Consider the following 55,372-nt stretch of genomic DNA (forward strand, 5'->3'; position numbering starts at 1 on the left):
TCTGTGCATATGCCGCCACAATTGTATTCCACGAAACAATATCACATATCCCTGGTTGAAACATTTCATCAAACAACTGACGCGCGTAACTCAGAGTGTCGCACCGGGCATACATAGCCATAAGTGCATTGCAAACAAAGACATTGGAGTCAAATCCGCTTGAACAAATTACGGCGTGAACAGAGGAGCCGCAACGGGAAGAGGGGAGCTCACCGCAGGCTTTAAGAACGAAAGGGAAGGTGTATTCATCGGGGTGCCACCCGCGCCTCATCATTTGGAGGAAGAGACGGAATGCATTATCAGGTAGCCTAAGGCGGACGGCACGGCGGATTAGCGCGTTCCACCAGAAGACAGAGAAAGGCGAAGGTGAAATGCGTTGCAGCAGTGATAAGGCGGGCGAAGGAGCGTTGTGAGAAACGTAAGCGGCGATGAGGTGGGAAGGCGGGACGTGCGTCAGGTTTTGCACTATTATCTGTTGGTGAATGAGATAGACTTGGGTTAAGGATTTGCATTGTCTTAGGAGAAGTGATGTGATTTTTATACACGGAGTTGTGGTGACAGAGAATAATTTAATGTTGGTGAAGAGATGGTTCAGCGTCAATGGCGTCTTCGACTTTAGGAGGGGAAAAACACCGTTGACCTGGATCATGCCAATTTTTCCTCTTTATTTTAAATTATTATTACGGCGCAGTAGGTGCTCGTGAAGTTGCACTCATGGGCTATAGTTACGGCTGTTTTAACTTTGAAAGACGGGAGCCTAGCCGCCGGTCTGATGAACCCTATTGATCGATCGTCTTATACGCGTCAGGGGAATGCTACGTGGGTCATCAGCTGTCCTGTTACTGGTAGTGGAAGCTTGCGAATGAGCCCAACAAGCAACCGAATCTATAAAATATTCTTGTTTACTTCTTTCTATTCTCTGTGACAACTGGTCAGCAAGATGGAGAGCAAATGATGGAGAGCAAATCCTTTGTGAGGTGTAAGCTGCTGATGTGTTGGGTTTAAATACAAGCTTCGAAGAGTTCTTGGGGCTGTGTGCAGACTAACTTCAGTTGAAGGGGTCTTATTGCAAATTTTAAGCTGATGTGGCAGAGTTCGTTGAGAGTTCGTTATGCTGTTTCCCAGAAACATCAGAATAAAAGGCGCTGGTGATTAGCTCCTGATATGTGATCGATTTCTTCCTTGTTTCTTGTTCATTTTGCTTACTTCTTGGTTCTTTGTGATCCTTGTAATTTCTTCTACATAATCAACTTGTATCTCGATTATCGTGATCAATAAAGAAGCAGTTTTTTTCCTTCATTAAATTGTGTACTTGAAACAGTGCTCTGTGTTTGATTCTTGGAATTGATTTCTTGGTTTGTTTGATCCGGTTTAATTCTTTCAAGTTGGATTCATCAAGTTCTTCAAGAATTAACTTGTACTGTTATAAAAAATTCAACATCCTTTAGTTGCTTTAGCTGTTAATACCATCGCCCTCTCAACTAATCATAATTTTTATCTAGTTACACAATTTACAATCGACAGGAGTAGAGCTTAGCCTGAAACTGTTTCAGTCCGTATGAGTGTAATTGACGATGAGGAAGATGCTAAGAGCCTAACGGCAATCCGTTAATGAAAGTAAGAGACGAGGAGACAGAGACTTCATGAGAGAGTAGTGTCAGATTCTAATGTACTCGCAATCACACGAGTCTATTCAACCTGACCATATTAATGGTTAGTGATCTATTTTCATAATGAAAGTTACCACAGTAGCAGTAAAGCTGATCAAGTGTTGCCGCTCCACTGCCATGGAGGGTGTGGCAGAGGTATAATGTCCGGCGAAAATTAGTCTGAAAAGTGAATGGAAAAAAATGGACCTATCAGCAAAAGATAAGAAACTTCTTGATTCCCCACTCCAAAATTATTATAGTGAGTAATTATTGAATAATCTTTTGCAATATATAGACCAAAGTACTAGCTTGTCATCTATAATTAATTCTAAATCGGTACAAATAGTTGAGGCCATATAGACCAATTGATTATTACCATGAACATTTTCCTAATTGTCCGTTATTACACTAGTGATTCTGTTCGACAGGCAGTTGGAAAGCTTGCTTTTCACAGAGACATCGAGTTGAATGAATAGTAGTTACAGTTTTAATAAAATTGTTCCAAAATTGAAATTTTTAGATAATTTATTCATCTCCATATTTATAATGCAGAAACAATTAGGAAGATGTTGTTTGTAATAATCAATTGAAAGATTTTTTTTTCCTTAAAAAAAACAAAGGAAAGTAAAAGTTTTGATTTCAAACAAAAAAATCAACATAAAATTCTCACTTTCTCCTCTTGTATTTATATCTATCATACTTATGATGAAGTCTAGTGTTATTATCATTAAATGAAAGTTAATTACAATATTTACTTCTAATGTAAACTTTAAAAAATGAAAATAATATTGTCACAAAAAATAAGAAAAAAATAATTTATTCTTTTTTCTTGTGATATGGAATAAACACTTTTTTCAACTAGAATTCTTTCGATTTGAGATTTATTAGTTCTATGGTAGGATAGTATTTTCGGATCATATGCTTCCCCTAATCCGATTCTCAAGTCAATTCGGACTGCGTGACTTAAGCTTCTGATACTATCCATACGTCGAATTTCTAAATTAGCACGAGTTCAGAGTTCCTAGTTGAACTATGTGAGAAAATCTTCCATTAGCTCGTTGATCACTTGTTATAAAGTGAGCAAAGCACAAGTAGTGTTCTTTTGCATTTTGTTTTTATAATATTATCACGATGAGAATAATACATGATCTATTCAATTATATCTCATTAGAACTATATACCAAATTAACTATGATTAGAACTATATACCAAATTAACTATGATTAATATTTGTATTGATGTTGAAATCTGGTCGAACTGTGTGACGACCAGATGACCATAGCAACACTTGAATTTGTTTAGGGGAAATGGACCCTGTTTGCACCCCTTTTACTTCAACACTTAAATTCTTTCAACGATGAGCACCTCCTAATAAGTTCACTTGCGTTCACAACAAACACAGTTAGACGAGACGCCGAATGTTTTTCTGGTGTGATTCCTCCAACCCTTAAGTCAATTTCTAGGCCTTTGTAAAAAACTTTTGCCACAACTCATGTGGCTTAATTTTGTTTGCTTTTTTAATAAGAAAGCTTTTTAGTTATTCTCTTTTAGAAAAATTAAACAATAGAAGTTAAATGGAGAGAGAGTAAGAGTTCAGCCTAAAAAAAGAGAAGAAAAACTTACTTACCTGACTGGGGCTCTTATAGGTAAGCAAAACCACCGCCACAATATTAATGCATGATCGTAAGTGCATTCACTACATGATTGTTCATGGACACACTAAATGATCGTTGGTGAACTGACGTCATGCCCGGATATCTTGGAAAAAAAATCACAATTGGTTTTTGACCAAGCTCCACAGTTGACTTGGTGCAGATCTCCCACTTGCATTAGCAAACCTTCCACGCATGCTTGACCTTCTGCACACGAGAAGTGGAGATTCCTCTACGAGCAAACCTACTCACGCCTTAACTAAGGAGAGCACAATTCGCAAGAGGCAACCTCTGGTAAGGAGAGCACGATTTGTACGAGGCAACCTCAGGTCGTGCTCACTTTTTACCGCTCAAACAATTTGAATTTTTAGATTAGTTTCCTCCAACATTCTAGAATTAAAATTAACAATAAGATCATTTACCGTAAGAGAATTTATTTTCTCATGCATGCTATGATTAAAGTACTCAAAGTGTGATATTTATAGGCGATGTAAGGCCTCGCACTTTTTGCACGAATAATATGTTAGTGTATTCACGCCTTGGTTGTGTGGGTAACTGAGTACTACTATATCTTTCTAGAATATAAGAATCCTCAGTCCGAATATGCCTCATACATTAGTTTTGACATTTTCTTAATTTAAACTCGAGCCCAAACGACGTAGGGCTTTGTTGTAAGTAACTTTGTTGATAGATCATTAGATTGGTAACTGTTGATGCTGGGATCTACTCGCTCTTGGATCGACCAGATTCTTTCACCAACGTTTATGTTATCAGCTGCTGCTTGAACCACTGGGGTTGGAATCGCCCTCCTTTCTCTTATTAGACCTGCATTCACCAAAAACGGATCAGAGACGCCGGTGGTTTTGCCGGCGTAAACCCTCCGATGCCTAAGTTAGCACAAGGTGTTTCACGGGAAAACGATTCAATTTGGATTTAAGAACGACTTCTAATCTATTCGGAGTTTTGTAAGAAAATAGCCTTGGTTGCAATTTGACAGTGTTCTCCCTCCCTCGGTTTTTTTTTGTCCCCTCCTTCATCGATTTCTTCCCCTTTTATAGCCGATGTCCTTCTCCCTTCCTTCCCCTTTTCTCGGGTAGTGGCAGCCTCTAGTGGGACTCTAACTGCTTTCTTCCCCTTGTTTTTCGGGTAGCGGCAGCCCCTAGTGGGACTCTAACTGCTTTCTTCCCCTTATTTTTCGGGTAGTAGCAGCCCCTAGTGGGACTCTAACTGCTTTACTTTGGGCAAACGTGGGATCTCGCATCCCCCTCAATAGTTCTGGATCATGTGCCCACTCTCTGGGGGATGAGTATCGGCTCGGTATATGTCTCTGGTCGGTATACTCTTATGGTTGGTACTTGTTTCTGGTCGTCCCATGTTTGTAGAAGACTTATTACCAGTGTTTTGCTCGTACCACTCGACTACTTTGGCGTGGGGTTGATGACATGGCCGAGCTGGTGTTTTTATTCACTTAACAGTAACTAACGATATTTGTTGTAAGAATCATCTATATGTAGTTGATGATGATACCCAGAAAGCATAATGTAATTTCAAAACATGAGGTGCCTAATTGTCATTTAAGGCAAATTGAAGGTTTGCAATTTTCTCCTTTTTATTTTTTTAAAATAATTTAACATTAGGTTACGGTTAGGCAGTAATCTTGTGTGTGCGTGTGCAAATTTGGGTGGCCAAATCTTTTGACTTGGAGTAACCTATAGTTGTTTGATCCTACTCTCAGCTACCCAGACACGCAATTCCCTCCTTCTAATTTGATTTTTGGTATTAATAATGTTCACGATCATTTATGATATAACTAATAATTCACAATATTTTTATTCATAGTATCCCTACAAAAGTAAAAAGTTTATATTTCTACTCTTGTATTACACAGGTACTTTGAGTCGTGATAACGTAACGTAAGTATCACAACATAGCCTACCCAATGGGTATGAATATTTGTGTAATTTCCCTCCCTAGTTATAGTAGCCAAATGGTTTGACTTGTGGTGAGTCTATTATTGTTACTTTGTTAGTCCCCCAAAACTAACAGATACAATGATAAATTGGTGCGTCATTGCTCTGTTAGTGTTATGTCTCATAAACTCACTCCCCCGTCACCCCCCCCCCCCCCCCTCCTCTCTTTCCCTATTAATTTTTTTTTGTGTCTTGATCTTCATTTTAATTTTAGAAAAACAATAGAGAAAATATCCACCGTCCACCCGTTTTTTCTAATTTTTTCAAAAATACATAATTTTTTTTTTGGTTAAAATCCACATAAAGTTATATTTTGTTTCACTTTTCCACTTCCGTTTGGAATCCGTTAAGAAAACTAATGGAAACTTAAAAAAATGATCATTTTACCCCCCAAAACGAAAATTATAAATTTCACTCTAAAAATTATAAAAAATAATAAGATTAAATCTAATTATTTTCCCCATTGGTCAATAAAAAAATTAATTCCACAACCATCAAATGCATGATTTTTTTTTAAATATATTTGTAATTAGAATGTTAAATGATAACAGTAGTATTAAAAATAACACAATCTCACAAACCATCAATTGAATTTAAGATAAATAGAATTTTATTATTCATTGAGTTATAATCTCTAATAGTTAAGATTTTTTTGTACTTCATTAACGTACCAATAATGATATTCATCATTAAATCTTATTATTTTTTGCATTTTTAGGGTGAAATTATAATTTTCGTTTTGGGGGTAAAATTGTCATTTTTTTTAAGTTTCCATTTGTTTTCTTAACGGATTCTAAACGGAAGTGGAAAAGTGGAACAAAATATAAATTTAGGTGGATTCCAACAAAAAAAAAAAAGGAATTGCGTATTTTTAAAAAAATTAGAAAAAACGGGCGGACGGTGGATACTTTCCCAAAACAATATTAATACAATAATTTCACAATAAGAAATTCAACAAGCCCTAACTTCACAATGTCTAGAACTATTGCCAGATCTGATATCATGTGCTTTACAGCCCTAATGACCACAAATGACTGCCTAGAACAGACCAGATATCATATGAGCATGTGCTTTGCAGCCCTAATGACTACAAATGACTGCCTAGAACAGGCCGGATATCAATTTCAATCAGATATTATTAACATGTGATATAACAGCTCATTTTGAGCTAAATTTTAGGATCTCATTTGCAATTTTTGACACCGACATCCTTTCATCAAATTATTCCGTCATTGTGAGCACGTGATCAAGTTCCTTGTCACGGCAAAATCATGCTGAGTCCACAATCTTCACTAATCAATAAGATTTGAAGAGTAAATCAACAATTCAACCAAATAGAAACTGAAAAAAATGAAATCGGAGGAATGCTCCACACTCTGCCATGAATATTCTATAATCTAAACAAGAAGGATAATTGTCCTATCATTGCCCAAGTTTAACAAAAGGTCATACCAAATGAACCTGTACACCCCATTTATATTTTGCAGAACAAAAAGACCTGGAAAGATGAAAAGATTCACCCAAAAGCTTTAGAAGACATGATCACATTTGGGTTCATGGGTGAATGACATTGGCAAGTGAGATGAGAATCATAATATAACCCTTGCTTAGACTAGGCAAAATGGTTCATGAGTTTGGGAGTATTTGCGGCAGATTAAACTCAAATTCCCAAGATAACGCAAACTACTTAATCATTTCAATGGACTTTAACCAAAGTACATATCATACATAATTTAAACAGAGACATAATTCAGATGTAACATCAATAGAACCAGTTTGCAAACAGCTTAAACCTTTTTCAACTTATTTTGACTTCTCCGAATCATGAGATTTGGAAGATAAGCATACAGCGGAAGGTCAGGCAGAAACACCAGCTTCCTCCTGCAACTGCTTTACCTTGGTAATGTAGTCACTCATTGCTTCCTCCTTAGATTTCCCTGCCGAACACCCATATTTAATTATGAACTTGCAAATAATGAAAGAAAAAAAGTTATCACAGTTTTAGTTGTTCACGTTGAGATCTGATGATTTTAAAATATGGAGTCAGATACTATACCTTCGACAGCCTTCCATGCATCCCACTTAGCTCTGTCCCTCATGTTAAACATTCCAGGTCTGTCTGCAAAAGCGATTGCCAGAATGGGTTAAAAAGCTAACAGAGACGCAATGACAACCATTTTTCGATGCACAGATAGTCATGGAGTTCTAACTTGTGTTTACTGGTCCAACAGTGGCTTGCTTGTAGAGACCATAAAGGATAAGCTTGTTTTCGTTTGTTGTCGACTCTGGCAGGGTCTTTGCTTTCTCAGCATGCTCCTCAAATTCCTCCTGCAATCGGACATACATTTATCAGTCTTATCAAAGTTTTGTACCATCACCAATTTTGTGCTCAGAGCTTCAAACATGGCAATTGTTTTGCTCAAATGCAAAAAGAAAACAGATCTTTATGAAGTATGAAATACGATTGTTCATAAAACAGTTTATTACAAGCTTTTATGTTATTATTATTACTTTCAGAGATAAGAAACAAGAAAAAGGTATACAATAAGCTAAAAATTCAAGGATCCATAAATTTCAAATTCAGAATCTAGCTATTGTTCCTTAGAAGAAAAGCACTGGCTATGGTGGAGTTGGTCCACCGGGGAACACTGATGATTACCGTCACATCACAGCAGTAAATACAGATTTAATATTTATCTCTATGGTCATATAATTATCATCAGTACTCCACCGTAAAGCAGTTCTAACATAACCCAGCCAGAGAGCAATACAATAAGAACAGCATAAACAAAAGAAAGTGAGGAGAAAATATAACATAACAAAGAGAATGCGCCGGGTGAATAAAATTTCAAAATACACGATACAGTACAAAATCACTCAATAAAACAATTTAAATCTTACCAGTCATGAGGCCATGAAACCGTGATCGCAAATCATATATAATGAAATTATTGGCTTTGAACTAGCATATCACAATGCAAGTTTAAACTTTAAAATTCCGGATCCTAAATATTACCCCAAAAAATATCATTAAGTACATAAAATAATTTTTTTTAAAAAAATTAAAAAATAATGAACTGACAAAGTCTAAATTTTAAAAAAAAAATCTAATTTCTTAAACTTTAAACGTTCCTAAGAGGCTAAGATGATTATTAATCATTAAAAAAAGACCCAAATTAAATCTGGCTTAAAACAAACAGAAAGGAACACGTTTAAAGGCTAATCGAGTTAATCTAAATAGATCTGACAAAACAAAACACAAAGCAATAAGGTGATTATTTAAGCACACCGATCATAATTCATAAGGCATGCAAAAACAAGTAATCTAACCACGGAGCGCACTGAATTAAAAACGTAATGAAATATCAGAGAAATTATCAGTAAGCGTAAAAGTTGGTAATCAGATTCAGACCTGCAAACCCATTTCCCCCTTTCTTTTGTTTTTCTCTGAGATTTGAGAATTGAGATGTGATGTGCTTCGAACTTAACGTTTTATTGATACGGGGTGTGTCTCGGCATCAGTAATATTTATAATGCAAAGACTTCGGTATTAATACGCGTATAAGTAAGTTAAAGGTAGCGTTTATTTTTTGGATTGGAGTGTTAATTTTGAGGAGTGAGAATCTTATGATTAGGAGTGTGGAGTGGAAGTGAGAATATGTTGTTTACTTGCACTGGAATTGAAGTATGGAATGCAGATCAGAATTCAATTTATGTGTTTTCTTTGTCTTGGATTGGGAGTAAATAGTTTCAAATTATAATTTTATCCTTATGTAAAGAATTATAATTTTTAATTATAAAGTTAATAAAAAATATATTTAATGAATAAATATTTATTTTATTATATTTGTAAATTTATAATAATTATTAATATTCTTAATTATGAACATCACAATTTTTTTTAATTTTAATTATATAAATTAAAAATTATTGATAAGGGCAATATAAATGAAATATTTTTACTATTAACATAGTATGAAATTAATATTTTCTTAGAATAAACTATTTATTAGTATTAATTATTAATATTAAATAAATATAATACTATTATTTTTAAATAAATATAATAATATTATATTTTCAAATAAAGATTGTATATAATAATATTATTAATTCTCTACTAATATAATAATACTAGTTTTAAGTAAATTAAACTTAGAATCAAACCCAATTATTATTTAGTTAAATAGAATAATATTATTTAAATATTTATTAAATATAGTTATAGTAAATTTAATAAAAAGAAGGGTAAATATAAAATGAAACATTATTTTATTTTATATAATTATATTAAATTTATTAATATAATATTATTTAGCACAAAATTAATATTTTCTTAGAATAAACTATTTATTATTATTAATTATTAATATTAAATAAATATAGTACTATTATTTTCAAAATAAATATAATAATATTATATTATTAAATAAAGATAGCATATATTTATTAATTCTCTATTAATATAATAATATTATTTTTAAGTAATTTTAACTTATAATCAATGTAAATTATTATTTAGTTAAATATAATAATATTATTTAAATAAATATAATTATAAATTATTTTATTTTATTAAATTAAATTAAAAATAAAGGGTAGAAAAGTCCCACTCCCACCTCTCCCCGTGGGAGTCCCACTCCCACTCCCCACTCTAAAAATGGGTGGGGCTCACAGAGTGGGATTTCCAATCTCTCTCTATTTTGTTGAAGTAAACACTGAAGACTGGAGTGGGAGGAATCCACGCTCCTCACTCTCACTCCAGAAAATAAACACTGCCTAATATTCTTGTGAAAAGCTGTGATATAGTACATGTGGCTTCAATTAAAGCTTTGTGAGTGGCTGGTTCATAGTGGATGGGACCAGAATAAATATCATTGTTTTATTTGTATAATCTTTCAGATATTTAAAAAAAAGAAAAATGATTTAAAAAAAAAAAAAAGCTAATGGTGTGAGTTTACTACAATTATTTTTTCATCATTGTATCATATCCTCTGTTCAAGCATCAATATTCTTTTTTTGCCAATATATAGCAAAACCGCAAAAAGCCAAATATATAATAACACTTTAAATTTTTTTTCCCAGAATTGACAAAATATTTACTTTTTTTTTTTGGTTTTTAATAAAGGTAAAACAAATTTTTTTTTTAAATCCTCAATAACTCTTCTTTAAATTACAACCAAAAGAATTTTCAAAAAAAGAATTTGTAAGATAACTTGTTGCATGAAAATAAAATTTTTGACTGGTAGAATTTTATTTGGTACCGTGGCATGAAAGTATTGAACCATTGATGGATGAAAATAAACGAGTCATGTTAGTAGTTGGATAACAAGAGTTCGTATCCTTACAATACACTTGTTTTTTAAAATTAAAACTCAACCCACTTACAACGCAACCCAAAGGCCGGTGCTCGAAAATACCTGACGAGATAGCAACGCAAAATCGTACCACGTGAAAACAAGAACTAATATCTTATGAAGGTTGGTGACTGTTGGTTGGTATATAAAATGACATTTGTTGCCCTTGAACATTGTAATTTGCGAATGTACTACTAAAAAAGATTGAAATATCGCAGTTATGTATGAGTGGCAACTGGACAACATTGATTGTATTTTCTTTTCTAAAATTACATGAGACTAATGCTCCGATTACAACTTATATTATATGAAATTTATAATTGATATTTACAATTGATTGTATTTTTTTATTGAAGGGTAAGTATCTCAATTTCCTTCCCTAACTTTGGAAGAGAGCTAATCAAGCCCAAGTGGCTAGAGCCACTCCCCCTCAAATGTGAGGGAAATGGTTTGAACCTCCGCAGACGCATTACAAGAGTTTAATTTAAATTTCCTTCTTCGGAGTCCCAGAGCTTGAGTGAAGACAGTCTTTCTCTCAGGATGGGAGTTGACGTCCCTCTAATATTTAAGAGGGTTAAAAAATCTGAACAATGCCATATCAAAATTGATGTAAACAGATCTCAATATTTATATAATTGTAAATATCATGAACAATAGTTCTCATTCAAAAAAAAAAAAAAAACTTTGGAAGAGAGCTCAATTCTCACCAGTAACACAACCCAGATACGTTTTTTTTTCATAATTTGTTGGATCAAATTTCTCTTTTATCAAAGTAGGTTTTCAAGTTCCCAACAAACTTCTTGAGACAGCCGGTCAATTCCCCAGCCTCTTGAAATGTTAAGAGACTGCATGGCCTAAGAAAAAAAGACACAGCGATTGTTATGCTCCATTTACTAACACACATAATCCGTCTGAGCGAATTTCAAAGATTACGATACTGCTTATTATCCAAGAACTAGCAAGGTCGTCACTTCGAATGTTAGTTCTCAAAACACAGTCCAAGCCGTCTTTGGAAGAGTGATTGGAATATGATATTTATCTTTAATATTGATACCATCTCTCTTTGATTCTTTCTCATCAAATGACTGCTAGAAGTTTTAAAGCCCGAGTGCCTGGTAGAATGAGCCACCGAGACCCTGAACAGTCTACAGACAGCCATAGTTTACATGATGATGCTCATACAGGTAATCAATGTCGCATTCTCACACTGTCTTATGTCCATAAGCAATGTACAGGCATGGGACTCGCTCCCCAAAACTTTGAGCCGGAAGTAGAAACTTTATGCCGTTGCCAATAAAACAAGAACATGAAGCGGGTCTGTGTGGATAAGCAATATCCAAGCACCTTACCTAGACAACCAGCAACACTCAGACTGTAGCTCAACAAGTATGAGCAATGCTGCATTCAACCAGTAAGATCCAGTGAAAATACTGACAGTAACAATTCAATTTAACTTGGAGCTTCAAACATTTAGTAGAATGTACCAATCTTATCAAATATGCCAAGAATGGACGTACAAGGTTTATAGTGCTGCAAATCAATTTAATAATCCACACAATTCCGTCCACTTAATGGAAATCTAGAACCACACAACACCTAAGTTTTATGCTAGAACCTTTGTGAAATAAACATTTCAGTCAATCATATGACAACTTTATGGGTTATGGATGAAATAAAAGAAAGATGCACCTACAAAAACACTTTGAATCAAGGAATAGACCAGCATCGGATGCAGTACAACGTCAGCATCAGTATACATATGATCTATGTTGGAAAAAGCTTTTGCCATACACCTGGAAAGAATCTTTAAAATGAGAAAAGATAAACAAAAGGAAGTAAAAAGAAAGAAAAAAAGAAGTATGCTTTCATGAACATAGAACATAGAGTAATGATAGAGCTACAAACTCTTATACAAACTGATGCGGCGTGATTAAATTGGCTGGATTACATACCTCTTGACCCCCATTATTTGCTTCTATTATTTTCTATTTTCATCCAACCAATGAATTTATGGCATATCAGTTGTAGAAAAATAAATTTGTACAAGAGTTTGTAGCTTTAACATCTCTCAAGTATCTTGCAGGTCAAATCAAACCAAAAAAAAGAAAAAAGAAAAAAGAAAAAAGAAGGGACCGTGAAATGGGCATACATGACGTTATGCAGAGGCTGATAATGTTTGGTTTCCATGCAGAACAAAAATAAGTACTTATTCTGGATAGACCACAATGAGTATGGGCATAAAGACTCGAAAAGTGCAGTGTTAATTAAAGGATGGAGGATGGATCACAGAGTATGGCATAAAGACTTAAAAAGTGGATTGTTAAATCAAGGATGGACCATTGAGCAAGAACACAAAGACTCAAACAGGACATTGCTAATTGCAAGTATTGTATCATTTGCTTTGTCCTGGAACTTCTCCTGTCTTCCACTTCATCCACCCTCACTAGAGAAAAGAATTCTACATAAACACTATCAAACCCAAAACTATGGCAGAAAAGCATCAGTACCTATGTGAAGAGGCTGCTGAACACAGATTAAAAGGATACTCAACTAATAGCTCTACAACAATATGTTTCTTTCTGACAGACATCTGCAGCTTCCATCTAGTTCTTTGAGGCTACAAACTATCAGACAATCCTGCGCCAAAATCCATCTGTTCCCGAGAATTTTGAAGACCAAACTAGGCACAACATATGTGAAGTTGATAGAAGGCAATGTAGCAAAAGTGAGATATTTTGCAGATAGATGGAGTAGAGAAGCTACTGATTCCATATGTTCTAAAGGGTACAAGCTATTGGCTTATCATAAATTCTTCTTCATAATTTTTATTTTATTTTTTAATAAGAATGAATTCTTCCTCATAATGGAAATAGTACTTTAAATTTGTGAAAAAATATTAATGATGGGGAAGCTAACAAGTGCCAACATATTCTTAAAATGAATGAAGGAGCCTCTCTCTAAATGAATGGAAGAAAAATAAAATAATTGGGAAACTAGAGAATTCAGGAAATTTCAGTAAGTACTTCAACAAACTAATTAGTGGATCTGATTCTCCCTTCTTTGAAACCTTTTGAATCATTACGAGGGTAAAAGTTCCAAGCAATGTAAAATTAAAGCTAGGTCTATTGCACGCAGAAATATCGACATTATAATATGTCCAAAAGAAATTATTATAGAGAATAAATCTGTCCCCCAACTGGTGCATCATGTTAAAGCAGGACACTGAGAATATGTACCATTGCTCACTCGCACAATATCTTCGAGATTTTCAAGCTTAGTTGGGCGCCACTTTTCACCAACTGATCTCTCTCCTATCTCTATGCTTTCCGTTCATCTGCAATGTTAGAAGACAGCGCACAATGTTCGCTTTCTAAGTCATTTGGATTGAGAGAAACAAGAGAATTGTCAAATGGCAGATCATTATTTCTATGGGCCAAAACCAAATTCTGGGCTTCGCTTTTGAATTTGGCTTCCCTAATGGCACTCCTGTATAGGTTTCTCTTTCTTATTTGTGGCAGATTAGGTTAATGAAGGAGAAGATTCTCGTTTCCTATTTCCTTAAGCAGCTATCGAGGTCTTCCAAACCGACATCTCTAAAGTAAGGGTTACTATAGATAAGGCCTTTTTTAATGTTTCAGAGATCACGTATAATATGAATGAGCGGTTTCCTCCCCATTCTATAATCTCTAATTTCTACTCTCCTTTCTATTTCTATAAGAGTCTCTTTCTTTCTGTCATCTTCCTACATCAAATAGGCCGACATCAATTAATATCAACACAAGACCTCATTCTAAATGTATCCTAAAAGTGGCAACATATGATGTGTGCAGCAGAAAACTATACAAATGAAATGTTATGCTAGATACCAAAACTTAATGTACAGCACTAACATGTAATGCAGCAGCTGTATTTACGTACATTCACTGAATTGAGGGATCTTTTTGTCCCATTTTGAGGGACCTCAACTGGACCTCAAAGCCAACAACTGTTTTAAAGCAATTTAATTATTTCTAACACAATTCTTAATTATTTCTAACACAATTCTTTCAGGAATAAACACCTTTAGCTTCACAAGCTCAAGGAATCATAGATTAAAATATCAACTTAACAAAATTTAAATTTCCCAGAAGGGAATTAGAAAATAACAAATGCTTGGGAGACATACAAACAAAATGTATCAATTAAAATTACGATAAAACCTCACTTAACACAAGAAACTAACAATAATAAGGAGAACAAGGGATGTAGTTCACAATACCTATTGCTGCAAGATAATCAATAACCAAGATAGCTAGGATCCCCAATATACTCTGCAATCTGCTCAAGCTTAACATTAACCAACTCGTGGGTATCAGCATCACGAACAACACCAGTCTCTCTATCCAAATCCCGATCAACTAAATTCCCATATACACCCTTATGCCTCCCATACAGAACAAGAACCGGGCCCCCACGTCTGGGCAATGCAGTCTCAAGAAGATCCTGATCGACTCCTTGAATCAACTCCCCACTCTCATCCATTGATATATCACACATGGTCGGCCCGACTACATCCACAACCTCTCCTTTCTTCAAATACAATCTCCCACTTTTAAGTTCCTTGCTAATTATCCTCACCCTAATATGACTCCTGAGCCATGGAACATTATAATTATAATTATCCTCTCTTTTTTCACTCTCTCTACTCCGCTTATTAGCTTGCTGCTTTTCACTCTTTTTGCTATTTCGACTCTCTTGATTATGTTCATTATCTCTATCACCTGATTTCTTCAACTCGTCCTTCTTTTTCTCCTTCTTAACCACAACAACATCATCAGAAACAAAAGACTTCTTACCAAACTCTCTAATTTTGACATTACCTTTAGAGTTCTTACCAATGCCTCTGCCCTCGTACCAACCCAATCCACCAAGCAAAGCAGCGCCGAATTCATCGACCGGCATATCCTCAAACTGATCGAGCCCTTCATCGTCCGGTAACTTCTCCAACTCTTTCCTAAAATCCTTCGACACCATCTTCTCAAACGGTTCAATTGCGGGCCCCGCCGCCGCCGCATCCCGATTGCTTCTTCCCCCGCCGTTGCTGTTGTTAGCAGTGCGGAGGTTGAGGCCGTAAGAGATTTGATCGGCGTCGGCGTCGGCGTCGGCGGATGACTTGTTTTCGAGTTCCCACTCGAGTTGTTCGGACTCTTGACGCGATTGAGCAATGGCGAGTTCGAGATTCTCCGTCCGCCTGTTGGTGGGTGGTCGTGGCGGCAGCGCTTTGCGGGGAATTATGCGTCTAGGTTTTTTGGAATCGGTTAGGGTTTTGTCGGGGTCGAATTCGGTGACGTATTGTTTGTTTGGCTGATCATCTCCGTCGTCGTTTTGATTCTGAGACGTTTTTGGTTTTGAGGAAGATTTCGATCGTACTGAGAATGAAACTTTCGCCGCGTTGTCCATTTAACGGAAGTACGGCCACACGCGAAGAAGATGCACGGGCACTGCGAAATAAAAAAGCAGCTGAAATTAGTTTCCCTTTTATTTGTAGTCTTTTTTTTATACTAAATTGCCCCTCGTACCCCGGTGCTACGGTGGCACGTGTCCGATTCCCGCGAATTGTAGGAAAATTTAATATCATCATCATGGGGGAATGAAATCGAATCCTGCAATCCTAGTAGAGTAATTTCCTCCTAAAAACCGTTTTCTTGGTAGAAATTTATAAATGGATATTATTATTTTTCCACTAAAGTTATTCTGACACATTATGTCAGTATTACGGTTTGATAAAATTATTATTTTATTACCAAACGTTTAAACTGTTAACATTTTCCCACTATTCTGTTAACTAAATAAAAATTATGCTGACATCATAAGAGCATTTTGGACATCTCACGCGAAGGCAAAACATTGCGTTTTGTAATTGTAAAAAAACAAGCAATTTGGACATGGAAGCCATAGAAATTGAAATCAACCCCCCTCTCTCTCGTTTCTTGTTCCATTTCTGCCCTCTCTCGCTCACTGTCACTGACCCATATCTCTCTCACTCTTGTAGTAGTGTCGTCTTTTGGGGGTAATTTTGTAATTAAATCGTCTTTTGTTGTTCTTCCTTTTTAAAGGGTAAAATCATCTTGTCTTCTTTTGGGGGTAATTTTGTAATTAAATCATCTTTTGGGGGTAATTCCCTTTTAAAGGGTAAAATCTTCTTTTACGCTCCAGGGGCAAAATTGACTTTTTATGCATTTTCCGTTAAATATTAACTAAGTTTTAATGGAATGGTGGGAAAATGCTAACAATTTAAACGTTTGGTGGTAAAATGATATTTTTACCAAACCGTAGTACTGACATGATGTATCAGGATAACTTTAGTGGGAAAATGATAATATCCCATTTATAAATAAGGATCAATTTGATTTTGATCCCGAATTATTTTCCAGTCGGTGAAATAAATGTGTCATTAGTACAAGAAAATCAGTTCTCAAATCCTCCAATTTAAAAGAAAATAGAGTGACTTTTTCCTAAAATAATAAAAGGAATTTCCTTTCATTAATATAAGAGAAAAACACTATGAAATATCTTTTGTTTATTAACAATGATAGAGATTAAATCTCAACTTGAATATTAATGCTATATATCAATTAATCATTATATGGTAAATTTCATAACTAACCAAATTATATATTTACCATTTAATAGATAAATATCATATCAATTGGCACATACCATCAAATGTTAAAATATACAACATTACTCATTTTCTTTACTTAATTATATTCTTTTTCTCTCAGTGGCCGGAAAAACACACCAAACGGTAGACACCAATATCCGCCCTAGCCCAATTGCATTCAATTTACAAAAGTTCAGATTCTTTTACATCCAAAATATTATTTGGCTCAGTTTAATTAATAATGTTATGGTGTGTTTACTAATCAGTAATCATAATGGATTGGAATCGGAATGGACTGAAACCAGAATGGAGACTTGGAATCAAAATAAACTATTTATTTTAGCCGTGGGAATCGAAATTGGAATGAACTGTATTGTCATTAATGTGTTTACTATATTTTAGAATCAGAATAGATAGTTACAAGTTACTAAACTGACTTTAGTTTATTTCATAATAATAATAATAATAATAATAATAATAATAATAATAATAATAATAATAATAATAATAATAATAATAATAATAATAATAATAATAATAATGTAAGGAAGGATAAAATGGGAATCTTAATATTTAAGTAAGGGTAATATGGTCACTTTAGGGAATAAGAATCCCATTCCCATCTCCCAATATGAGAATGACAATTCTAGTAATCATTCTCAATTTTAGGCAGGGCCCACTACTTTGATTCCCATTCTACCTCTTATTTAAGCAAGTAAACATATCATTTATTCACATTCCTTGATCTTCATTCTTATTCCCAATAAGTAAACACACCATTATTATATCTGGATATAAAATCTATTTATGATTTCCTATAATGATGTGAGAACGTAATTGTGTATAATTTAAAGAGGGGAAAAAATAAAAATAACACATGCTTAAGTGCGTTCTCAAGCTAGGGGTGGGTATAAACCCACAACTCATGAGCTTACCCCCACACTCAAACTAAATTAAATGGTTTGGGTTGGGTAAATCATGAAAATGGATTATATATGAGTTTTATATAAAAAAAATGATTTTATTATGGGTTGGGTAAATCATGAAAATGGATTATATATGAGTTTTATATAAAAAAACGATTTTATTATGGGTTGGGTATGATTTACGCTGGGGTCATGACAAAACCCCAACACTTAAACTTGTCAAATGAAATAAATGAAAACAAAATAAATGAAAACAAATAAGTGAAAGCCCACTATTAAATTGTTCACGACGTTATCAATTGTCAATAGCTAGAAAAGGAAGGCAACATGTAAAAACAAATCTGAATTAAATAACTAGACCATTTGCCAATCTGAATTCAAAATGACTACCATTCAACCTACAACTTCTCCTTTCTAAAGCCATGGTGCAAAAATTCTCAAATGGTGTTTGTTCGTTCATTATCCTTAGCTAGAATTGCAGAATCTTGAAAGTCCCCAATTTGATTACAACCTTTCTGTTGATTTAAGGTGAGGTTCTATTGCAAAAGCTTTATTTTTTTTTTCCTTTTGTTACTATTGCAGTGGCCCTGTAATACTTTAGCTTTAGAAGAGACTAATGGTTCAATTTATGAGATGCTCTTGTATTTGTATTCAATGGGTAGAACTTAATTTGTATGAATAACTTTGTTTATTCGATAGTTTAAGTATTTTGCTTAATTAATATGCTTGGAATTAGTAAATTTAATTACTTGGGCTTCTGAGATTTGTGAAAATGGGATTTTGGGAGTTTTTTTTTTATTTTCTTTCTTTCGTTTTTTTCTTTTTTTTTTTTGTTTGCGACTCCATGCCATTAGTTACTAATCCTCAAAAGTTATAACCCTTTAGGGCCAATTTCCTTGAAAACAACAGGTTGCTCAGCCATGGAGATACAATACTTATCTATCTCTCTAAAGTCTAAACTTAGGCACAATCGACCATTTGCTCTGTGGTTGTTGATAAAATCTACATAAAAGCAAATATTAAACAGAGCATTTATAACATATATTTATGTGTATATTCACAAAAGATGATCTAGGCATTTTTTTTTTAATGATTGCTCATAAATTATTATGCTTTTCTTTACTAAAATTGCTTTTATAAGTTTCAAGTTTTGGTTCCTAAACACCCTTTTTTCTTTCAGAATTCAAGGTGTTTTAATTATATAAAAATGTTGATGATGATTTTTCTCTTTTAATTAATTTTAGATGGATGAGAACTCAAGTTGTCATGGTACTGGTTCCTCGGACACTTTGGCAACTACTTAAAGCAAGAGGAAAAAGCCATTAGAGAGATTGGAAATATAGGACCATTTCACTAAATATTATCCAGGTAATGGATGCAAGTGTAATTATTGTAGTAATGATTATGCTTCTAAGAATAAACATGGGACTAAAATTGGGACTAGTACGTTACATAATCATTTATTGCATTATTCTGATTATTTGAGCACATTCGAGGATGAAAATCCAACAACTTCACGTGAAACGAAAGATGGATTTAAGTTTCATGTCTTTGATAAAGAAGCATGTAGAAAATCCCTTACAAGTTAATAATTATTGATGAATTTCGCTTTAGTTTTGTGGAGAAAGAGGCTTTCAACAATAGAGTAAGCAATTAGAATTAAACTTTGATCTACCGTCTAGGAGAACCCTTGCTAGAGATGTGTACAAACTTTTTTGGGATGAAAAGAAAAAAATTGAGTAACTTTTTTGTTTCAAATAAGCAAAAGGTTTGTATAACTATAGATGCATGGACATCTATGAAAATTATTACATTATAGCCCATTTTATTGATAGTGAATAAAAATTGCAGAAGAGAATTTTAAATTTTTGCATCGTACCTGACCATAAAGGGAAGACAATTAGAAAGATAATTGAGTCTTATTTATTTAAGTGGAGTATAGAAAGGGTATTTTCCATTACTGTTGATAATGTTAATTCAAATGAGTTAGCTATCAATGATGTCAAAAAACAATTGAAGAATTGGAGTGAGAATGACGTTGTGCTAGATGATAACTTTTTACATATGAGATGTTGTGTGCATATTTTGAATTTAATTGTGAATGAGGGGCTGAAAGACTTGCATGTGTCAATTTTTAGAATTCGTAATGCTATCAAATATGTAAAGTCCTCCCCAACAAGGCTTAAACAATTTAAAATATGTGTGGAGCATGAGAGAATTGAAGGTAGTGGCCTAGTGGCTTCAAGATGTGTCCACTAGATGGAATTTCACCTACTTAATGTTGGAGAGTGCTTTTAAATTTTAAAAGGCTTTTGAGAGAATGGAGGATGATGATTGACATTATGTTCCATATTTTAAGGAGGATGGAAGACCATCTAATAGTGATGATTGAGAAAATGCTAATGTTTTTGTCTTGTTTTTGAAGTCATTTTATGATATAACTTTAAAATTTAGTGGTTCAATGTACATAACTTCAAACTTATATTTTCATGAATTGTGCTCAATTCATTCCGATTTGACATCACTAATTGAAAGTGGTGATGATATTGTCTTATTTAAAATGGCAACAAGTATAAAAAAAAAATGACAAATATTAGGGTTCAATTGATAGCTTGAATAATTTGTTGCTCATTTCGGTTAATCTTGATCCATGTTATAAGTTAAAATATGTGACATTTTGCTTTGAAGACATTTTTGTTATTGATGAGGTTCAGAAGAAATCTAAAGAGGTGAAAAATCTTTTAATACGTCTTTATGATTACTATAAATATCTTGACACTAAGATTGATGGTTGTAGATCATCTAGTGGTGTTGGTAAGTCATCAATTGTTAATGGTAGGAAATTTGATAAAAAGGTGGGGTTTTCTAGACTTTCAAGTGTTGCAAAGTTCAAACAAAGAATAGGAAAAGGTGATTGTGTTGAGATGAAAAATGAAATAGAAAGGTACTTGTTGGAGCCATGTGAACATATTGATGATGATGACTTTGAGATTTTGGCATAGTGAAAAATGAACTCAATAAAATATCGAGTTCTTTCACACATTGCAAAAGATGTGTTTGTAATTTCAATATTTATAGTAGCTTCAGAATCTACATTTAGTACTAGAGGACTGATTATTGATTCATTTCGTAGTTCTTTAAGTCCAAAGATGATGGAAGCTTTGATATGCTCATAAAATTGGTTACGTAACACTTTTGGCTACAAGATAAATAAACGATGGAGGAGCTTGAGTTTTATGAAGCCATGATGTCAGGTAATTGTTTATCATAACAAGTAAAAAACAAAAATTATACACTTGTTTATCACTAGTCTTTTTTAATTTATTTATTTTTATTTAATGTAGAGTTTGGATCAAGTGTAACAACGGAGGTGATGCTTTGAATTGATGTTATTCTCACGATTTTGTTACGAATCGTGTTCTTTTCTAAATCTACTCATCTTTATAACTATTCAACATTATAATTTTGTTTTTTTGGTTATTTATTTGTTGGTGAAGGGGTAGGCTTAGTTAATCGTGGAATCTTTTGATTAAAGTATTGCGGATGAGAATGATTATGACGGATTGCTTTGACATTTGAGTTGGGATGTCTTATCTTGTTTTGATTTGTATTGATACTACTAGTTTTTTTATTTTCCTTTGAATTTACTTATTGATGTTATGTTTTTGGAAGTTTATTTTTAGAGTTTATATTCTCATTTATTGAGAAATAATGGTTTTCATGATTAAACTTTATTTTAATTTTCTAGTATTCTTTAATCTAAGGATGAAGTTATTGTAAAATTTATTGTTTATAATTTTTATCCACTATATTTTTCATATTTTAATATCAACTATCCACTATATTTTTCATATTTTAATATCAACTTAATAATTAATAACAATTAATAATAATTATAATTTTGATATAATTAAATTTATCAAAATAAAAATATTTTGATAATAAAATTCAAATCAAACCCAAATAGGTTTGGGTTGGGTTGAAAATATTGAGTTGGTTTGGGTTGAACCTAAATTTTTATGGTTTAATTTGAAATGACTTAAATTCCAACCCAAACTGACCCATGCCCACCCTTCGAGCATACATGGGCTCCGAATCTGAAAAAGAGTACGATGAAAGCAGAAACCCGTTGAAGAGGGAGCTTGAAATGGAGTGGAGAGGTTGTCGGTCATTGTGAGCTGTTGGATCAATGTGGGTCTAGAATAATCTGATGGCCTTAATTGAGTATTGTTTATTGGAGACACAGAGAAGGGGCTTAGGATATGATAGTCGAGAAAAGGAATACGAACGGTTAAGGTTTGGTGTCAGTACGAGTGGAGAAGATAATAATGATAACGCCATAACCATACAGAGAGCAAAGGCAAGCAAGTGCAAGCCAAATGAATTTTACGATTAGTTTACCTTTATATAATTACAAAAATACCCCAAACTTAATATCCAAATGAGAAATGATTGATATGTTGAACCGTTCAATTTCGATGCGACTCTCTTGCCATGGATGGTGAAATGGTAAATAAAAAAATTTATTAAAAAAATTATAAAATTGACATTTAAAACTCTTTTTGTTGGTAAATTTCATGGGTTAGATACTTTCAAGAGCTCCAGCTACCATAGCAAATGGTTTCAAATAATTTTATTTGATTAACCAATGGTTTTAATTTGACTTGATGTGCTACTCAAATTTGAATTTTAGGAAAAGTAAGAAACTAAAAATTTAGTTGCATGTCTAAAAATAGAATTATAAATTCTTATACAAACTTATTTGGTACAAATAAACATGAAATAATTCAATTAGATGGATTAAATAACTCTTGATATGCATGATTTATTTATATGATTTTATATTTTAATCTAATTAATGAATTTAGACCACATCAATTTGTATAAAACTAAGTTTGTACAAGAAAGCTCTCATAAATAACCAAACAAAAGTAATGCTACACTACCCAACATTTAAATTTCAATTTGAGTCTTAACTATAATGACATTCATTCATTTGATGTTAGTTAAGTAATTATATAAGTTATGAAATCTGTCATCTAATAAATGAGTGGCACATGACATTGAGACTCAAATATTTGAATCCCTAATATTATTGGATTGATTTTTATTAAAAAATAAAAATTGTACTTGTAAAAAATGACACTGGAAAAAAGTTAAAGAATTTTATATAACTTTTAATAAAAGCTCTTGTAAACAATCAAACGAATAATAAATTTTTGTTAAAAGTTTTGCTTACAAAAAAACTTGATTGATCAAAGATTTTGGTGCGTTCAAAGCTCTCCTAAGCAAAACAACCAAATAAATAATAATTTTTTTTAAAAAATCTGCTTGTAAAATGCTACACTAAAAAAGCTCTATGCTATACTAAGTGAAGCTTTAATCACAACAGAAATTATAAAACTTTAATCAATATCTTTAGCTAGATAAAATCTAAATGAGGCGCTAATCAAAAGTTAAAAAACACTTTTATGCTCTTCCAATCCTTCCCCGTCTATCATGTTTTGCAAATGTGTCGTTCCAGTGATAAAGGCTATTACTTATAGCCCACTCCAGATCTCCATGAGCCTCCAAAACCAAAAAGAAAAAAAACCCATTTCGTATATATAGCTTCATCTACTGACTCAGCAGCTCATGCCTATATTTCATATTGGGGGTTGACTTCATACTGAATCATATTGATTGTCATCACTTTAGGGTTTGAATTTCTCACTCAGCCACCCCAAATTTGCTAAGAATGTAAAACCTCTTTCTTTTTATTAACTAGTTTCTAATTTTTAAGAAACCCTTTGGGGGTTCATAAACATTTACTACATGTACATTCTTAACTCTTAATCATATTACTGTATGAAATTTTGTGTTCTGTGCATTTAGTGGTTGATTTTTGTTTAATTACTATCTGGGGTTTCCTGAATTTGTTGGAAAATAAAATTAAAATAATTTCCATTCGAGAACTTTCATTTGGCGTCATTAAATATTCCAGGAAAGGAAGTGATTTCAAATTCTTATATTTGCATCGGTATCAGTAGTTAAATTAACTCTCACTGTCCCGTTCAACATGATTCAATTAGCAGGGCTAGAGCTTGTGAAAATGTTGTTCCTAATCAAAAGATCCCTGTGGCATTGAACAAAGTAATGGGTGGTAGTTTTAAGACCTGGCTATGCCCAAAACCCAAATCAGGAGATTACAAATATGGGAATCAATGTCACTCTACTAGGAATGGGGAGGCTAGATTGCTTAATGAAATGCAGATTTGTGGACAGTTCTATTATTAGAATTAATGCTGAGAGATGTGAGGACGTTTGTAGTCAGTGTTGTGTAAATTTTATTGTACTCGTAAGCACATTTCTATTATAAAATAAATTTTGTGGTGACGAGTGCGATCCCACGAGGAGGTAGATTTAATTATGCGTAAGGTTAATTTTCTAGACATAAATGTGAGTTGGTTGAAAGTAAAATTTTTTATTTTAAGATTTAAAATAAAATGGCAGAAATGTATTAAAAATGAAACCATTGCAAATGAAATGCTTGAGTCTCTGGATTCATACTCAATATTCACCATGTGCTTAATATTATTTCCTTTTTAGTTCCGATTAATTCATGAGTGGGGTATTTCCACTCCTCATAATCATCACTCTAATAAATATGGTATCAACCACTCAGTGTGCCAGATGTAATGATCTTCCATTAAGTGTGGTGTCAAGAACACGTTGTGCCAAATGATAATAATTCTTCTGTCGAAATCGTGGCAAGACTATCCACTAAATAGCTTAGATACACTCTTTATCGACATTCAGTCAAGATAATCCACAAAATACTAAAGAGAAATTTTCTCTCTAATTAATATGATACTAAGTGCTCATTGTGCTATACAGTAACAATCCTTCACTGGGAAGTCAATATACTATGCAAAATCTAGACATGATATACTGTATGTCAACAACGAGTCAAAACAACCACATAAATCAGAGAGGACGAAAAAAAAAAAAAACTTACATTAAACCCATGGATCATGTTAAAGCTTCACCTTCAACCCAAGCTTAAAACTAAATTAGCCACTCATAATTGAACTAGGGGTAAAATGATAATTTTATTAAAATACATAGAAAATACAAGATGGAGGGAGAATTACTAAAAATGAAAAATGGATTCAAGTGTGCCAAATTAGGGGGGGGGGGAGCTCTCTATTTATAGATACAATGGATAAATCATGGCCATCAAATAAAAACCATTTGGACGCTTAGGATTACGCCACGTGGCAAGCTTTGATTGATTGGAACACATCATCACTCAACACCACATCAACATTTCGGTCCAATAAGATGATGCCACATCATCGATTAATACCACATCAATATTTTGGTCCAATAGCATCCTGCCACATCATCGGTCAATGCCACATCATCAGTCAACGCCACATAATCAGTCAAGGCAACATCATTGGTCCAATAGGATGCTTCCACATCATCGGTCAATGCGACGTCATCGTACTATATGTATGAACAATGTTGTACTTGTGTATAGTACCGTATATGTGAACAATATCATATACGTGAACAGTGCCAAATACTCTTTTATGTTCCTCCTAAGGTTTTCGACCGTCCTTAGTTAAAAAATACCATCTTTTTTGTTGTCTGACTTCTCGTTAGTCGTGAAATGGCTAAAATATCCCTAAAATACGTAAAATACTTAAATTATAATAAAACACATATAATAGAAGCTTAGAAGATTTAAACACATAAAAGTGAAAATGTTAGTGAGACTCAGAGCATAAAATGACAATTTTTCCCTGTATAAATATATATTCTCCAATACTTAACACACCCCCCCAACCAGCTTATTGCTAGTCCCTAGCAAATTAAGCGATGAAATCTAACAAAATTCAAATTAAAATATGTTTACCAAATCAATGAACTTTTCTAAAAAATTATGTCCATCGCTTTTGCTACTCAACCATCAATAAAAAAATTTAGCAGGCCGTCTTTAGTGCTTAGTAATATTTGACATAATAATTATGGGATTTTGTCAAAATAAATCAATTCTTTCATTCTTACCGTCTCATCAGAGTTCCTTCTGTAAGCAGTAGATTTATTTATATTATTTCTTTAACCAATTATTGCTTTAACAAACTCCATCCGTTTTTACACGAATACTCTCTACTTACAGAGGTAAGAGGCCCAGTTACTAAGAAAAAGATGGGTTGAACAAATTAAACTCTCATTATTTGACGCGAACACTCTTTGCTTGCTGGGGCAGGAGGCTCAGTTACAAAGTAAGAGTTCTCACAATTTTAATCATCTCTCACCGTTTGACGTGAATACTCTTTGCTTACTGAGGCAGGAGACCCGATTAGTAAGTGAGAGTGTCACTTATATTTTTTTATTCTTTTTTTCTTTCTCTTCTTTTTTTTTTTTTTGGGTATAATGATCACTGTCTTTAGTTATTGCTCATGAATAAAATGAAAGTATTAAATATTACAAAATCTCAACTTACCACCACCATCACTTGTCGTGTGTGTGTCTAGACTGGTATGTTAAATCTCTCAAGATGGCCAAGGTAGACAAAAAGGTTTAGTCAATAATATTGAAAAAAATTCAACAATTTGGTTTTTTTTTTACTAAACATTAAGACTAGGAAGATGCGTTTCTAGAGTAACTAAACCCCATATTCAGCTATCTTTGACCCAAAAATTCAGAAATGGCTAGTAACTATGGTAGCTCAACTATTATTTATTCCATAATTGTCAACTATTCCCTTCTCCCAACCAGAACGAGGCATTGTCCTCAATATCTTGAAGGAAATAAGTAAATTTTAGAAGACATCCCCTAGACATTGTAATAGAAAATATTTACAAATGGAGAGATAAATCTAATTTGTGCTTCTTACTACTACCGCTACCATCATCAGTCGACCAATCTAATGTAAGAGTCTTGGGATTTGGCTCTGGTCTGTAAGGTTTTAGAAGATCAAGTAACTTATTAGCAGTAGGAGTACAAATAAAGCTTGTGGCTCAATTATTCAAAAGTAAACAGTAAAAAGAAACAAACAATAATTAGATAGAAATCATACCACTAAAAGCACTAAAGCAAACAATAAATCAAAAGGATATGTACTGGTAGTTGTGATTGTGGCTCATATCTTCCTCTGATTTTACGTTTAAAAATAACTTGAACGCCTTTTATGGATCGAGGATATGCTTCCCATCCAGTTTTCTTATAAACTGGCAAACAAGGTCGTTTATAGTAAGATTTCTGAGACTGTACCGTGCACGTCTTCTTGGAACAATGGCCATAATTGGGAAATTGCTCTCTATATATATCCACTGGGATGCGTTTCAAGAGACAAAAGGATATCATCCAATAACTCTTTATTCAAGTCATCCCTAATGAATTGAATCTTGTCTTCCTTGTTATCGGACACCATTCCTAAACTTTATGGTTTTTTAACGCAGTGCATTCTGTCGCATTTATGACAAGAAACTAGAAGCCGTGTAGCTCTTATTTTCTTGCATAATTTTCTTTCTCGCATCTAGCTCTTAATTTGAGATTTTCTTTTAAATTTGATGGGCCCTTTTTTTTAGTATGATTTTCCTTACTTGGTTTACCTAAAAACACTATGTTTGTATGGATGTGACTTAGGGGCAATCTATGTATTTAATGAGAAATCTACCTCAAAAGCTTATCTTGTTAGGCAGAGGAAATTGACTGACCATAAGCTGTCATATTAAATCCATCACTTGAGAGATGTCAGACACTTGTAACCCTCATTATCTATGACTTTCATGGCTTAGGTGATGTTTAGCGGTGAGCAGTCAAACTTTAAGAATTATAATCCCATCTACATAAAGTCATACGGAACTTATGGGACTTTAATAGCTCTTTGTAACCCAATAGTCATGATATCGTATAGTACATATTATTTTCATAGTAAAAATATAATTTCGTTTTTAGTATATGCTTTTTGGCCATAATAATAATCGTTATAGTAAACAATGCTGCTGCTTTTGTTATTTGTTTTAAGATTAAGTTTTATTCATCTCATTATCTTGCATTTTATACATCCATTTGGCGCTTAAGAAGATGGGGAGCTAAATTTATCAGTTGATGATTATGTTGTGGTTCGTTAGGTACTTTCCCTTTTTGCTGATCCCAATAACAACATATAGATTTTTCTACTATGCTATTAACTTATCCTTCAAACAACTTATTATATCTGGAATGTATAACTAATGTTTATACTAATTTAATATTCAAAGCCCATGGCATTTTGCTCTTAAAATTTTGATTGAAAAGCAACGAGTTAACAAATGATGGTTGGTTTTCTTTCTTCCTGTCATATATTCCCTTTTATATTGAAGTGCAAATCAGAATATAGTTAGGCTGCTATCTCAGTTCTAAACCACCTAGTTATCCCTCAAAACTGTGAATTTTATGTTTCATTGGTTATTTTGTCTGAAAATTAAATATGATCTTGGCTCTAGTTTAATTGATTTTTGGAAAATTATACAAAATTACATTAAAAAAATTATTTCAAGGATTATATTACTTGTTGCTCACTAAACCAATTTCTATAAGATAAATGAAGTGATGAAAGGGAAAGGAAACACAAGTGAGAGAAAATTTATAATCCATTGTAGAATGAAGTAATTTTGTGGATACTTTATATGTGTGTACTTTTTATAGGTGATTCGTTTTTTAAAAGCTTTGCTATGCATTGCTTGCTTGAACAATAAATCCTAGTGAAATTGCTATATCCTCCGTTCAAAGGCGCGAAGTAAATTTGGATGGTTTTATGATTCAGAATGATTTTATTCTTACTGAACTACTAAAAATTAAATTTATGGCATATACAACCTACTTTTGCCTACAAAACACTCTTAGTCGTCTAGCTAATTTAAAGGCAAATTTAGGAGCACTAATCTAATATTTTCATTTTAGACTTTCACATGAATTTATATCTTGTTATGCTTCCATGTTTAATGCAGTTATTTTCGTAATCATGACTAGTTCACTCCTTCCAAGTAAAAGAATTAGCTTGTTTTGCTTCAACTATTTCACCTCTTTGTCAACTTCTTTTTAATTCACCTTTTTTGGCTATAACTTCTCGGAAGGTAAATGCAAGGGCAAGGCTGGTTGGTTTCCCTCGGCGTATATAGAAAGATAGGAGAAAGGCCCAGCTAGCAAGATATTAAAAGCAAACTCATCACCCAATTGTGATGTGACTTCTTAATGAACTCTTGCCAAGTATCTATATGTGCTTTTTCTTGTATTATATCATGATTTTAGTTTATAGAATAGCTGCGACAATTGAAAAGTCGTTTGATTAATCCTCTTAATGAAATCTTGCTAAGCTCCAAGTAATATGTGTGATCATATGCATTTTAATATTTATATTTATCTTAAACTTTGAGGAGAATATATGTGGTAACAACTATGTTTCCAAATTGCCTTAAAAAAAATAAAATACACGACATATCATGTTTAGCAACAAATTTTTACTCCTATTTTTAAAGAATGTGCATTGATGATTACATTGTATTTGGTGAAGCTTTGATCTTATGCAATCTATGATTAGTGAATGGATGCATTTTTTTTTTTGACCTTATTGATGTATTGCTGAATATGGCTTGCTTGTTTTAAATGATATCGAAAAAGGAAAAAATACATATACTTCGAGAATTTTAAGCATATAAGATTTTTTAAGTTATATTGAAATGTCACATTAGATATTTGATGACTTTAGTTGTCTTGATTTATAAAATGTGATTGATAATTATGGAGCTTGGATAGTTGATAATATGCATACCAATTTGGTAAAGAAATCAAAACCTCTTTGCGAAGAGCAATTTTTAAAAAATTCGGCATAAACTTGGGATGATTTGATCTTGATGATTTTGATGATTGATGATTGCATGTGCGTTGCTTGATGAATTGAAGGAGTTGTTGGTTTGTTATAATTGTTTAAGCTTATATGGAAGTATTTTTAACCATGTTATGTATTGGAGAATTTGTTCATTTTTAAGGGGAGATTTTGTCGAAATTTTTGCTCGCACAAAATGGGTAATATCTTCATCGAATTATTTTTGATGATCTTGTTTCGATTGCATCTATCTATCATTTTTTTATGATGAAGTGAGAGATAAATATGATATGTTTTTGGATAAAATTATTTTGGTTAAAATTTTAAATTGGCTATATATTCAGGGGGAGCATACAATATGATTTTGGATAATATGCATTTTGAATTTTTTTTGTTGCCCAAAGTAGGAAACAAAGTAATATATCATTTCGATGTTGTCAAAAGGAGGAGAATAATATGCACTTTGAGTATTGTTTTGATGATTGATATGTGATTATGGTGATGATTTTGATGATTTTGGGATATGATGATGATTTGACTATATGGTTGTTTTATATGATAATTTTATAAGTTGTTGATTTGGTAATTGATGGAATAATAGTTCATGATCTTTTTTATGGTTGATGGATTATGTGATGATTTGTGTATGTAGTTAGTTTGTATGATGATGATATTTTGAAAGTGATATTACTAAACTTATATTTGAGGTGATGCTTGTTGTTAGGGGGAGATTCTATCGAAATTTCTACTCGGACAACATGGGTAACAAATTTGCTACTCTTATTCTTTTCCTTTAAGTTTTCTTTTTGATGATGAAGGGGGAGAAGAATACATGTTTTTAAATTTATAAAAACATTTGCTACTCTTTTTCTTTGCCAATTATTTTTTATGATGAAGGGGGAGAATAATGCATGTATTTAAATTTGTTATTTTAGCTAATTGGTAAATTGTAAGAGAAGCTTACATTTAGGGGGAGTAATTTGTGAAATCATTCTTTAAATACATGTAAGGTTTGTCATCATAAAAAATGGGGAGATTGTTAGCATATATGCATCCATAATGTTGATTTTGATGATAACAAACAAGATTAAGGTTTTAAAAGCTCAAATTATTTTTCATACATTTTAAACAAATCATTATTTTGATAATATAAGGTTTTATACTTAAAGGAAAAATGATTTTATAAAATTGGTTAGTTTTCAAGTTCATGGTCAAATTGAAAAAGTTTTAAAATTACAGAAATGGACTGATTTGTAAAGTTTTATGACGATTTGGGCTATAGTATAATTATAGACAGTTTGGAGGTAAAAATATAATTTTAAAAAATAGTTTCACTGTAGCAGTCACTGTAGCAAACAGCTAACCGTTTGTGAAAAACGGCGAACCGATAATTTCCAGCAAGCATGTTCTGCAAAAGATTGTTAAAATGATGATTATGAAAAATAACAATGAACCGTTTATGGAAAAGCGGTGAACTGATAATTTCTAGATTGCTAACCTTGAACCATTTAGTGAGAACGGTTAAGCCAAATTTGTTTTGCAGGTCTCTGGAAATTAACGGTAAATCGATAGTGACAAACGGTCAACCGTTTATTTGAAATTCAGCTCAACGGTAACTTTGACTAGAACAAACGGTTAACTGTTTACAGTTAACAGCGATCGGTTTACGGGCAAACAATCAATAACGGCTAGTTTTTCAGCTCCAACTATAAATAAGTTCAATCCAATTCAAACAAGAAGAATTCCAACGATCATCATTGAGCAAAATATTGAGGATACAACTTTCATTGAGCTTTAAATTCTTGTATTCATCACATTCATTCACACATTGAGCTTTCATTTGTGATCAAAAGCTTTCATTTGTGATCAAACACATTGTGTGAGAGAAATTCATTTGTAATCTTTTTTGTAAAATCAAGTTAAAAGATTGTAAGTGTTGTGATACACTTGAGTTAAGAAATTGTGGATAATCTCTTGTTGTGAAAGTCCATTGGCACCTTGGAAGTCAATTGTAAGCATTTGAAGCCTTGGAGACTTGCTTAGTGAAATCCTCAAGCCCGGTGAGCTTGGAGGCGTGGACGTAGGTGGGAATTGCCGAACCACGTGAAAATCATTGTGTTTGCTCTCTCTTCCCTTACTCCTTTATTATTGTGCTTTATTGAATTTATTGTTTTTTATTCCATTAAGGCATTATATTAAATTGTTGTGTGATTTGCTTAGCTTAATTTTTAAAATCCCAATTCACCCCTCTCTTGGGTTGCATAACTAGAATTTCACCAAGTCTTTGTGAAACTTTCCAATTATAATGTTACGAAATCTGTGGGCATGAATTTGTTAACTTATAGTTGCATTCGGAGAATGTATGATATAATCTGAATCACTTGTATAATGTTCTTCTTGATCTTCTGCTTAAAGGTAATGAAACTTCTAACTAATGAAACTTTCCAGTCTTAATATTATGAAATATGTGGGATTGACTTGCAAATTTTTGGTAACATCCAAAGAATGTATGGTATAATTTGAATTGATTGGCACAATTGTCATATGCATTGACTTGTAAATTATGAAACTAATATATAACAAACTAATGTTAAATCCTAATTATCTTTATTTTTTTAAATTGATGAGAAAATACAAAATTTTGATGTGGTCGATTTGAGAGTTTTAGCTTTGAGATTATTATCTCTATTATAATGATGTTGTTGTGCCCTTTGTTGCGGCAAGGCATTGATCTTCCGTTGAACTTTTTGTCAAGCTTCAACTTTATTAGATGTATCCCTTTCTTGATGAAATGTCCGGGTCCATCCCTAGATTTGGTGTTAATGTTGCAAGTGAAGAAGATGATGATAACGCTATAATTATTCATGTTTAGAGTAAAATAAGCGAGCAAGTGCATCTAGGTTTCTCATTTCTTGTGTATGATTATAAAACTATTCCGAATATGGTTTGTCAATGAATGTTATAGAGTGGCCACTTTTAACATTATAGATGGTGCTCTTGTTTAAGTATGCTGCACGGCGTAGGGAAGCTGTATAAGCTATGATGGACATATATGGGTTTGAATCCATCCAGCTTCAAATCCAGATTTGCGAAATATGATCACTCAGTTTTTTAAGTGTAAAGAGAAATACGAAGTGCTTGGAAGTTGGAAGCTATATAACGTTTAATACTTGTACAATTTCAATAAAAAAATTATTTCTTAAGCAAACCTAATTAATGCTCAAAAGATTGTAATTAAACTACTTATTAATTTTAATGACAAAATCTTATTGGAATAAGATTGTCTACAACAAAATAGTAACAAGAAGCTATCCACATTTCAACAAGATAAAACCATCTACGTCGCCAATAAGGATTGACATATAGAATAATGACGATTCCAAATATCACAATTACGTATGATGTTGTAAATGTGTTAAAGAAACAGTCCATGTCAATTAAATTATCATCTCCTTCATTGCTAGTTGAAGCCTCCAGCATAGTTACTGGTGATCTGCAAATGGGCAATGGCAGTCCACAAAGAAAAGGATTTCCCTTATAGTTACTCTCGTTGAAGGTTGCAAATTGTGTAGTCATTTCTGGGATCTTGCCTGATAAGTTATTGTATGCCACACTAAAAACAACCAATGCATTTAACTCTACAAGTTGACAAGGGATTTTCCCATTCAATTTGTTATGGTAAAGATCCAAACTTTCAATATGCCTCAAGTTTGTAAATGTTGATAGGATTGTTCCTGTCAAGTTGTTGTGTGATAAATTCAATGTTTGAATCCTGGTCAAATTTCCAATTTGAGGAGGAATATCACCAATTAGCTTGTTACAAGAAAGATCAATTCCTGATAGGAGGCTCAACACTCTTCCTTGGTAAGTGTAGGCAATGTTTTTTTGTTGTGAATTCAAAATTTTCATGGCTTTTCTTTTCTACATATCTTTCAACGGTTTCGACGGTAAAAAATATTTTAAGTGGCTTATCAAGACTATAATTATTGTTGTAACTTTCATGAAGTGCGGTGTTATCAAAGCAAGGAGGAATAAGACCGTGAAGCTTATTATCAGAGAGATCTAATAATTGCAGTTGGTTTAAACCGCACAATTGAACTGGCACTTCACCTTCAAGATTATTGTGAGCCAAGATAAGGTGGCTTAACCGCAAAAGCCCATCAATCCGATCTGGAATGCTGCCATTCAAGCGGTTATAGCTAAGATCTAACATCAAAAGGGAAGAGCAATTAAAAAATGTACCTTCTTTTAGCTGTCCATGTAACATATTTTTCGATAAGTGAACTTGTTCGATAGAGAGAAGATGGAAACAAGATGGTAAACTTCCAGATATGTTGTTGTCTGAAATGCCTAAAATTTGAAGCGAATCAAGTTGACAAAACGCCACTGGAATAGGACCTTCAAGATGATTCTCGGGTATTATAATATATTGTAACCCTGTGAGATTACCCAACCATTGTGGAATCTTGCCCGAGAGATTGTTATTATTAAGATGCAATCCTTCTAGTGATAAGCATTTAGACAAACTTTGTGGGATCTCTTCTACGAAGTGATTGTCCTCCAATAGTAACCAACTCAACTTTGTCAGGTTAAAATTCTTGGAGAACATGTGACCTTCTAGGTTGTTGTTTGATAGCACAAGAATCTCCAAGTTGACGCAACCTATGGCCAAGTGCTCGGGGATTTCACCAGTCAAATGATTGTTGGATAAGTCTAAAATTTGGAGGAAGTTCATATTACCAAATGAAGAGGGAATGCTACCGTCTAAAGCATTCATGGAAATGTTGAAAGAAGATAAACTTGGTAAAATATCCCCAATTTCTGCAGGAATGCGGCCTTGGAAGTTGTTGTTGGAGACATCCAACAATCTTAAACTCTTGTGTGAATGAATTGGCAATCGGAAAGGTCCTGCAAGAGAATCATTGACGAGAGAAAGAGATTCTAATTTTGTGTTATTTTCCAACAACCAATTTGGAAATTCTCCATTCATCTTTATGTGTGAGAGATCAACATCCTCCAACTTATTTTGATGGTGAAGGAATTTAGGGAATGTGACACCATCTTCGTAACCGGAAGACAATGAGAGAGATTTTAATTGGAAGTTTGGGGCGGTCAAAGAATGTGACTCAGTTATTTCTGCATTTATTTCGTTGTTGTAAGCATCGAGAATCTTGAGTGATTGAAAAGTGGTTCAAGTGAAATTGGGATCCGGAAGTGATTGTCTGAAAGATACAGCTTTTCAATGGATGTCAAATGAACGAGGGGAGATGAGGAGATGCTTCCAGTAAGTTGATTGGAAGAAACATCTAATGTTCGGAGGGATGTCATATTTGCTAAGCACCAAGGCAAGCTACCTCTTAAATCATTATTAGCCATGTGCAACTCTTGCAGATGCACCAATGGGCAAAGGCCTGAAAATTTATTAATTCATCCATCAGTACAATATAAAAATTAACAAATGAATATTGTTCTTTTGTAAAAGATTAGTTTGTGTAATTATATATTTAATCAGAAATTAATATTATAGATTAAGATGGGAGAGTGGGAGCATCTCATTAACCTTGATCAAGAATCCTACTGCTATTAGTGCCAAAAGTAAAATATGACAGTGATAAGTACTTGAGAAAAGGCATCGATGCACCGATGATTTGAAGAAAGCTGGCGTTGAGTGCAATGCACGCGGTATTCATGTCCAAATATTCCAAACTCTTGAAATGAGGAAAACCTAGCAAAAATATTAAACAATAAAATAAATAAATAAAAATGTTGAACCCATAGGACACATTGAGTTCACAATCAACGCTTTTCTTTTACCTTGACTGCGTACGACGCCATTGACTTTGCAATCAATCATCGACAAACTTTTTAACGAAGGGAATATTGATGCAATGCTTTGCAGAAGGCTTATATGGAGAGAGGAAAAGTCCAATGTCAAATATTCCAAGTTGGTGAAATTGTGCAACTCTATTTAGAATTAGAAGGAAGGAGCAACAAATTTAGCTTTATTAGTAATACAGAAAATTAATTAATTAATTAATTAACAATTTATTTATAAATTTGGTCACATCTGTACCTTTTACTTACCTTGAGTAGTAGTTGTCACTATTTCCGTCAAATTATTATCCATCAGGCAAAGAGTGTTGAGGGATGAGAATGATCCCATAGACTGTAACAACTTGCTTCCATCTCTAATTCCAACTCCCGATAGATCAAGATAATTCAACTTCCTCAAACCTTTGTAACCTGTTTTTTAATAGTAATTAGAATAGGATATAAGAAAATCAAAATTCATTGTCTAAATTTAGAGCTAAACAAACTAAATGATTAATTTAATTGGGAGTCAATTCGTATCTTATGCTTTGGGAAAAGATCAACATCATTTTTCAATCCCTGTAAAGATTAACGAACTGGAATCAAATCTTTATTACATTCTATTTTTGATATAATATAAATTCTTTGTTTCTTTGTTTCTTTTTTCAATTAGAAATTTTTTAAAATAAACTAAAGCAGTAATAACATTTCAGCCTCCTAATGTTTTCAATCTATTCAATAAATAAACAATTTAATCATTTTATAAAATAAAGTCACTAATATCAATTGAAAAAAAATATAAATTGAACTGAGGACATTTTTGAAAATAAAATAAAAACTCTAGTATAATATAAGAATAATGAAAATATAAGGGAAATTGGGCTGGGGACATATATGAAAATAAAATAAAAACTCTATTATAATATAAGATTGATGAAAATATAAAGGGTATAAATGATTTTTCCTGATCAAGACCGGGCTATAGCCCGGTGTACCCAAGTCCGCCACTATCCACACATTTTAAAAGTCTTTGGGCTTTCTTGGTCCACACGGCCAAAAATTAAATTCCACAAGTTTTGCACTTTTTGGCATTTTAGAAAACTTTAGCCGGTGGAGTCAATACGCATTCAATTATGAGTAATGATATAGCCATAAACTCTTGTACAAACTTATTTTGTACAAACTTATGTGGCATGATAAGATTGGTTGAATTAAATATCACTTGGCCCACATGATTTGTTTTCATTATTTTATATTTTCATTCAACCAATGAATTAGTGCCACGTCAGTTTGTACAAAATAAGTTTGTACAATAGTTTGTGCCTGTATCATTACTCTTCAATTATTATTAGTTAACAAAATAGAATTTTGGTCCAAGTGCACGTGTTGTAAAAAAGTTTTTTGAAAAAAACATAATAATGGAAACTTATCTTTATGTCTGTATATCAATTTACTGCTGCCAATCGATAGAGATCAAATTTCAAGACATGAACTTGTGCCGAATATTCCCTAAAATTTTATTAATTTTACCGAAAGAGATTTATTGGACAGTTCGAGTGTGTCTACTTTTGTGTTGTTTTCTAGCAATTAATTTGGAGATTCTTCAGTCAAATTAACGTGTGAGAGATCAACATACTCGTAGTCATGCTAATGGAAAAGGAATTTAGAATTAGAATTAGAATTTTGTTTAAAAATCATAATTATAAGTTATAACAATGAGATACATAGAAGTTAGAATTAGAATTTTGGGGGGCCAAAGAATGTGACTATTTTTGCATATATTTGGCTATTTCCACACCTGAGTGTTGAATGGTTCAAGAATGCTCAAGTTATATTGAGATTTGTAAGTGATAGCTTGAAATTATGAGGTCTTCAATTGGTATGATATAAATAGGGGAGATGAGGAGATATTTCCAGTAAGTTGATGGAAAGAGATGTATCAAACTTGAAAGGAGATGTCATACTAATTATTTGCCAAGCACCAAGGCAAATTATGGTTAAAAAAAAAAAAAAAAGAGCCCTTGCATTTGTCTGAAAAATAATTCAGCGTTTAGCTTATAACAGTTAATAAATCATAAAATCTTAAATCTTTTAACATATAAATTAAATAATAAGTTTACTAATAGTCGTCGTAGCCTTGGGAATGCATAATTTTGTCATGAAAATAAGAAATCTATCCACTTTTAAAGACCACTAACGGTAACAATATGTAAAACAATTTATGTAATTCTTATAATAGGAGAAAAAGTATTCATTACTCTTATTCAAGAAAGGCACTATCAAGTCTAGAATATGATTGTCAATGGTAGAAAAATTAACAAACGCATAATTCATGACCAAATATTCTAAATCGTTGGAATTAAGCTAATTTAAAACTTAACTTTGAACAAGAAATAAATCAACAGTTTTACTTTGATCACATAATAGATGAAAATTAAGATATATATAATCAACTTCTATTTATTTTACTTTAAAATCGCCACTTTTTCTTTATTATTTGAAGGGAATTTCTCTGTAAAAACTCTCACTATAATATATACAACTTAAACATTTTTTTTTTTTGGAAATAAAAATTAACTTAAAAGTAAACAACTAGTAAAATTATTATTTTAGCTAGAAGGCTTTATATTTAGAAAGGGGACCATTCTATTACTGTCAATTCTTCCAAGTTGATGAAATTAAGCAACTTACAACTTTAGCTATATATGTCAGCGAAACTAGTTAACAATTTATGCATTTAAAAATTAGTTAATAATTTTTTAATTTAACTATTTATTTTGCATTGGAAAATTATTAGAACCAAGGTAATCTATTAGGGAAATGAGTTAACAAGTTATATTTGCCAAGCACCAAGGTAAATTACCCCTTAGATCACTATGGTCAATAAATGAGTCTTGCAGATGCTCCAACTCACATAGACCTGAAAAATCATTATCCTTTAGCTAAATGTATAAAACATTTAACAACTAATAAATGTATAAAATATTTGAATATATATACTAAATGATAAATTTATTAATAGTACAGTATTATATATGTTAAATTCTTCAAAAAGTAAGATAGAACATATACTTGATAATTTCGTTCTACTAATTTAAGTTATGTTTATGAGTATTCTAGTTATTTTAAACTAAAATGGACAATTTCATAATTTTATCACATAATCAAACGAATAAGTGTATATTTTAAGATGGTAAACTTCATGGAAAAACTAATGGCAGGGTTGGTTTAATGACTTTTTGAAATATTGGTGGCGGAATAACGATAATCAATTTATTTAGGTGTGCAATTGAATATGCACCATAAAAAGTGCATAATAGGGGGATTGATATGGACTAATGGTGCAAAAAAAATAATGAAGTTCAAGTTGAGGCAAAGGCTGACTCAAATGGTAGGAACACAGACTCCCCAAAGCCAATGACATAGGTTATCCAATGATCTTTTTAATTTATAAAATTAAAAGAAAAAAGAGTTAATGTTGACTTGGTTTTACCAAAAAAAAAAAAAGTATGACACTAATGGGCATCAATTTCAAAATAACACGGTTTGATCAACTCCAATTTATGATGTTATTATCAAATGAAAAAATTTTCTAGTTTTTGGAAGTCGTTTCTTATCAAAAATTCGGGAATTGAAATAAATAGCATAATAATAACAAAAATAAGAAAGTTAAGTCGATGTCCACTGGTTTGCGCAAGTAAAAAGCTTGACTCTTAAAAAGACATTAATTTCATGAAAGACAATAACGCAGTTTGATCTATTCTACAATTAATGATGTCATTTTTAAATAACAAAATTTTCTAGCTTTTGGAAATCTTGGAGAGAAATTAATTTGGTCGGTTCCTTGATTGATGGTAATCAAATAATGCATGACTTGGAAAAATCTTTTCCCCCGTTCCTTAAGTTATTATTTGACTTTGTTAATAAAATGAAAGAAAAACAAAAAGAGAAAATAAACAGAGGTAAGCAGAAGCAGTACTCTAGAAAATTCCTCAGGGGCCTAGCAGAAAGGTTTTTAAATTGTGGTCTCCTGAGTTTAAATTAAGTCACAGTTAAAATTAAAGCTTCATAAGACATAACTAATGCTCTGTATGATTTTATTCTTGGCTTCCGAAATTGCAGGGGATACTGTTAATGCGATTAAAGAAGGCCCAGCAAAGTTAGAGACAAACTATCCCTGTTATTAAAGTTTTGTAATTTATTCTCCTCTCCAAGAATGAATATTAACAGACAAGGGCAAGTAAATACATTACAAAAAATAAAGGCGGATTATCATGCTGATGTAATTGGCGTGTGAACGGCTTGGTTCCCCAATTCTTTTGTTTTTTGTAAATGGAAGTTAATTTATTTTTTTGAAAATTTAACAAATATAAATTTATCTTTGTTACCAATTTACCGGTCACAGACATAATGACTAATTACATATTTATATTTTGTCACCCATCGCCGGGCACATAATTAGTTAATTTTGTTTTTGCAGTTCCTTACACGGTCGCGTAAAGGACAATTTCTTGTAGTGAATGTTAGGATAACATATAGATATAGGCCTGCGTTCAATTAATTTGTCTCCTTTTATTATTAATCGGCAGCTACTCGCAACGTTCATTTTCAATTCAACGTCACTTCGTATTTTTTGTTGCTTTGGTTCCTTACGAAGCATGCTGTCCACCACGCCTATAAGACCCACAAAAATAGTATATAAAATGAGAAGCACTCTAAGTGGCGGTTTGATTTTAGCTGTGGCTTACGCAGCACGAAATTGCACCAAATGTTCCCCAACCAAATGCTAATTACACAAATGAACTCATCACCTGAATGTGATACCAATTCTTAATGAACTCTCGACAAGTATTTATTTATTCTTTTTTCTTGTATTATATTTGCCAATTTTAGTTAATAGAACTGCTACGATGATTGATAACATTAAGTGGTTAATTTGGTTGCTCCTCCTAATGAACAATCTTCTTGCTCAATTGCCGCGGCAATTGTAATTTTAGTTAAGGGTAATTTTTGGAAATCTCCCCTGAGGTTTGCCCTTGTTACACTTGGAGAGAATGTATGCATATATTGACATATAGCACCCCTGACCGTGTCTCAGTGTTAGACTGCTATTTGCTCTGTTACCAAAAGTACAATAATGCCCTTCACTGCACAGTTCAATAACTGACAATACTTGCAGCAACGTGGAGTTGCAGACTTGACGATGCTTCTTACATTGCAGAAGATAACAAAACAGAAGCTTTTAACTTAATTAAAAGGCCTAGTGAATCAAGATTTTGGCATGATTTTGTGAGGATCTTAGGGTTTGATTGAAAGAACTGTGCAACACCATTTGCAACACACACGCAATGTTCACAGCACACCCTCTCTCGCTCTCCCTCACAGCTCATGCCACTAATCTCACCAAGCCACCAATCTCCCATTCTTCCTCACCACGCTCCGTCGACAGCTCTCACTCTCTTTCCCCTCCAAATCCAACAGTTGTGGGTCACGGGTCACACTCTCTTTCTCCCCTCGGATCTCCAAATCTAGCACAAAATGCACGGTTCACTCTCTCTCCCCCCTTCAATTCCAGCCGCCGTGGGTCACTCTCTCCCCCCTCCAATTCCAGCAGCCGTAGGTCACTCTCTCTCCCCTCCAAATCTAGTAGCCGTGGCCCGTGGGTCAATTTGTGGAGGTAATTTGCCCCCGAGGTTCCACTTGAAGGAGCAAAGAATCTCATTTTTGTTGAAAGAATAAAAAAGGGAGTAAATTTAGGAGAAAGAGAAGAACCTGGAAAACACTCGGCCACAGTCAGAAGAATGGCCTCTAGTACCACAATTTTTTAGATGTGCTTTATAATTAGATTGAACAACATATAAAAACCACCTCTCATCTGGATTTATGCGTGTGTGTGTATCAAACAGAAAACGGAAAAACAAAAATTAAAACTTGCAATTCGCCTTAAAAGAATTGAACCCATATACAAAAGAAAATTGAAAAAGAAAGCTACATGGGGTGCCTGCTGGTTTTCTTTCTCTTTTGTTATGAATAACTAGTGCACCATTTTCTAAAGAGGTGAAAGAATCATAAGAAGAAGAAGCATTAATATTGATGCTATTTTTTAACATGGGGTTAGAATTTTTGTTGACTAGCAAAGCAATACGACAAACTGGTGGTGATGCAGGAATAATGGCCTTTGTTTTTCAGCTTTACTGATAAAAGAACGAAATGGGTGGAGAGGAAGGGGGGAAAAGAGAAAGAAAAGAAGAATTTTTTTTTTCCTTTTCTGCCTCCAAATTCTTTTGAGAGAGAGAGAAAAAATAAGAACGAAGACATGGAGAGGAAGCAAAAGCGATTGCGTTCTTTCTGCAGTCAGCCTCTTTATTTTTGCAATTACGTTATTGCCCTTAACAACCAAACGGCACTCTAACGCTCATACACGGTCAGGGGTGCTATATGTCAATATATGCATACATTCTCTCTAAGTGTAGCAAGGGCAAACCTCAGGGGAGGTTTCCAAAAATTACCCTTTTAGTTAATACTCGGCTGCTATGTGTGTGATTATATGCATTGTGAATCGGCAACTGTCATTTATAATTCTTTTCCTTGTATAATATTTCCATAAGTCTGTATATGCTCTATACCGCTATATCTGAGTTACAAGTCTGATTTCAAATTCCCTGTATCAGAGTTGAATAAATATTAAGCAGTAAAATCAAAGTGTGGCAGTTTTTTAAAGAAAAAGAGATTTATTGATTGTACTTAGTTTTAACTCAGTTAAATATCATGAAAATTAATAAATTAATCATGACGATATAGCTAAATTATTCACTTTCATGCTATGAATGTATCGTTGCTAAAAGTAACAAAATGCTTAATAATAAGTTAACATCATAAAATCTACCTTGATAGGGTTCTTGGTCGCGATCATCCTATTCCTTCACAACAAATCACAAGGCCTCAGCATATCATATCTAGTTAATTCTTCAATTTTCTGTACTTGAGAAGGGAAAAAGTGTATGCATAAACATCTTCAAATGAGGAAACTTCAACTATGGAGGCTACAATGATGAAGAAATTGTGATCATTCAATTTCCTGTACTTGAGCAGGGCAGGTTTTTGCAGATTAGCAACCAGCCACTCATAATCTGACAATGTAGCTTCAGATAATGGCTCCAAAAACTCAAATCTGGCCAGAATTTCAGCCGGGGGCACTCCAGCAATTAAGTTAGTATCCAGACTTTGTTTACCCTTCAGAAGTTCTTCAGGCAACTTAACCAGAGTAATTTCAAGGGCAGAGGGAGATGCGCCTGGGATAACCTCTTGCTTGAAAGGCAATGCTCTTGCGTTTGCAAACAGAATTCTATTCATTGATGGATTAATTGGAGATGGACCTCTGAGTCGCCCTCCAATTTGTTTTGTTTCAAGTCTTAAGGCAGCAGGGATTGCCTATAAAGAGAATACAAACTTTAGTCGCATTATCGTGTTTACTGGTCACTAATATGAAGGGGATAACAAAGTGAATATCAAAGTAGAATGGCAGGCATGGGTATACCCAAAGATTGGCCCACAAGCTAGCACCAGACTTGGGAACAACAACTAATTAGACATACATTTGACAGCAGGAAGAACATCACTACTCCCCCCAACAGCAACCCATACATCTCCAATTCCAAATGCCTTCAGATAGTGTGTACTGTCAAACAGTCGAACCTATATAAAACCCAATAAACGCAGATATTGTAATACTGTTACAGGTATCGACAAAGATATTAGCATCTACAACAAATTATTGTATAAGATAAACAATGGGGAGGAGCAGGGGCATTCTACATACTTTTAGATTTATAACATTTACAAATCAAAAGTAATCCCATTCACCTGAAAGGCTCTTGAGTTGCACAAACCAATTTCACTACGCCATACCAGAAACTTATTGAACTTTCCTGGATCCACCTGATTGGCATGCCAGACAAATTTGGCCTGTTACAAACCTATTTTTGCTTAAAAATGCATCCATCAAAGGACACTGACTTCTTGTTGTCACTTCATTTTGTTAGTCTCTATTGCTCGCATATTCACATTAAGGAAACAAACCAAATGTCGCCAATTTACCCACACCACATTATTACGGGTTTTCATTGTTTTGGGCTTTTGTTAATTTAATGAGACAGAATCTCACATCCCTTGCCATTTCTTCAGCTAAATTTAGGAGAAAAAGCCTTTATTGCATCCATCTTAGAAGAGAACACCACCATATGCATTAATATGCATGAAAAGGAAAAGACAACACTAACATAATGCATTCATATGTATGAAAAGGAAAAGAAACCACTAACATATGCATTCATATGTATCAAGAAGCAGACTTTTACAAACAAAACCAGTTGTCAGGCAAAAACATGCAATGACCAGATATCATTTCTTTAAGAGTACCTGGTTTTGCAGTAATGCCAGATTCTGCTGAACAGCAACCTTTCCACCAGCAACTTGCGAATCAATGTTGTTTGAATTGTATGATGCTCCCATGTACTTCAAAACTGAACCAATAACCTCTCGGGGAGAATTAACCATTGAAATTCTTCCTGCGAGCTCAGGCCGCCACAGATCTTTCCAGTCCTACAATCCATTTTCATTAATCATGTTAATGCGCATAGAATGCAGATCTCTCAAAACAGCATCAACAAATTTCTCATTTTAATTTCCAGTGTGAACAAATTGTGTAATAATTAGAGCATTTTGACATATATAACAACTCTGCAGCCTAATCCTTCCCATTCCAAGCAGGCACATGTGTAAAATGAGGAAAAAAGAGCCATCAAATGCCCAAAAAAACTACCATTTGGCAGTTCATTTCAGAAACCAACTTCAAACAAGATCTTACTAATTGATGACCAAAGAAACTTCCCCTCATCATTTCTACATTTCACAATGAACAAAATTTAAACATCAATAAACAGGATCTAACCAGTTTTATTATGTTTTTGGATCATACTGATAGACTCACACTAAGATGATGAGGAACTGTAAAATTACTTGACAAAAGATGTTACTTTTTATTGTTAAAGCTTGATCAGTACTTATTTGTGTGGGTGTAGTTTTTATTTTAATTATTAGAAGCAGATATCCAGTGGGGATTATACAAAGGTTGAGAGATATCTAGGTATAAAAAGGAAAAAAGTTCTAATGTATGAAGTATGCTTTGATATGTGGGTTAGCTTGGATAAGAATGACGATCCACTGTGCTTGTTCATTTAAATTTTGACCATTTTCGAGACAAAACTTGACTACGGAATAACAAACTACTGAACTGTTTTCTTCCCATCTGCTTCCCATATTCTTCATTTTGAGATATCTTATCCAAGCTAACCACATATCAAAGCATACTTCATACGTTAGAAAGATTCTCCATCATTACAGATGATAATTTTGAATTGTGAGACATGAGAGACACACTGTGTGTTTGTTTTACCAAACTCAAGTTAGTTGGCTATGCTAAACGATATTGACACTGTTCAGTGACAATATTCAGATCAAGATTCTGTAACTTTTTGGGCCACAATAAATTACAATCAACCTACAATACCGGTTTGTAGTTAGACCAATTTCTCGATCTTAGGCAAGAAAAATTTAGTGCTACTAACCGTCTATCCCATTTTGAGCTGCTCACGTCGCATTGTGACGTCACTTAGCAGGTTCCTGTTGCATTGATCAAATTTATTAATTGTTTGACATTAGCATCAAGCAGGGGGTTAACTGCACTTTCCTAGGATCCTGGATGATGTCTACCATGTGACCTTAGAAATTGGAAGATACCTCCTCCTTCATAACTCTCTAGACAGTTTAATGCATGTTTTAATTGGCTGTCAATAGCTTCTCCAGGTTTTAGTATCTCAAGCTCTAATATTAACCCTGACTTAAGAGCTAGCATACCCAAGGAGACAATATTTAATTTTTCTAGTTCACATCCTAGCAACTCACTTGTTAAGTGCCATCACTACATGCTACAGCGGCATAGCTTCTCATTATCCTTAGTGTACATTTGACTGCAACTGAGAAGTCTAATGAATCATTCGTAAAAGATAATATCATGGAGTTTGTAGACCCTTTAAGGGATACTATGATTACCCATCAATAAGCTGCCTCTAAAGATATTATCATAAAAAATATTGGAGAGAAAGGCAGTCTTGATTTTGTTTCATATAAAACTAAATGAGGTTAAAGACAATTATTACCTCAATCGGAGCCAAATCATGCTTCCGAAATTTACTTTTCTTGTAAGCTATCATCATTGCGCCCCACCGATATGGTGCTGCCCATATTTTACCTCGAGCTCAAGGATCAATTTCTCCTGCATCATTCCTGTGTAGATATACCTGAGACTTCGCTAGTGCAAATAAAAGCAAATAAACCAATAGATAAAACGACTACAAAGGGTAACACAGATAGAGAAGAAATTACATTACCAAATTCAATGTAAGACAATAAAAATTATCGGGTCAAAGACAAAGATGTTACCTTCCATTTGTGACTTAAGCATTTGAACCAGTCTTGATCTTCACCTCCAGCTATTGGCTCAATTAATCTCTTTTCAATCGCAAAACTGAGCCATGGATCACCAACACTAACCAAATCAGCAGCCATATAAGAAGCTGACTTAGCCTTAACTTTGTTGAAGGGCAGAGATAAATTGTTAAAGATCCCATCAATGCTAGCACACAAATTCATCTGAAACTTCAATCTCTTTGCTTAACTTCGTATAAAATCCTTGACCCAAGATTGAGGCAGTGAATTCTGAAGAGAAACAACTCTCCAAGGCACGGTCAATGCGAACGTTCGATTTCCAATTCTCAAATCCTTGCTTCAATTTCTCATCCTCTTTTTGTTCTGTGTTTTGATCAAGCAATTGGTCTTGGTGAGTGACAATGGGAGTGAGAGGGAGCTGTGTGGGACGACCAAGCAAATACGGACTCCGAATCCGAGAAAGAGTACGACGGACGCAGAGGCCAGTTGAAGAGGGAGCTTGAAATGGTGATGGAGAAACTGTTGGTCATTGTGAACCGTTGGATTAATGTAGGTCCAGGAGAATCTGATGGCCTGAACTGAGCGAGGTTTAGTGGGGACACGGGGAATAAGGATGGGGTATGACAGTTGAGAAGGGAATAAGAAGAGTTTAGTGTTAGCACAAGATGATAACGCCGTAACCAAATGAATTTTACAAAATTATTTAATTACCGTTATATGATTACAAAATACCCCAAATATAATTTCAAAATCAATTGATATGTTGATGTGGCACTCTTTATATAGCTGGTAAAATGGTAAACAAAAAATTATTTTAAAAAATTAAAATGGACATTTAAACATGTTTTTGTTAGTAACTTTTATTGTCTGTAGTTTTAAGAACCCATCTCCTTTAAAAAAAAAAAAAGCCCACGAGTACAATTTAATCATTTTCAAACAATTTCATTTGATTTGTCTACTTGCATTGGGATCTTGAGAGAGATTGGAAATTAATTTGGGTTTTGCCCACTTTTTAACTTAATAAAAAATAATATTTAGCCACCAACAAAATATCACCGTGATAGAAACAATAGCACTCCAATATGAATAAAGCTATCAGTTTGTTTGCTACAATATTACCATAGTACGAACAATATCTTACATTCTATTTTGACAGTGTTTAAATGTCAATACTAAAAAAAAAAGTACAGGTTTTATATAAATTACAAGTTTTATCTTATATTCTATCATGAAGTGCAAGGCTGTCTAAACAAGGAGGAATATGACTAGAAAATTTGTTATTTGAAAGATCTATCAATCGCAATTAGTTCAATTAGTACCACTGCACTTACACTTCACTTTCGAGGTTAGTATGAGCTAAGATAAGTTTGCTTAATTGAGAAAGTCAACAATCAAATCTCGAATGCTGTCATTCAAGCGGTTATAATTAAGATCTAATGTCACCAAGGAAGAACATTTAGAGAATGTACTTTCATTTTAGATGCTGTCATTTTAGATGCCCATGTAACATATTTTTCGACGCCCATGTAACATATTTTTCGACAAGTTAACTTGTATAATAGAGAGAGAATGGGAACAAAATAGTAAATTTCCAGATATATTGTTTTCTAAAATGTCAAAAATTTGAAGAGAATCAAGTTGACAAAACTTTAGTGGAATAGTTTGACCTTCAAGATAGTTCTTGGACAATATAATATGTTGTAACATTGAGAGATTACCCAACCAGCGTGGAATCTGATCCGAGAGACTGTCATTATTAAGATACAATCCTTCTAGTGAAGAGCATTTACACAAACTTCTCATCAACTCTTGCCAAGTACAGAATATCACAAATAATTAATCATATAAACACCGTTAAATTTTATGTTAAGTAACCATGAAGTACATAACATTACAAATATAATTTTCAAAAGTTCAAAGTAGATTAATTTTAACTGTTGAATGATAAGAATTCCTTGAGGTGGAAGTGAAACTAATTTTAAGTTGCTTCATCACAAAGTAGATTAATTTTACCACCGCCAATCCATCTGTATTCGCAGTACAATAGCTGGAAATGATGTACTGTATTCCTGAATTCCCTTGCATAATCTTCATCTTCCACCTGAAGACAAAATGAGGTATAACCCCAGAAAACAATGATTTGTTATTTAATAAAATTGCTTTTGACTTGAGACCACGTCATCCCCAATGGATCAAAACTGTAAACAGTATACATCTCCCTCTTCGAAATCTTCCCAGTTTGTGATATATTAACCAGCTCTTTGCATCTATTTTCCACAGTTTCAGGGCAACATCAAAAACACCGATCATAGCACAAGGCAAAGAACAGTAGACAACTCCTTGTACATACTCTATATCGTGATAGTAAAGAGGTTCTTCAATATCAAACGGAAACTCGATCCAATCCATATCCCAGAGTCTTCATACGTTGATAGAGGCTTTTTTCTTATGTGTTCATAGTGCCAAATTCTAAGAGTCTACGGAAGTTACTTGGGACTCAGTTTCTAGGAAACAGAGTATAAAAAGCTGACCAACTGTTTTGGCGTCTATTTTCAAAGGGAATTCCTGATGAAATTGCGGGGGAAAAAAATAAAGTGTGAGAGAAACTCTGTAAATTCTCGTTCAATTAGTAATCCTTTTGATGCCAATAATAAAGCATTCAAGGTTATCCATTTATTTGTGCCTAAGAAGGGGAAATGCCTTTGTATAAACAGATTCAAATGAAGAAATTACACCTGTATGTACAGCAGCTATAATGAAGAAGACATTGATGGCATTAGCTTCCGGTTCTGTCTTCTTGATCTTTGCCGAGGTTGGTAGAAGCAACTTATAATTGTTCAAAGCAAACACTCGTCTTTGGTTTCTCATTAAACCTTACGAGGTAATGCTTTAGATGTAAGAACTACATATTACATTTACATGAATTATAATTATTTTTTTTTCATTTAGCCAATTTCAGTATTTGTTAACGATGTTTGTACTTGGTTTTAACTCTGTTAAAGCTCATGAAAATGAATTGATTAATCAATCAATCATTTAGTTAAATTGATTTCACTTTTAATGCTATGAACCAGTTCTATAATAACAAATGCTTATTTACGTGTTAATTAACATCATAAAATATAGCTTGATAGGTTTCTTTCTAGTGATCAATTATCATATTCCTTATATGGTACAAGATTTGAAAGGTTGATCACAAATTATCTCCAATAATAAAATTAGCATCAATCGAAATTCCTTGGTAGAGGGGGCTGAATCCAGAATTTCTCGAGTTGTCGTCAGGCAAGCACTCCAATCATAAACTTATCAAATAAATATGTGGGCATAAATTATAATCGGTCTCAGTTTGTTAAAAGGATTCATATACTTATTACAAAACCTCAGGCTAATGTTTTTGCCAATCAGCTTTCCCCTTGATTAATTAGTTGATGATAAAAATACAATTCTTGGCTGGTATGTGATAATAAATATATTAGAAAACGGAAGAAAAAGACAACTAGAGTCTTAGATCCCCTGTGGCATACACATATATCCCAACCTTTCAAACTATGACTTCAACAGTACTGAAGTGACGAGGGAATGAATAAGATGCTGCCACGTGCAGAGATGTGACAAGATTGACCGTAATTGTTAAATAACTAATTAATCAACTGTTATTGAACTTTTATAGCTTTTGGTAACTAAATAGTCTTGAATTTATTTTCCATAGCTGAGCATATTCTTTTCACAGTAAATTAAAATTTTGATTTAAGTGCTAGTATATCCTAGTTGTAATAATAAATGCCTCTGCTACAGTTTTTATTTTTATTTTTTGGATATGATGAAATAAAAATAAAATGTGGCTTATGAAAAGTACTTAATTTATTATGTGTTATGTGATGAATACATATCTAAAAAATGCGGTAGTACGTAGTTGGCAGCAGTAAAATTAAAACTGTGATTTGAAGTTGCTTGAGCACTAAGTAACTCCATCATCAATCGAAATCCCTTGTTGGATCCGATGAGGTTAAATCCAGAATGTGTCAAGCAGCTGTTGCTGCGAAACACTGATCCAATCATAAAATTGCAAAATCTGTGGGCATTTAATACCACCATCGCTGTAGCATAGCTGGAAATTGTGTATTGTATTCCTGAATTCACTTGTATGATCTTCATCTTCCACTTGGAGACATGATGAGGTAAAACCCAAGAACAATGATTTGTTTTTCAATAAATTACTTTTGACTTGAGACCACTTCATTCCAAATGGATCAAATCTGTAAACAATATACGTCTTCTCGCATTCTAATATAGCTATTAATAAGTTGTTGTTGTCAGCTGATCCTGAATCAATAAGGAAATCATATATAAATTTGTTCTCATTTAGAGGATATGGAAGTATTTTCCATTGTTTCAGGGCAGCGTTGAATGCACCAATCACATTATTATGACCTAAAGAGCAGTAGACAACTCCTTGCACATATTCTACATCGCGACAGGAACACAGGTCCTTCAATATCAAACAAAAACTCGATCCAATCTTTATCCCCCAGTCTACATATGATGATCGAGGCATTTTTGTAATATGTTCTCACTAAAAAAAACCTTGACAGTCTGGAGAAACTGGAGACATTGCAAATGTTGCTCGATCATTCCACTTTATTCCCAATTTCGGAAGTCGAATCACTTTGGGCTATGGATCTTCTTGTACAAAAAGTACCCAACCATTCTTTGAAGCAGGAACACTTCTTCTGTTATTCTCGAAAAGTCCTGTAGTTCAATGGTGTATTCATGTTTGTCAAAGGGGTTGTAGAGACGACATGAATCATGTGAATCATCGATGGCCATCATCCACGGCAATTGATCGGTTTATTTATCCCGTTGATGAATCTTTGCCTGTCGCCAATTATTGCATTCTGCTCCAAGATGTATTTGATCGATGCAAGAAAGACCATTCATTATTAAGCATACGATATCGTCCGGAAGATTGGACCATGATGACCTTGATGATGAGTTTCTTTCAATCTTAATTTTCGTCGTCTTTTCCTAAACTTGGAGGAAGCTGTCACCACAACCGCTAGTCATTGCAAAATTGCTGTGATGATCCTTGAGTGAGTGAATGAATTAATTAATTGATGAATTACTCGGCGTTTGCAATGAAGTTTGTTGATGTCGAAATCCGGATGAGTTGGTTAGTGACTCGATCTCAAATCCCTGCATCAACATTAAATTTGTTTGGTGGGAAGTTGCTGGTTGATCTTTAAGAAGATCCTCTGACTATGAGCAGAACATTCATGAGCAAATAATCTTCAAGCTGTTGATCAACAAGTACCTAAAATTACAGAGAATGGTTAGAGGCGCCAAGTTTTTCGGGCGAAAACCCTCCAATGCTCAAGTCAGCGATTTGGGTCTACTTGGAAAAACCCATACCACAATTCATGTGGCTTAATTATGATTGCTTTAAACAAAAAGCTTTGAAGTAAATTTAAAGGAAAAGAACTGAAAATAATTAATCTTAAAGAAATCATAAGTGAAAGATAAATTTCCTAGTGGTAGAGAGAGAAAAAGATCCAATGGGTTCAGTCACCAGAGAGAGAGAGGGGAAAAAGAATCCCCCTTTTCCCTCATTTTCCCAGGATTTTTAAGGAAATTATAGCAGTTTTTATCCTCTTACCTAGAATTCTCAAGAAAACTACTAATTTTCAGTCCACTAAGAATATAGTCCTTAATACTTCGGAAAAAATAAGTGAGATTTGTTTTGACTGAGTCGTGCCTCCTAGTAACATCCTGGTCAAGATGATATGCTCGAAGTCATCAAATAACACTCTGGTCGAGGTAATGTGGTCGAGATGACCAAATAACATCCTGGTTGAGGTGATGTGATCGAGATGGCCAAATAACATCCTGGTCGAGGTGATGTGGTCGAGATGACCAAATAACATCCTGGTCGAGGTAATGTGGTCGAGATGACCAAATAACATCCTGGTCGAGGTATTGCTCACTTTTACTTAGAGGAGAGCACGACAATGTATGAGCAAACACCTTATCTTGGTCACCTTATTCTATTCCCCAAACAAAGTTGATCATGTATATATAGATCATCATATTTGATTTCTGTTTGCCATTAGGATATATAAGGATTGGTTACCGACTTACCATATGTAATTTGGAGAAAGTAATAGACTTTTTAAGTTCCAACTTCCTCTACTAATCCTTGGGTGATAATCCTTGGGTGCTCCACTAATCTTATGGTGAGTTTAAATAAAATTGAAATAAGACTACAGCCATCGGGGACAAACAACCAGACCTGAATAATCCAAAAAAAGAAGCAAAACTTCATCAATTATTGTCTCGATTGCAGAGCATTAATTAGGTGCAACTACTAAACATGCAAACATTAGCAGCTTAAAGGATCAAATAATTAAGTTAGATCTCAGTAGATTGTAGCCCTATCTCACGGTGAGCAGCTATGTATTTCAAAGTTTTTAAGAAACACAAAATATTAGATCTAGCAATTGTTGCCACATGCAGATTCCTGTTAGAACCAGCAGCGTAAAGATATTCATGGTTCTAATATTCTTTTATCTAAAGATTGTTCATCTAGACGATGACTCATACCGGATGAGTCAATATATCTGCTGCAACAAACTCTCACAGACAAAATCCATTTGGAGTCTAGAGCATTTATCATAAGGCTAGAACATAACTTTTACAATGTGCAGGTTTACTCCGAAATTTCAAAAAGGAGATGGATAAATACTTTTCTGCTTAAGAAATAGTTTTCTTTTTAACTTTTACATACGACTGTCGCATGCTTAAAGCAGGTTATGTGACATTGTGGATCAATATGAATGGTTATGTGTGACTCTATTAAGACAGTCACACGTGTTAGTCTATAGGGCTATAAATGTTGATTTTGATGACAACAAACCACGTGTTTTGGATAAACAAATAATTACACATTATGCTTTTACAACAAGAAAATGATTTTATAAAATTAGTTATTTTCCAAGATATGGACTAAAATGAAAAATATTGATTTTAATGAGCATTGTTTTAAATTTCAAACTTGGGTCTCTTTGTAAATATTTAAAATATTTTGGGCCATACTATAATTTTTATAAGTTTAGGCTTTATCATAATTTTAAAAAGTTTTGGGATAAATAAGTATTACTTAAAAATTCTTAAATTGGACCTATTTGTAAAGTTTCATAACGTTTTAGGCCATAATACAGTTATAGAAAGTTTTAGGGTAAAATTGTAATTTTAAAAATAGTTCACTGTAGCCGGCACGGTAGCAAGCGGCTAACCGGATTCGACAAGCGGTAGACCAGATTTGGGCAGTAACTTACTGAAAGAAAAGCGGCTAATCGGATTTCGAAAGCGACATATCGGATGTTCAAAAATTCAAATATTTGCTGTAACAGTAACATAAAGCGGCTAACCAGATTCACAAAAGCAACAAGCCGATTATTACCAAAAAGTCAATAATGGCTAGTTTTCTTCTTCAACTATAAAATGACTCAAATCTAATTCATTTCAGATGATGCAACAATTGATATTTTGAGCATTTTCTCTGCAAATCCAAAGCATAAAATTTGTGTATTCATTTCATTTATTCACACATATTGGGATTTTATTTGCATTCAAACACATTGTGTGAGAGAAATTTTTGTAATTGTTTTTGTAAAATCAAATTGAGAGGTTGTAAGTGTTGTGATACACTTGGGTTAAGAGATTGTGAATAATCTCTTGTTGTAAAAGTTCATTGACACCTTGGAATTTAATTGTAAGCATTTGAAGGCTTGGGAGGCTTGGATAGTGAAATCCTCAAGCCAGGTGAGCTTAAAGGCGTGGACGTAAGCGGGGATTGCCGAACCATGTAAAAATCATTGTGTTTTTTTTCTCTTCCCTTACTCTTTTATTATTATGATTTATTGAATTTATTGCTTTCGATTCCATTAAGGCATTAGATTGAATTGTTGTGTGGTTTGCTTAACTTAAGTTTTAAAATCTCAATTCACCCCCCTCTTGGGTTGGCTATTTAGTATTTCATTTGGTATTAGAGCAAGGTGCTCTTATTTAGACTTAACCATCTAGAGTTAAAGATCAATGGCAACTCAAAATGATTCCACATTTAGGGAAGGACGATAAACCATTAAACCTCTATTTTTCGATGGAAATAACTACCCTTTTTGAAAAACTAGAATGAGAATTTATTTGCAAGCACTAGATTACGAAATTTGAAAAGTTGTATGTGATGGTCCATTTATGCTTATGACTCAGAATGAAGTAGGGGAAGATATTCTAAAATCTTCACGGAAATGGAAGGAATTAGAAAAGAGAAAAGTTTCTTTAAATTCCAAGGCTATGAATGCTTTATTTTGTGCCTTAAATAAAAAGGAATTTCATAGAGTTTCAAATTGTTCTAATGCTTATGAAATTTGGAGAAAACTTGAAGTTGTGTATGAGGAGACTACAAACGAGGAGGAATCTAATGAAGTGTCAAATTTGGCACTTATGGCAACTGGAGATGAATCAGATGATGAACTTGATGAGGTAAGTGATCTTCCTACATATTTATGAATTACATGATGCTTTTAAAGAATTGTATGATGAATGGATGAAAATTAGTAAAAAAAATGCATGTCTTAAAAAGAAAATGGTAGAGCTCACAAATGAAAATGAATCTCTAAGTGCAAAGATTAGTTGCCTGGAACTAGAGAATAAAACATTGCATGATAGAGTTGCATTATCAAATGAGAAACCTAACACTTCACATGAGCATACATGAGCATCTAGAATCACACATAGATGACTTGAAAAATGAAAATGAAATGCTTAAGAAGAAGAATAATGAGTTAAATGAGATTGTTTTAAAATTTACAAATGGGCAAAAGATGTTAGATAACTTGCTTAATTCATAAAAATGTGTGTTTGACAAATGAGGTATTGGCTATAAGTCTAACTTGAAACAAAAGTATTATAAGAACTACTTTGTGAAGAGGACTGCCATTAA

At 33.4% G+C, this 55,372-nt stretch overlaps 5 protein-coding genes across 7 annotated transcripts in view; all 5 read right to left on the reverse strand.

The window, feature by feature from the left end:
* Window positions 1–1,238, reverse strand: part of LOC18042669 (pentatricopeptide repeat-containing protein At5g16860) — a 3,393-nt gene extending 2,155 nt beyond the window's left edge. Inside the window, 1 exon segment of the mRNA XM_006432752.2 lies at window positions 1–1,238. This exon segment is cut by the window's left edge and continues 115 nt beyond it. Coding sequence (XP_006432815.2) covers window positions 1–649 — 649 coding nt within the window. The 5' untranslated portion in view covers window positions 650–1,238.
* Window positions 1,239–6,824: 5,586 nt separating this feature from the next.
* LOC18042671 (acyl-CoA-binding protein) lies at window positions 6,825–8,792 on the reverse strand. The gene is made up of 4 exons (XM_006432754.2): window positions 8,684–8,792; window positions 7,482–7,599; window positions 7,328–7,390; window positions 6,825–7,208 (listed from the first exon to the last, which is right to left on the reverse strand). The coding sequence occupies exons 1-4, from the start codon at window positions 8,693–8,695 to the stop codon at window positions 7,129–7,131; spliced, it is 273 nt and encodes a 90-aa protein (XP_006432817.1). The 5' UTR covers window positions 8,696–8,792; the 3' UTR covers window positions 6,825–7,128.
* A 2,546-nt stretch (window positions 8,793–11,338) lies between these two features.
* Window positions 11,339–16,118, reverse strand: LOC18042672 (protein MOS2). Of its 3 annotated transcripts, none has more exons than XR_002905379.1 (3): window positions 14,887–16,118; window positions 12,322–12,421; window positions 11,339–12,026 (listed from the first exon to the last, which is right to left on the reverse strand). XR_002905379.1 is itself a non-coding variant. In XM_006432755.2 (2 exons), the coding sequence occupies exon 1, from the start codon at window positions 16,065–16,067 to the stop codon at window positions 14,904–14,906; it is 1,164 nt and encodes a 387-aa protein (XP_006432818.1). In that variant the 5' UTR covers window positions 16,068–16,118; the 3' UTR covers window positions 11,339–12,026; window positions 14,887–14,903. The 3 variants fall into 3 exon arrangements, 1 of the variants encoding a protein (XP_006432818.1); XR_002905380.1 differs by lacking the exon at window positions 12,322–12,421 and adding an exon at window positions 13,865–13,962; XM_006432755.2 differs by lacking the exon at window positions 12,322–12,421.
* A 17,768-nt stretch (window positions 16,119–33,886) lies between these two features.
* On the reverse strand, window positions 33,887–35,047 carry LOC112098098 (LRR receptor-like serine/threonine-protein kinase RCH1). The gene has a single exon (XM_024183718.1). It carries the CDS (start codon window positions 35,045–35,047, stop codon window positions 33,887–33,889), a length of 1,161 nt encoding a protein of 386 aa, XP_024039486.1.
* Window positions 35,048–42,772: 7,725 nt separating this feature from the next.
* On the reverse strand, window positions 42,773–46,396 carry LOC112098400. Its single transcript, XM_024184654.1, has 5 exons — window positions 46,369–46,396; window positions 46,086–46,212; window positions 44,287–44,469; window positions 43,464–43,563; window positions 42,773–43,299 (listed from the first exon to the last, which is right to left on the reverse strand). The coding sequence occupies exons 2-5, from the start codon at window positions 46,140–46,142 to the stop codon at window positions 43,274–43,276; spliced, it is 366 nt and encodes a 121-aa protein (XP_024040422.1). The 5' UTR covers window positions 46,143–46,212; window positions 46,369–46,396; the 3' UTR covers window positions 42,773–43,273.
* Window positions 46,397–55,372: the final 8,976 nt, after the last annotated feature.

Source organism: Citrus clementina, unplaced genomic scaffold, assembly GCF_000493195.1.
Source record: "Citrus clementina cultivar Clemenules unplaced genomic scaffold, Citrus_clementina_v1.0 scaffold_5, whole genome shotgun sequence".
Taxonomy (NCBI): domain Eukaryota; kingdom Viridiplantae; phylum Streptophyta; class Magnoliopsida; order Sapindales; family Rutaceae; genus Citrus; species Citrus x clementina.

What these genes read in the sequence shown, in the direction of transcription:
- LOC112098400 (XM_024184654.1), bottom strand. Translation starts at nt 46,142, where the DNA reads ATGATGATAGCTTACAAGAAAAGTAAATTTCGGAAGCATGATTTGGCT. An exon ending in ATGATTTGGCTCCGATTGAG is followed by an intron (nt 44,470 to 46,085) that starts GTAATAATTGTC and finishes AATGGATTGTAG; the next exon opens with GACTGGAAAGATCTGTGGCG. An exon ending in TGTTCTTCCTGCTGTCAAAT is followed by an intron (nt 43,300 to 43,463) that starts GTATGTCTAATT and finishes TTCTCTTTATAG; the next exon opens with GCAATCCCTGCTGCCTTAAG.
- LOC18042672 (XM_006432755.2), bottom strand. Translation starts at nt 16,067, where the DNA reads ATGGACAACGCGGCGAAAGTTTCATTCTCAGTACGATCGAAATCTTCC.
- LOC112098098 (XM_024183718.1), bottom strand. Translation starts at nt 35,047, where the DNA reads ATGAATGGAGAATTTCCAAATTGGTTGTTGGAAAATAACACAAAATTA.
- LOC18042671 (XM_006432754.2), bottom strand. An exon ending in TGTTGGACCAGTAAACACAA is followed by an intron (nt 7,391 to 7,481) that starts GTTAGAACTCCA and finishes TCGCTTTTGCAG; the next exon opens with ACAGACCTGGAATGTTTAAC. An exon ending in TGCATGGAAGGCTGTCGAAG is followed by an intron (nt 7,209 to 7,327) that starts GTATAGTATCTG and finishes GGTGTTCGGCAG; the next exon opens with GGAAATCTAAGGAGGAAGCA.